The following is a 72,089-nucleotide window of genomic DNA, read 5'->3' on the forward strand; positions in this document are numbered from 1 at the left end:
CAAAAAGCCATTTCACAATAAGATGACATTCTGAAAATCAGGATGATATAAAAGGGTTGCGCATGGGAGGAATTTATGGCGCAAAAGGTTATATTACACAGGGATCCAATGATCAGCAGGGATGCACCTTAAGAACTTAGATGTTCAAACTTTTTTTTTATTGTCCAAAATCCCCTAGATTTCAAAACTATGCCTTTGGAATGAAAGCTAGCCAATGCCACTCTACAGCTCAAACCTGTTACCAGTTGTCACACCACAATGACAACTTTAGTCCAAGATTGTGATGACCATCTGATGAAGTTCTTCTCTGTCTTACTCCTAATAAAGAGTAAAGTGGAAAACAACTGATCCAGGCTGACCCACAACACCCCATCCAAGGTTGTCCCTTCTGAACATTGGCAATCCACTTACCTGTCCAACTGTCTTGACAGTTGTTATTTTACTTGCCTCAACTAATTCATCTGGTAGCTGATTGCACAGATACCCACCCTTTTCATAAGAAGTTGCTCCTCAAGTTCCTCTTAAATATTTCCTCTCACCTTAGACTAATGCTTCCTAATTCTCTACACACCAACTCTGGGGGGAAAAGACTGAATACGTGTATCCTATCTATAGCCTTCATGATTTTACGTACCTCTATAACTCACCTATTAGACTCCTACACTGTAAGGAATGAAGTCATACCTGTCCAACCTCTCCCTATGACTCAGTCTCTCATTTCCTGGCAGCATCCCGTTGTACTCTTTACAGTTCAATATAATCTTTCCTATAGCAGGGCAACCAAACTTGAACAACACTCTAAGTATGGCCTCACCAGTGCCCTATACATCTGCTCTATGACCTCCTAATTTCTTATACTAAGTGCCTTAAGTTACATGAGCCAGTATGCCAAAACCCTTCTTCACCAGCCTGTCCACCTGTGACTCCACTTTCTGGAAACCACATCCTTCGACTCCTAAGTCCCCCTATTCTATGACACTTTTGATAAAACCAAAATCTTTTGAATTAAAAAGCATATGAATATCTACACCAGAAAAGGAGCTCAAGATGCTGATTAGTGGGCCATATTCTGGTATTAATTTCTACGTCCTTTCCATAATTATTAGAAAGCAATTTAGGACCTTCTCCCTCGACTATTTCTTGCTGACCTTTTAAATCACATCAGTACCCAGTGATGCACTGCCCAGCATTTAAAACTTTAAAAAGAAGATACAAATACAATAATCTTCTGGGTTTAATTTAATACTATAGCAGAACTTTAACTGTATACATTCTGAAATCATGTTTATAAATGGCTGAAAGCTCTTTTTGAATAATTGAAAACAGCATTCATAAATATCCTTATAACAGTCAATCAAAAACATCAAAGGTGCAAAAGCTGCCTTTGGAAAATAAAATCAAAAGGCCAAATGGAATTAATGGATTCATAGGATGATCATTAAGAATCAATCACTTAGTTTCCTGTACTAAGTCCTAATTTGTCCAATCTCTCCCTATGACTCAGTCCCTCAAGTGCTCCAAAGCCAGAAAAATCTAGATAATTTAGGTTGCACAGTATTGCACAAGTAGGGAAACCTGCACTGACATAATAAATTCATCTTAATATAGCCAAAGTTCCCCGTCAATATTTCTGAACTGCACCTACAGTGAGGAAGAAACAGGGCAGCACAGCAAACTCAAACAGCAGTATGTGAATTACAGTTTCTGGATTGGGTGATGGTGATTTAGAGATAGATATTGCACAGGACAACACTCCTTTCCCTCCAGATATTCTACCTGCAGTTAGGGTCTCTGTTTGAACGATTAAACGCTTGACTACAAACACTACTTTAGTGCTGATTGTGATGATGTGTCTCAGTCATGAGTACTCTTCACTTAACCACTGATACAATCTATGAAGACATCTTTCCTTCTGTGCAAACCAAACCACACAAGACCTTTCCTTTTCTCCCCAACGCCAAAAGTTTCTTAAACACTTATTTCTCTGCAGTTGTGTTCTACTTAACATAAACATCTAGAAGCCAAGTTTTCTTGTGGATTGGGCTAGACAAAGAAGCTAAGGTTAAAAGGTGACAAACAGCCAAGCACTAAAACTTACAAATGCAAATGATATTAATTGTGCAATGAAGGTAAAATACAAGTTTATTTGAAAAATAGTTCAATCAATGCATAGTCTTTCAGTAACTTAGTAAGAGTACATGCTCCATTAATTGCATCTAAAAATCTTCAAGGAGCGAGAATTCTTGCCACATAATTTGTCTTCAAGTTCAGCAGCATTTTTAAATCTGGATGCCAAGATTTTGCAGTATTCAGCACATCATCTCTCATCAGATAACATCCACAAAGTCATCGGTAGCCAGTGAATTCATCGCATCCATGAAAGACTCTTCAGTTATCTATAAATAGAACCTGTAATGGACACGAGTAGTCATATTATCACTACCATTTTAGCCCACGTGAAATAGTTCCTATAAAGAACATATATTACCAAAAGTGTTCCTCTTTCTCCCCATCCATCCCATTCCAGAACAGTTCCAGATCCCAAATAGCATACAGATCATTTGCACATTCCCTAATTAATCAACTGCTCAAGTTTGGAATATACAGTATCATGCAAAAGCCATAGGCACATGTAAAAAACATTCTGTAAAGTGATGATGCTTTCAAAAACAATGAAAGGAAAAGTTTCTAAATATCAAAAAATACTAGAAAGAGCAGAAACAGTAAAAAAAAATTAAATCAAATCAATAGTTGGTGTGACCACCCTTTGCCTTTAAACTGCAATTTTCTTTGGTACACTTGTGCAGTTTAATAAGAAGTCGGCTGGTAGGTTATTCCAAGCATCTTAGAGAAATTGCCACAGAACTTCTACAAACTTCACTGCTTCTACCTCTCCAGGTAATCCCAGGCAACCTCGATGACATTGAGGTCAGGTCACTCTGGAAATAATGCCATTTATTGCAGATCAGCTGAAGATAGTGCTTTATGACCTTAGTCATGTGCTTGTGTCATTGTTCTGCTGCAGAATGAAGTTGGAACTGTCAGACGCCTCCCTGATGGGATTGCATGATGGATGAGAATTTGCTTGTACTTCCCTAGCATTGAGGATTCCATTAATTCTGACCAGATCACTAACTCCATCTGCAGCAACACAGCCCCAAACCTGCAGGGGACCTCAGTCATGCTTCATTGTTGGCAACAGACACTCATCCATGTAGCGCTCTCCAACTCTTCTATGGACAAAATGATTCTTGTTCGAGCCAAAAATTTCAAATTTAGTCTCATTAGTCCAGAGCACTTGCTGCTATTGTTCAGCACCCCCCGTCCTTGTGTTTTTGTGCATAGGTGAATCTCTTGGCTTTGTTTCCCACTGCGAAGGAATGGCTTTTTGGCAACAACTCTTCCGTGAAGACCACTTCTGACAAAACCCCTCTGGACTGAAGAGGAGTTACTTGGGTTCCAGTCATTTCTGTGAATTCAGAGCTGATAGCAGTGCTAGTCTTCTTCCAATTTAGAAGGGACTTCAGTTTGATGTATCTCTCATCTGCTGCACTCCATTTCCATTTCCAACCACTGTGTTTCTGGTCCTCAACTTCCTCCTTTTCTTTGGAAGAGTTTGGATAGCACATCACGAAACTCCTGTCTGCTGTGAAATTTCTGCTTGGGAGAGACCTTGCTGATGCAGGATTACCACCTTCTGTCTTGTTGCTATGCTTACTCTTGCCATGGTGTAAGAATTGATGGTTTGAAGGTTAAACTGTCACATCTGCCACACCATCACCTTTTAGTTTGGTTGTCCTTTGCCCAGTTTGATTCCTTCTACACCCATTTCTGTTTCAGTTAATCAGATTAGTTCATTCAACTCATTATGTCATTGATCATTAGCATCCTGTTTGTTATCCAATCACAAACATGAAAACTAGGCTATATACCTATAAAGTAATCAAGCTTTTTATTTCAAAGTTGCTGGTGAACGTAGCAGGCCAGGCAGCATCTCTAGGAAGAGGTACAGTCGACGTTTCGGGCCGAGACCCTTCGCCAGGACTAACTGAAGGACGAGTTAGTAAGAGATTTGAAAGTGGGAGGGAGAGGGGGAGATCCAAAATGATAGGAGAAGACAGGAGGGGGAGGGATGGAGCCAAGAGCTGGACAGGTGATTGGCAAAAGGAATATGAGAGGATCATGGGACAGGAGGCCCAGGGAGAAGGAAAAGGGGGAGTGGGGGGGAAACATACCCAGAGGATGGGAAAGGGGTATAGTCAGAGGGACAGAGGGAGAAAGAGAGAGAGAGAGAAAGAAGGTGTGTATATAAATAAATAACGGATGGGGTACGAGGGGGAGGTGGGGCATTAGCGGAAGTTAGAGAAGTCAATGTTCATGCCATCAGGTTGGAGACTACCCAGACGGAATATAAGGTGTTGTTCCTCCAACCTGAGTGTGGCTTCATCTTTACAGTTGAGGAGGCTGTGGGTAGACATATCAGAATGGGAACGCAAATGGTCCCCTTTGTCTCTATCATTGATTGGCCGTATTAATGCTTTTAAAATGATTATTTCACCCAAATTTTTATATTTATTTCAAGCGATACCGATTTTTATTCCTAAATCTTTTTTTCATATTATTGACTCTAAAATTTCTTCTTATATATGGCAAAATTGAAATCCCAGATTAAGTAAAAAATACTTAGAGAAATCTAAGAAAGAAGGTGGTTTGGCATTGCCTGTCCTAAGATTTTATTACTGGGCAATTAATATCCGATACTTAATATTTTGGACACAAGATTGGAATATAACTCCAAGCCCACATTAGGTAAACCTTGAAGGCCATTCTGTACAAGGGTTTTCTTTAGCCTCCATTTTAGGAACTTCATTGCCTTTTGCACTATCTAAATTGAATAAACACATTTTCAACCCTATAGTTAAACATACATTGCGAATATGGTTTCAATTTCGTAAATTTTTTGGCCTGAATGAATTTATGTTATCAAGTCCTATTATGTCTAATTTTTTTTTCCAACCTTCGGTAATGGACCAAGCTTTTTTGATATGGAAAACGAAAGGCATAATATGTTTTCACGATTTATTTTTGGATAACTGCTTTATGTCTTTTGAGCAGTTATCTGAGAAATTTGATTTGCCTAGATCCCACTTTTTTAGATACTTACAAATAAGAAATTTTTTAAATATTACATTGCCTACCTTTCCGACTTCCAATCCTTCTGGCACTCTTGATAAAATTTTAGGCTTTAATCCTTTGCAGAAGAGATTAATAGCAATAATTTATGATATAATTATGAAATTACAGCCAGATATATCTGATAAAATTAAAAATGAATGGGAAAGGGAACTTCAACTTTCCCTACCTACAGAGAAATGGGATAAAATTTTTCAATTAGTTAGTACTTCTTCTATATGTGCTAAACATACTTTAATACAATTTAAAGTAGTACACAGAGCTCATATGTCCAAAGATAAACTAGTTCGTTTTTATTCCCATATAAACCCTACTTGTGATAGATGTCACTCTGAAGTGGTTTCTTTAACTCATATGTTTTGGTCCTGTCCACTTTTGGAAAAATATTGGAAAGACATTTTTGATATTATTTCAACAGTTCTATGCTTCGATTTAAAACCCCATCCTATTACGGCAATCTTTGGATTGCCAATGGTAGAACATAGATCTTTGTCTTCTTCAGCCTGTCGAATGATAGCTTTTGTTACTTTAATGGCGAGAAGATCTATTTTGTTGAACTGGAAGGAAACTAATCCTCCAACTATATTCCAGTGGTTTTCTCAAACCATATTAAGTTTAAATTTGGAAAAAATTAGAAGTGATATTTTTGACCCTTCGGTTAAATTTGAAGAAACTTGGAAACCTTTTATGCAACATTCTCATATGATGTAATCTGACCTTTCCGAATCTTTTTTCTAAACTTAAATTGTATGAGGAGAGGAGCGGAGTTAACGACATTGTTGAAAATGTCCGATATAAGCTGTTGGTCTAGCCCTGTTTTGTTTTTTTTTCTTGGGGTTTTTTTTTCTTCTTTTTCTTTTGGGTTTTATTTTGTTTATATATATTTTTTCTTTTTATTTCTTTTTTAATGTTTAATCTCATTATGAGTTTGGAAGTCTTTTATATCTGTGTTACTTAAAATTCATTTTATATATGTTGATGAACATTTTTCCAATCTCTGTGTACCAACTTTGTTATTGAGTTTGTAATTTTGAAAAATTAATAAAAAGATTTAAAAAAAAAGAAAGAATGGGAACAGGATGTGGAATTAAAATGTGTGGCCACTGGGAGATCCTGCTTTCTCTGGCGGACAGAGCGTAGGTGTTCAGCAAAACGATTTCCCAGTCTGCATCAGGTTTCGCTAATATACAGAAGGCCACATTGGGAGCATCAGATGCAGTATATCACCCCAGCCGACTCACAGGTGAAGTGTCACTTCACCTGGAAGGACTGTCTGGGGCCCTGAATGGTGGTAAGGGAGGAAGTGTAAGGGCAGGTGTAGCACCTGTTCCGCTTACAAGGATAAGTTCCAGGAGGGAGATCAGTGGGGAGGGATGGGGGGGGGAACGAATGGACAAGGGAGTCACGTAGGGAGCGATCCCTGCGGAAAGCAGAGGTGGGGGGAGGGAAAGATGTGCTTAGTGGTGGGATCCTGTTGGAGGTGGCGGAAGTTACGAAGAATAATATGTTGGACCCGGAGGCTGGTGGGGTGGTAGGTGAAGACCGGGGAACCCTATTCCTGGTGGGGTGATGGGAGGATGGAGTGAGAACAGATGTGCGTGAAATGGGGGAGATGCGTTAGAGAGCAGAGTTGATGGTGGAGGAAGGGAAGCCCCTTTCTTTAAAAAAGGAGGATATTTCCCTCGTCCTGGAATGAAAAGCCTCATCCTGAGAGCAGATGCGGTGGAGACAGAGGAATTGCGAGAAGGGGATGGCATTTTTGCAAGAGACGGTGAGAAGAGGAATAGTCCAGATAGCTGTGAGAGTCAGTAGGCTTATAGTAGACATCAGTGGATAAGCTGTCTCCAGAGATAGAGACAGAAAGATTTAGAAAGGGGAGGGAGGTGTTGGAAATGGACCAGATAAACTTGAGGGCAGGGTGAAAGTTGGAGGCAAAGTTAATGAAGTCAACAAGCTCAGCATGCATGCAGGAAGCAGCGCCAATGCAGTCATCGATGTAGCGAAGGAAAAGTGGGGGACGGATACCAGAATAGGTTTGGAACGTAGATTGTTCCACAAAGCCAACAAAAAGACAGGCATAGCTAGGACCCATACGGGTGCCCATAGCTACACCTTTAGTTTGGAGGAAGTGGGAGGAGCCAAAGGAGAAATTATTAAGAGTAAGGATTAATTCCGCTAGCCGGAGCAGAGTGGTGTTAGAGGGGAACTGATTAGATCTGGAATCCAAAAAGAAGCAGAGAGCTTTGAGACCTTCCTGATGGGGGATGGAAGCATATAGGGACTGGACATCCATGGTGAAAATAAAGCAGTGTGGGCCAGGGGACTTAAAATCATCGAAAAGTTTAAGAGCATGAGAAGTGTCACGAACATAGGTAGGAAGGGATTGAACAAGGGGGGATAAAACCATGTCGAGGTATGCAGAAACGAGTTCGGTGGGGCAGGAGCAAGCTGAGACAATAGGTCTGCCAGGACAGGCAGGTTTGTGGATCTTGGGTAGGAGGTAGAAACGGGAAGTGTGAGGTGTGGGAACTATAAGGTTGGTAGCAGTGGATGGGAGATCCCCTGAGCGGATAAAGTCGGTGATGGTGTGGGGGACAATGGCCTGGTGCTCCTTAGTGGGGTCACGATCAACGGGTAAATAAGAGGAGGTATCCGTGAGTTGTCACTGTGCCTCGGCAAGGTAGAGGTCAGTACGCCAGACTACAACAGCACCCCCCTTATCAGAGGGTTTAATAGTAAGGTTAGGATTAGTGCGGAGGGAGTGGAGAGCAGAGCGTTCCGAAGGAGTGAAGTTGGAATTGGAACAAGGTACGGTGAAGTCAAGACGGTTGATGTCCCGTCAGCAGTTAGCAATAAAGAGATCCAGAGCAGGCAGAAGACCCAGTGCGGGGTGACCATGAAGAGGAGGAGGGTTGAAGACGGGAGAAGGGGTCATTGGAAGAGTCCTTGCCGAAGAAGTACGCTCGGAGACGGAGGAAGAAGAGTTCCGCATCATGGCGAATGCAGAACTCGCTGAGGCATGGATGAAGGGGGACAAAGGTGAGGCCCTTACTGAGGACAGAGCGTTCTGCCTCAGACAGTTGAAGGTCAGAGGGGATGGTAAAGACCCAGCATGGATGAGAGCTGGGATCAGGGAGGGTTGGGGTGAGAGGAAGATGGAGCCTCTGAGGGCCCAGGAGCTGATGGTGGGATCTGAGAGAGACAGGGTTGCAGAGTGGTGGTGTGAGAAGGGGAGACGGGAGTCACAATAGCAGCACATAAAGACCCGGCCTGGAGTTCAAGGCTGGAGTCGCAGTTGGTGGTTGCGCAATCGCTTTGAAAGTGTCCATGGTCATTCCCCCCCTCCCCCTTTTCCTTCTGCCTGGGCCTCCTGTCCCATGATCCTCTCGTATCCCTTTTGCCAATCAACTGTCCAGCTCTTGGCTCCATCCCTCCCCCTCCTGTCTTCTCCTATCATTTTGGATCTCCCCCTCCCCCTCCCACTTTCAAATCTCTTACAAACTCGTCCTTCAGTTAGTTCTGGTGAAGGGTCTCGGCCTGAAACATCGACTGTATCTCTTCCTGGAGATGCTGCCTGGCCTGCTGCGTCCACCAGCAACTTTGATGTGTGTTGCTTGAATTTCCAGCATCTGCAGAATTCCTCGTGTTTACAAGCTTTTTATTAGATTACTTATTACATGTTACTTTCTTTAACAAATTTTTAAAAATTCTCTAACATTTAAATTTTTGGAAAATTAATGTTTGGAAATCTAAAATTTGCTCTTTTCTATTGACACCCTAATGCAGGAGACAAAAATAAACATCTAAACAAAATTTATATAAAACATCTTAGGTGCCCAAGACTTTTGCACAGCACTGTACTTCCCTCTCCATATCAAACCCCACAATTCCCTGTCCCCAGCTCAAAATATTGCAAGCTGCAGGATACATGAAGAATATATTCTCCACTACACATCTTCTATAGGTGTGTAGTGGAGAGTGCATTGACTGGTTGCATCAGATCCTGGTATGTAAACACCAATGCCCATGGATGGAAAATCCTACAAAAAGTAGTGGATTCGGCCCAATACGTCACCGGTAAAGCCCTCCCAACCGTTGAGTGCATCTACATGAAACACCATCATAGGAGGGCAGCATCTCTCATCAGTAATTCCCACCATCCAGGTCATGCTCTTTTCTTGCAGCTACTGCCATCAGTGTAATATTGATGTGACTCAGACACCGCTGTAGATTGAACAACCACGTTTATTCACCAGGCTTCCATTTTTTACTTCTCCACGTCCTGACGTCACACGCACTCTGACGCTATGAATACTCACACAATACATTACATCCCCCTTCTCAAGATTTTTTTACAACACTGTGAATTACCAAAACAATGCCTCTAGGTATGCCCTTCTTACAGTGCAACAACCATGACATAAACTAAAGAAAATCTTACCTTCTTGTACTGTATTCTGCATTGTATCTTACAATACTACCAGCAGTGTATTTTCTTTTACTAACATAGACTAATAAACCTTTTATTTCACACCTTGGAACTTATGACATGTGTGACTTTTCCTCAAACCGTATGTCTAGTCTCTGTATCTAGCTGGAAGTTTGACTTGTCTCCCAGACCGTGTGTGATACAACTGTGACTCTGCTTGTCCTTCATCCGTGTCAGTCTCTCGAGTGGCCTCTGTGTCTTTGCTGTCTGCATCACTCTTGGTGTCGTTTGTTTCCAGGTCTGTATCTGTGGAAATGTCCTGTGCATCTGTACATGGAAACTCCCTCTCGCCTGTCTTCAGCAGATGCTTCCCGTTCCTCCTGTAGACTCTTCCATCCGACGTGCAAACTATGAAGGATCTTGGTTGCTGATGTCTGTTCACAACCACAGCCGGTTGCCAAGTGTCTCCTCTCTGTATTCTGACATTTTCACCTGTATGCAGATCTGGCAACTGTCTTGTATGTCTGTCATAGTAACTCTTTTGCTTTATTTGCTTGTACTTTTGCTTGTCATGTACTTGAGGATTACCTTCAGGAGTCAGTAGAGTTGTGGATGTTGGCAGTTTGGACTTCAGAGGACGTCCCATCAACAGCTGTACAGGAGAGAACCCCACACCCTCAATCGGTGTGTTGCGGTATTCAAGCAGAGCAATGTAAGGGTCACCGTTGCTGCAATGTGCCTTCTTGAGCATGTTCGTGACAGCTTGTACAGCTCTCTCTGCTTGTCCATTAGACTGAGCGTGCCCTGGACTGGACGTAACATGTTGAAATTCCCAGCTTTCTGAGCACCCTCTGAACTCACCACTGGCATATTGTGGACCATTGTCACTAAGGACAATATCTGGAATACCATGTCTTGTGAATGTTGACTTCATTGCGGTAATGACACCTCGACTGGACGTGTCAATTAACTTGGTGAGCTTCGGATATTTTGAATAGTAGTCCACACAAAGCAGATATTCTGTACCATTGTAGTGAAAGAGATCTGTGCCAATCTTCTCCCATGGTCTTCCTGGTAGTGAGTGGGGAAGCAGAGGCTCTCTTGGATTGCTGTTTTTGTTTTCATTACAGACAGCACACTGAGACACAATGTCTTCTATCTGAGTTGACATGCCTGGCCAATAGAGAATGTCCCTTGCTCTTTCTTTACATTTCACTATCACCAGGTGTGACTCATGAATTCTGTTGAGCATTTCCTGTCTCATTTGGTTTGGTACGATGAGTTCTGCTGTTTTAAACATTAGTCCTGATGCATAGCTGATTTCCTCTTTAAATATCTAGTATTTCTGCATTTCCTTTGGAATATCTTTTCTTTCTGCTGGCCATCCATTCATTGTAATGTCTCTTAGCATTTGCATTTCAGGATCATCTGCAGTCACTTTCCTGAACATGTTCAACTTCTCCTCAGAGATGGGTAGCTGAGGTGTAACCCAGTTGACCTCCAGCTCTCTTCCTAGTAACTCTTCCTTTTGCTCTTTGAGGTAAGCATGGCTCAAAGTATCAGCGACGTGCAGTTCTTTTCCTGAATAGGTGACTGTGAGAGTGTACCTCTGTAGCCGGAGAAGCATCCTTTGCAGCCTCATAGGAGCGTGGTGGAGTGGCTTTTTGAAGATGCTCTCAAGTGGTTTGTGATCACTCTCAACCTGGATTTCTTTGCCATATACATACTGGTGGAACTTCTCACACCCATAAACTATGGCGAGTAATTCCTTCTGGATTTGAGCATATCAGCATTGGCAGTCCGTAAGTGCTCGTGATCCATGCGCCACAGGCCTCCCATCCTGCAGTATAACAGCTCCTATTCCTTCCAGACTGGCATCCACAGACATCGTCACTGGTTTATTGACATCGTAGAACTTGAGTGCTGGTGCATTGGTAACCAACTGCTTCAATGTGTCAAAACTTCTCTTTTGTTCATCTTCCCAATGCCATTCAGTGTTGCCCTCTAGTAGCTTTCAGAGTGGAGCGCTGACCTCTGATAATTTGGGAATGAATTTGGCAAGGTACTGTATCATGCCCATGAACCTCAATAGTTCTTGCTAGTCTTTGGGTGGTGGTAGCTGTACCACAGCTCTGACCTTTTCATCATCTGGTTTTAGCCCATCAGCACTGAGCACATGACCTATGTATTTGATCTCTGTAGTTCTGATCTTACATTTACTTTTGTTCAGTTTTAGGTTATACTCGCGTGCCCTTTCCAGGAGCTTCCTCAGTCTCTGATCATGTTCCTCAATTGTATCACCCCATATCAGCAAATCATCAATGATGTTCACCACCCTGTCCAGGCCTTCAATCATTTGTGCCACGGATCTCTGGAATACCTCTGATTCAGAAGAAATCCCAAAGGGCAGACGCAGGAAACGATGCCAGAAGCCTTGATTTGCTTCTAATGCTGAAAAGTATTTTGCATTAAGCATGCGGGAGACAACCTCTTCAACCTTGAGCAGCAGATAGTGCTCTCTTTTGATGGCTTGGTTGAGATCTTGTGGATCCATGCAAATCCTCATCTTTTTTTCTGTGACCACTGTCACCATACTATTCACCCAGTCGGTCGGTTCTATTTGTCTTGTTATGACTCACATCTGTTCCATTCTGTGTAGCTCCTCCACTACTTGATCCCTGAGAGCTACTGGAATCTTTCTTGGGGCATGCACGACTGGTGCAATAGTTGGATCAATCTTGATATGGTGTTTCCCTAGTAAACATCCTAATCCAGAAAACAAGTCATCAAAGTCTTTGAGAATGTCATTTTCTTTTTCAACACCATAGATTCGCTTCACCAGGCCTAGCTTTGTGCATGTTGCTTTGCCCAGTATTGCTGAAACATGTTGCTGTACTATTTCAAACTCAATCTTGTATTTTGACCTTTGTACACACAGGTGAGTGCTTTTTTGCCCAGTGGCGCCGTCTTGTGGCCGAAATATGCAATAAGCTTGCAGGTGGATTTTTCCAGTCTTCCTCTGATGTCCAGTGAGTTGAATGTTTCTGCCGACATTACATTGCACTTTGCCCCAATGTCAAGCTTAAATGTTACTTTCCTCCTGTTTATTATCAGATCTTGGGTCCAATCATCTTCATCCTCCATCTCTGCATTGTCAATAATCATGATGCATACCTCCTGTTCCACTTCAACTGTGCCAATGAACATGTCACTGTTGCCCTCACTCTGTTCCACAGCATGCATTTTCCTTGCGGTCTCCTTTGATCTGCACATCTTTGCAAAGTGATTTCTTTTCTGGCATAACTTGCATGTCTGACCAAAGGCTGGACATTTTCTGTATCCGTGTTTATAACCACATCTGTTGCAGTTAACTTCCTTTTGATCATCCTGTGGAGCTGGCTTTGTCCTACTCTTGTCAGTTTTCACAGGTTTTATTTTGTGCACTTCAATCTCTTCATTGAGCACCTTAACCTGACTTTACGTGATCTCGCTGGCACGGCAAATGTCAATCGCCTTTTCTAATGTAAGATCCGCCTCTCTCATTAGCCTGCTTCTCACTTGATCATCTCGTATGCTGCATACAATCCTGTCACGTATTAAAGAATCATGCAGTTTTCCGAACTCACAGTCTTTTGCCTTGCTCTTCAAATCTGTTACATAGGCGTCTATGGTCTCCGTTGGTCCTTGAGCCCTCGTAAAAAACATGTGTCAGATGAATGGTAAGATTTTTCTCAGTTCACAGTAATCTTGAAACTTTTTCTTCATCACTTCAATTTTATCTTGGTCTTCATCTTGGAAGACAAACGTGTTGCAAACTTTTATTGCCTCTTCTCCGGCCACGTGCAGAAACGTAGCACATTGCACTTTCTCCGTCTTTTCAGCTAGGCCGCTAGCAGTGCAAAACAGCTCAAACTTCTGGATCCATATTTTCCAGTTTTCAGCAAGATTACCTTGTAGGCTTAAACTTGACGGTGGCTGTAACTGTGACATCTTTTACGTGTCTTCTCTTCCTTTTTATTTTTCGCGTTTTCTTCTGACACCATGTAATATTGATGTGACTCGGACACCGCTGTAGATTGAACAGTCTTGTCATCTTCAGAAGTTTTCGGATGACTCTGCCATAGTTGGATGCATCAGCAAGGGAGATGAGGCTGAGTACAGGGCTACGGTAGGAAACTTTGTCACATGGTGTGAGCAGAATTATCTGCAGCTTAATGTGAAAAAGACTAAGGAGCTGGTGGTAGACCTGAGGAGAGCTAAGGCACCGGTGACCCCTGTTTCCATCCAGGGGGTCAGTGTGGACATGGTGAAGGATTACAAATACCTGGGGATATGAATTAACAATAAACTGGACTGGTCAAAGAACACTGAGGCTGTCTACAAGAAGGGTCAGAGCCGTCTCTATTTCCTGAGGAGACTGAGGTCCTTTAACATCTGCCAGATGATGCTGAGGATGTTCTACGAGTCTGTGGTGGCCAGTGCTATCATGTTTGCTGTTGTGTGCTGGGGCAGCAGGCTGAGGATAGCAGACAGCAACAGAATCAACAAACTTATTCGTAAGGCCAGTGATGTTGTGGGGATGGACTGGACTCTCTCACGGTGGTGTCTGAAAAGAGGATGCTGTCTAAGTTGCATGCCATCTTGGTCAATGTCTCCCATCCACTACATAATGTACTGGGTGGGCACAGGAGTACACTCAGTCAGAGACTCATTCCACCGAGATGCAACACAGAGCATCATAGGAAGTCATTCCTGCCTGTGGCCATCAAACTTTACAACTCCTCCCTTGGAGGGTCAGACTCCCTGAGCCAATAGGCTGGTCCTGGACTTATTTCATAATTTACATATTACTATTTAACTATTTATGATTCTATTACTATTTATTATTTATGGTGCAACTGTAACGAAAACCAATTTCCCCCAGGATCAATAAAGTATGACTATGACCACGTTTATTCACCAATTTCCCCCAGGATCAATAAAGTATGACTATGACCACGTTTATTCACCAGACTTCCTTTTTTAAATCTTTTCCATGTCCTGACGTCATACGCACTCTGATGCTGCGAATACTCACACAATACCTTACAATCAGGTGCAAGGTACAAAGAGCCTCAGAACTTGCAACACCAGGGTTAGGAGTTACACTTCTTAACCATCAGGCTCTTGAACAAAAGAGGATAACTTCACTCACCCCATCATTGAAATGTTCCCACAACCAACGGATTCACTTTCAAGATTCTTCGTCTCACGTTCTGATTACTTATTGCTATTGCTATTAATGTTTATAATTTCATTTATATTTGAATTCGGGAGGTTAAGATGGCGGTGCGCTGTGTGTGCGCTGCTCTCCGGTGAAACATGATATCGTATCCGTTAAATAGGGGCCGTGGACAATGCTGATTTGATGGAGAATGGACGTAAAAGCACAGAGGAACATCTGGAGAAATTTCTGAAACGCCGATTTGCTGCTGTCATTACTGTGTGGTCATGAATCTTTCGGAGGGTAGGCCTCAAAATCCCTGGCCTTGCCTGCTTTTGGCGACCGAGAAGGAGGTCGAATCCTTCGGACAGAGATGGCGCTCAGTACCTGGTGTCGGAGGCTCGAAGTTTTCGGATGACTCAGAGTCGGATTGTGGTCGGCATGGCAGGGAGAGTTTTTCTTCCTTCTCGCGTCTGCGTGAGATGTGGGACATTTGAGAAACTTTGAACTTTACTGTGCTCACGGACTTCTTCATCAAGTTATGGTATTGTGCACTGTTGTAACTATATGTTATAATTATGTGGTTTTGTCAGTTTTTTCAGTCTTGGTTTGTCCTGTGTTTTGTGATATCACACCAGAGGAAATAATGTATCATTTCTTAATGCATGCATTACTAAATGACAATAACAGAGGACTACGTGTCTTCATAATCATAACCATAATTTTCATAGTTTGACATCTTCTGCACTCTGGTTGATTTTTCATTGATCCTGTTATAGTTACTATTCTATAGATTTGTTGAGCATGCCCACAAGAAAATGAATCTCAGGGTTGTCTATGGTGACATACATGTACTTTGATAATAACATTTACTTTGAATTTGAGCCAAATTAAACTCATACCATGTAGGACAGCCTACAAACATCTTCATCAGGTAGAGTGAGTAAACAGAAAATGGTTATTTAATGGCAAACAGACCAGCACCTTAGAGCAGTTTCTTTTTTGCTCATCTTTGAAGCAATTACTACAAAATAGAGGAGCAATAAAGGTCAATAAATGAATAATGAACTCTATGGCATAACAGATGTAGTTAGCTTTAATAATCTTTTTCTTGATAAAGTACTTAAAATCAACCTACATTAGTCCTTAAAATGTTAGAAAGGGATGTCAGTAAGAGATGCTGAAACTACAAAAGAAGGGAGAACGTGGAATGAATAGTTGTTTGCCACAATGTATTCCATTCAATGCTCTACAATGCAGCGAAGTTAAATGATTTATAAAGTGATTCTTAAAAATTAATTTTGAATAAAACACACAGTGGCTGGCATTCCACAATATTCACTACAAGTGTTGAAGAAAACTCAGGTGGGTTGATCCAGTGTCAACAGAATATCATCCCTCTTACTATATAAAAATAAATTTGTGTTGTGATAAGCTAACCCCACAGATCTCATTTTTGTTAAACTCTCAAACCATTATCTTATTGCAATTATTACTTCAACTGCATATAACCCAGGACTTGAATCTATAACATAGCAAGTCATTTAAATTTACTTTAGTTCACCTAGTCTTCTTGGAAACAACCATGGTTATTACAAATAAAATGGTTTGTGACTAATTGTTATCAATGTAGTTTTATCATATGAATGTGCATACAGCCTCAACAACAAACTGCATCTGTACAAGATGAGAATAGCAGGAAATTATTGCAATATTTATAACTTAAACAATTTGGAACAGATTGACTTTGTTTCCTTACCTTTCCAGGCTTTAGTTTCACCCATACTTCATTCTCTGGCTTTCTGAGTTCTGTAGTAAGGGCTCTGTGTGCAATGTACCATTGGTGGACTACATCATGAGGCACTGTGCTAATAACAGCTCTATCATAATTGTTATATCTGTAGAAAGTTAGTTTAGAATAACATTCCAATTATTAGGGAACAAATTACTTGCAGACTACAAAGTTTTTTCTGGTGCAGATTTAAGAACAATAAATGCAAGAGATTGAAAACTGCAAAGAAAACTTTACCATGAGGAATAGAACAAGAGGGCGTACAATCACTTTATAAGAATTATCAATTGAAACAGACAATAAAACATTTAAAGGGTATTACATCCGAGTGAAATGACACAATCTAGGACGTTCATTCATTTGGGATTACTACACAAGATAAGCATCAATCTTACTTTGCAAATGATAGCTAATTTCCATGCTGTAATTTCTCCAGAACTTAAAAGTTTAGCTCAATCCAGTACAGCACTAAGATACACAACCAAAAATATTTCATGTTCCATGAATCTTCCATTTAACCAATCAAGGGCACTGAAAACTATTCAAATAGGATACAAGCATGAATCACAAAGTTAGCATTCAGTTATCACTGATGAGATAGTCATGAGCTGCTTTCATACACTGCTGCGGTTTGTATGAAGGTATTCAGTACCACCAAAGTTGAGATCCATTTAGGTTTTGATCCAGTAAACATGAAGGAATCATGACTGATGCAGAGCATGGTGTAACTTTGTATGGGGTCCTCATCCACTTCCATAGAAGACCATGGGTTTGGGCAAGATTTGGGTGTCATAAAGTCATGATAGGTTGGAGTATGCTCACGAGATGGTGTAAACCCCAGTCATAACTGGTCTAAACTGCTACAATTGCAAATAGGGCTTCGTGGTGGAGTTGGTCATGGCAGTGGAAGGAGGAAGTGCAGGAAATGGGAACTCAAAGCTATTCTTGTTGATCCCAATTTGAAAATAAACAGGTGTCAAAATTAGTTAAAATGGTATACCTTTCAGCAAATCTGTGGCTGAAATTCATCATTTATACAACTAAAAAAAGATTTAAAAATTTGAGCAAAGCAGCTGGAAAATGTAAATTCGTGGGGAAGGAAGAGAAAAGAAACTTTAATTTGCTTTCAGTCTGAATTGAAAGCTGCTTTCAGCTCATCTTGGCTCAATCTACAGCAGTAACAAGAAGGTTAATGTGATCATATGATAAAGGAATGGTCCAAATTTACCAATCTAAAAACTCTTGAGCAGCTAACTTGCAGTTCTCCTGATGGATAGACAGTATTGATGCCTTACGGAACATCTTTGGGCAGTCTGTTTATTCTACCAGAGAAATAACAAGATCAACACATTTGGTGCTTGCTCTCACCTTATCAAATACAATTCGTTATTCCATGGATAAACATTCAGAACTGGTCCAATTCCAATCATGTGGTTGTGACATTGTCCTACATTCTCTATGTATTCATGCTTGATTGGCATTTTAGTGAGTAAATCAAAGTTATCAGGACTTTGTTTCCGTACATTTTCTGCAGCATTAAAACCGTCTTCCAACAAAGTTCTTCCACCAGTTCCATCATGCCTCAGACAATGAAACAACTGAACTCTTGTATTTAAAAAAAATAACAGAATTAGATGAAGCACATTCATTTACACTCAGTAGCAGATGACTAACTAAAGTCCCTTCAGCTTCCAGAAGAGTGTAAATTAGAACTAAGTATACTAAGCAGAAGAACAGTCTTTAATCTAATATCCTATGCATTACAGACTAAAATTAAATGCACAGTTTAAAATTTCAGAATTCAATATCATTCAATAACTACATTATATTTTAACTGAAGGTACATCTTGAGATTAAGCAAAACATTGGCAAAAATCAGAGAAGTATTTGGGTTATCCTGTCCTAATTTCACTCATCCACATCTTTCATACTCCTTAAAGGATATACATGTAACACCCTGGTTAAGAATTTTACTGCTATGCTGTAGGTATTTCATTTTACCAGTTCTGCAAGAGCAGTCTGTTCTACTTTTAGCATGTTCGGATATGAGCTAAAGATAAGGAGCCATGTTGCTCAACTTAGGAATGTTGCGTCACCCAATCAGGATGCTGGAATTGGGAGAAAGTTCTAGAGCACGCTGGGCAGAGAGGTTTTTGTGACGAACACTGATATGGATTAAGGTCTTTTTGGCAGGAGCCAGGAGAAAACATAAGGGAAGATGGCAGAGGATACCAACCCTGTTGTACAAGGTGTTTGATGCAGATGAATGGCTTCAGGGAGGAAGGACCAATACTCCCATGGGGGAAGCCTGTTTATTCGCGATGGATTTCAAGCAACATTCGGAAGGTGGTATGTGCTTTCACACAGACCATGGTTCCAGCGTAACAGTTAAAGACAACTTCAAGATGAGCTCCAACTTGTGTGCACATTTGGATTGGGTTAATTGTAATGGGCCTTTAAAATTTATTTCCTTTTCTTTTTCCTGCTGATTGTTTAATAAAGATGACATTTGTAAATATACTTTGCTATAATTGTATGCAGTGTACGATGTTATTTCTTGCTGACGGGCATTTGCATGGGGGCAGTAGTTACACAGTATTCACACAGATCGGGGTTTGGGTGGGCGAGACTTTCCAAATTCCCAGTTTTGGTGGGACCCAAGTCATGTTGACTCGATGTACGGAATCTGAGAAAGATGGCTTTCCCACCACCGAGTCCGGTGGCTGTTAGCAAGGGGCTAACGAGCCGCATCTCTAGAGACCCGGGGTAGAAAGGTCTCACTGTTTCTCACTGTTCTCCAATGCTTTGTTCAAACTATTCACTCCGACAAGTTTTAAACATTTATTCAACAATAAAGCATATCAAGTTTTTTAGCAGATTCAGTAAGCAGTGATCAGCATATCAAATGCTAGTAATATTTCCCCTCCTACCCCTTTGGAGGCCATTCAAGATCAGTAAAATTATAGAGGGGAATCATATCTGAAATGTATCTGTTGTGTATGTGGCCTGGTTACACAACAATGCTATTAATAAAAAGGCTGAAGACAGGATCTAAGTTTCATGGTTCTTTACTGGCAGAAATCCGAACTCGACACACACATACAGATCAATATGTGCCTAATAGCGCATGCAATGACGTGTTACTAAAACATAAAGTAGTCCCTTATTATACTGTAGGCTATACGGTACAGTATCCATTTATCTTGAAGGAAGAAACATACTGTGAGGATCTACTGGAATTTAATATGGAATCAAGAAACAAAATTTCACATTTTACATAGAAATAGAAAATGTTTAACAGCCAATTAGAAACTTTTTTTGTAGTCACTTCCTCTAAGCCTTGATAGTTGGATTGATAATTGAAAGACAGCATATCAGCTGCCTCCAATCTTAGAAGTGGGTGACAAAAGCATTTATAGTTTTTTTAATCAAGTAAAACACATACCCACAAGGTTCCTGGAAATAAGTTGTGTCTATATGCCGATCAAGGGCCACTTTTGTGTAAGCTGTGTCACCACGCGAGAAGTCAGAAGTAAAATCCCACATGCGGCCATAAATGGACTCCCTAGAGCGACAAAGTTACCAAAGTTACAGCTATGCTCAACATATTGGAAGGATGTTTAATATTAAAGTTCTAATGAAAACCTTTAAAATCTAAATATTTCACATTTTCAGCATTTGCACAAAAGAGCAGAACTGCTGGAATTAATCATGATACATTTATGTTTAAGACCAATGACCTACCAGATCACAGAAAACAAGACTTCCTCCTACTGCCTGCAGATGCACCTCCTCCCTGCCTCCAGTTTAGCATTTTGGTTAAGTCCACAGCCCAGAGAACAGATAATCAGAAAGATGGTCTATGATGAAGTCATAGAGAAAACATACTCAATCTTAATTGCATAATCATGACTATTAATACTATAGAAGTAATTGATTAAAACAAATGGTATTCAGAAATTACTTGGACAGCCAAGACCTGCTGCATTCAATTCAAGCTGTGTGAGAATATGACACGGTTTCAAAGTTTCCAAGACAACCATGTTACAGGAGATACTAACAAATGCTCAAATTCAAGATCCGGGGCGAGAAACATCTGGATTCATTGCGGGGCATCTGAGAAGCTTGAGAATTTCTTGTTCCAGGTAGTGCTTGATATGCAAGGAACACAGGAGGTTATTAAATCTATAACTAATATATTAGATGGTCACAGAGCATATGTACCATGATGATACAGACGCTAAGATTAGAAAGCAGACGGTGTAGGAATCCTTCAGTATAATAAAACATCAACAATCTTGGCACTGATTCATTAGAGGGCAACTGGATCTTGAAACACAAGTGAGGAAACATACATTGCACTAGAGGCTAAGTGGCTGAACTATGAAGTATAGAATTTCAAATGTGCTCTTCGGCAATCCAAATCAGAAAGATCAAGATTTACGGTGTAAAAAAAATAAGAAGGTCGCAAATAATTTCAAGGAGTTGCATGTTAAAGAGCAGCACAGTGAAAAGAAATTGATCTTTAGATTATTCCCCATGTCCGATGTCAAAGCAGATATGGAGTGAAGATGAACAGATTACCAGGTAGTCAGGGAGAAGATTCAAGGATGCGCTTCAAGGCTTCCTTTCAGATATTCAACAGAACTACCGACTCCCAGGAATCATGGCACAAAGTAGGTTCAGGGTAAAATCAGAAAACTGGAGGCCACGTACTTAGAGTATTGCTTGACAGAGTAGTCCCCACCCACCCGCACTCCCTCTCACAAGTTGCTCCATCCAACCAGCCACTACCCGGCTGCATCTTTTGAAGAGTCAGCAGTTTCAAAAATGGCCTCTTAGCATCCACAGAACCAATAAAATCAGCATGTCACTCATTCTTAATCTTGCAGGATCAAATTAGAATTTCTAATGTCAAAGCTTTGGAGCATAGGAGTAAAATAAAAAGGTAAAATAGTCCATTTCAAGCCGGATAAAATGCAGATCTTTCAATTCCTTGGGCAGTAGAACCAGGCTTTGGAATCGCCTCAGAATTCCCATCGGAAAGTTTAAATTATTTGGCAGAGAAGATTACCAGTGGATGCACAGGGGAGCTTCTTAAAAAAAAACAAATATCACTTAGAACTAGGATGATTAGAGAAACACAGGAGCCACACAAGGCGGTTTGAAATGCATAGAACATAGTAAAGGCTTGGAGATGCAAGCACAAAATCCCAGAGTGAATTATGATAGGTGCCATGACAGGAAAAACAGCAGTGGTGGCAATACTGGTTACAAAGTATACTTGCATTGCAAGGGGCGATGTAATTTAAGGACAAATACAAGTATTTGATCAGAATAAACAAAATGAGCTATTCAGAGAAACATGAAAAATAGCCTGTACTATTGTTGTGAAAGTAAAATCACGTGGAAATTACAGAAGAGTGCTGATACTCAAAAACAAACAAAACCACTGAGAGGCTAAGCCAGGAGATCACATTGCATGACATGCTTCCAAATAATGAATTTCCACATTGATAAAAGTACTTTCAATCCTTTATTACAAAGGCAGCAAAGATGAATGATCTTATAGTGATAAAAACAAAACTAAATTAGTGATATAGCTGAAATCAGCGTAACTAAGCGTTCTAATTAGTGATATCAAAATTACTGTTCTTCAGGTATTTAAACAAAGTTAGCAATCTAGTTAGTGTCCATAACACCCCAAATAATGATCAACAAAAACAAATTTCATTCCCCATGGCTTAATCCACTAGACTAAACAACCAAGGCAAAGTGAGAGTACGTAACTATACTCATTTATTTCAACCACACCCCAACCCATGTGACAGATTACCATAATAAAAGCTCCACAAAATAAATATGTGGAGAGGGGAAGCTAACTACATAGGCAACAGCTTGCTCTCCATATTGTACTGTCCTGGCTTGTGTATATAGACAGCTAGGACGCAACATCCGCGGTCGACCTGACCAACGAAGCCCTGACCTCATCTCACCCCAAACATGCACTCTTCTCCCCTCTCCAGTCAAGATAAAACGCATACTGCTTGGCTCACTACACAGTTGTGGTGACCATTACAGGAAGGATGCGGAAGTTTTGGAGAAGGTGCAGAGGATATTTTATTAGCATGCTCTCTGGAGGGCATGTCTTAGGAAGATAGGTTGTGCAAACTATGGCTTTTCTTTCTTGAGTGAAGAGGATGAGAGGTGACTGGAAAGATGTGTACAAGAAGATGACAGGCTTAAATAAGGAGATAAAGAGTTTATAGCCAGATACTTTTTCCCAGAGTGGAAATAGCTAATACAGGGGAGCATTATTTTAAAATGATTGGGGAAAAGTGTTGCTGGGGGGTGTGACGGATGTCAGAGGTAAGTTCTTTACACAGTGAATGATCGATGGGTATATGGAAACATCCTGTCAGGTTTCGTGGAAAAGATGCATTAAAGGCTTTTAAGAAACTCAGACAGGCACATGGATGATGAAAAAAATGGGAGTCTATGTGGGATGGAAGGGTTAGATTTATCTTAACTTAGAGTTGGTTATAAAGCCAGCACAACAAAGTGCCTGTACTGTGCTGTAATGTGCTATGTTCTATATTATAGAACTCTTGAATGGAGCATGTACCATAGAAATGAAGTCGTCATCTTCTTGTTTTACAGCAGTTGGCACCCAGCTTAATGGTGCGTTACCGCCACCTTCTGCTCCGGAGTGTGCAATAGACTTGCATTCCAAATTCCTTCACCCAATCATACACGCACACATACCCTAACCTACATTTTATCCTCCCATCTTTGGCCATCCTAGTACCCTATTCCTGCTGATTCATCATATCCTATAAAAAACCCCTGTACCCCTTAAGAAGCTAAAAATACCCGGACTTGTGCTCTCTCACCCATGCCCAGCAACATTTTTAATGTGAATTCCTGCACCCCCAACTCCCTTAGATTGATTATCATCATCTCTCTCTGTATCCCATACTTCCTGCAACTCAGAACTACATGTTCTACTGACTCCTCTTCCTGACATTCCTCACACAATCCTGTCTGGTGTTTCCCTATCATTTTCAATGTTTTGTTTAACGTACAGTGCCCCAGCCTCAACCTAGTCCACATAGTCTCCTCTCTTCTGTATCCACCACCTACCCTGGTACCTGCAACACTTTTTTGTATTCGATATAATTTCCCCTCCCTGTCCCATCTTTCTTGCCACATTTGGTTGATTTTTTCCCAGATTACACACTTAACCTCTGCTTTAATGATACTAATGTGCATTTCTATATTTTCTTTCTTTAATGCCCTCTGCCAACTCATCCACCCCCTCATTCCTCTTCACCCCTACGTGTGCTGGAACCCATAAAAATTTTACCTGACCTCCCTGATTTGCAATTCTTGTGACTGACTGAAGGACTTTATAAAGTACATCTTCCCAACTGTTTGAGTGAAAAGACCTTAAACTTGCTAGAACTGAGGATGAATCTGAGCATATCAACACTTCAACTTGTCTAGCTTTCTCCACCCATCACAACGCAACCAACACTGCCAGCATCTGCACTGTATACACCCCTAATTTATTAGATGTTCTTCTGCTGATTCCAATTTCTTTTGCTGGTATAGCCATCCCAAACCCTGTCACTCCTGTTTCAGGTTGCTTAGCACCATCCGTATAAATCTGAGTATAATCACTATATTTTTCCGTCACATGACAGTTAAGTGCACTTACCAAATCAGTTTTATATTTTCCTTTCCTTTTCACCTCTAACAAATGCCAGTCTATGTCAGGCCATACAAGCTTCCACGGAGCTACAATCGGATAGACTACTGAAGGACTTATCCTTCGATCAAACACTCCACATTCTTTAGCAATATCATTCCCTACCTGACTAAAGTTATCCCTCTAAAACCTCCCATTTTCCCAGCACTCCTGCAACACTCCTTTTGCAGGGTGAGGATCATTGTGCCCCTGCAAATTAGCCCAGTAGTTTGCCATCAATTGCATCCTTCTTAGTTCCAAAGGCACTAATCCCATTCCTACCTGTAGGGCTGATACTCGTGATGTTTTAAAAACCCCACCGCACACTCTCAAAGCCTGAGACTGAATCACATCCAGTTTCCTTATAAGAGACCTAGCTGCTGATCCACATGCTATATTTCCATAGTCCAACACAGATCTTACTAAAACTACATACATTCTCTTCAACGCTGAACAACTTGCTCCCCATTCCCTACCAGTCAAGCATCACATTTATTACTTTTTTACATTTCTCCTCAACTTTCCTGATATGGTCTGCCCATGTTAATCGTGAATCAAATATAATTCCCGAAAATTTAAATGATCCAACCCTTTCTAATTCAATCCCATACATCCTTAACTTCTTCCCCACCTCAGTTCTTTTCCTGGTGAAAAATACAGTTTGAGTATTTTCTACTGAAAATCTGCATCCCCAATCATAACCCCACTCCACCACTTCATCAATTGCTCCTTGTAGTTTCCTGACTATATGCTCCATGTTCCTGCCTCTTTTCCACAGGGCCCCATCATCCGCAAACAGTGACCTACCTATATCCACTGGTACCTTTGTGAAGATATCCTTGATCATAATGATGAAGAGTAAGGGGCTAATCACACTACCTTCAGGTGTGCCATTTCCAACTATGTACTGTTTTGATAATTCTTATCCAATCCGAACTTGAATTTCTCTACCAAACAAAAAATCTTTAATCCAATTAAAAACTCTCCCATCAACCCCCATCTTGTGCAGTTTAATGAACAGTCCTTCCTTCCACATCATATCATAGGCTTTTTCAATGTCAAAAATCACTGCAACTACTGACTCTTTATTTACCTGGGCCTTTCTTATGTGACAAGAATACACATAGATTATGATGTAGCTGTCCTGTGCTGGCACCAGTGGAATCAGCAGTTGGTCTGCCACCTGTCTTCAGGAGTGAGAGAGATAAGGAAAACAACGGAGCAGCATTTGGAGATGTGTAATGAAGGGACGGGAGAGAGAGCTGTCAAGAGCGGCTCCCCCTTTGAACCCTGAACTGTTTGAAGTGATGGACAGGCGATACCCCAGCAGGGGGATAAAAAGGGACAGGTTCGCTAAGGCAGCACACACACGACACCCGAGGTAACAAGACCCTGGAAGCAGTGCGTCTCTCACAAGTCGGTGGGAAGTACCGGGCCATAAACGCACAGGGTGGAAAGGCACGATCGGCGGGAACCTGGTGTGTGTCCACCCTTGCCTGGGTGCTGGGTTCACCGCAGGGAAACGATCGTATCTGGAAACGGAGGGGTCACGGTCGGTGACCTCAGATGACATCACAAAGGACTCACCCGAAAGCTGACTGCGAAGGTCTGTGTGGAAGCTGTGTTGAATATTCATTCGTTTTGCTCTCTCTCTCCTTCCCCCCACTGTCCATCGCCACGGCAGCGATTACTGCGAACTGAACTGAACTAAATTGAACTGAACTTTGCGTCACTTTGAAAAATGGTCATTTACCCCTAGACAACGATAGAGTTTGATTGATCCTGTTATCTTAACTCTGTGTACATGTATGTTTATCATTGCTGAACTGTTGCATTTATTATCCTTTTGATTAGAGTACTGTGTTGCTTGTTTCTTTAATAAAACTTTCTTAGTTCTAGTAATCCAGACTCCAACTGAGTGATCCATTTCTGCTGGTTTGGCAACCCAGTTATGGGGTACGTAACATAAGTGGGGGCTCGTCCAGGATTTTGAACGCTAAATTTGGGACGGAGTAAATTGATTGGGTCAAAATTCCCGAAAGAAAGAAAAGACAAACAGCAGAAATGGAGGCTGAGGAAATTATAAAGGCTCCGACCTTGGAGGCATTAGAGGATGCCAGGAAATTGGAATTGGTAGCTGTGGCCAAACGGTTGAATCTTGCTAAGGGGAAGTCGACAATGAGGAGAGAGGAGATACACAGAGCTATCGTAGAGCACTAGGTATCTAGAGGTGTGTTTCCCCAAGGCAAGCTGGGGGTGGTGTCTATTGAAAAACCTGCTGGAGACGCGGTACAGGTGCAGCTTGAAAAACTGAGACTCGAGCACGAGTTCCGGGTAAGGCAGTTGGAGCGAGAAGAGAAAGAGAGGGACAGACAGTTGGAGCGAGAAGAGAAGGAGAGAGAGTTAGAAAGGCAGGAGAAAGAGAGAGAGAGACAGCTGGAGTGAGAGGAGAAACAGAGGGAAAGGGAATTCGAGCTGGAGAAGTTAAGGATAAGGGCAGAGCAGGGGCCCATGCCGAACCAAGGTGGAGGGTTCCGGGCGACCCAGGAGGTTAGGCTGGTTTCCCCATTTGACGATACCGACGTGGATTGGTACTTTCTCCATTTTGAAAAAGTTGCTACAAGTCAGGACTGGCCGAGGGATAAGTGGGCTGTTTTGCTTCAGAGTGTACTGAAAGGGAAAGCCCAACAAGCTTACTCAGCTTTGTCTGCGGAAGATGCCCAGAGGTATGAGGTGGTGAAAGAGGCCATCCTCAGGATTTATGAGTTGGTCCCGGAGGCATACCAGCAGAGGTTTCAGAATGCAAGGAAGCAGTGGGACCGCACGTATTTAGAGTTTGCCCGTGAGATGCAGACATATTGTGAGCGTTGGTGCGCCTCGAAGGGGGTAGAGGGGGATTATGACAGACTGCTACAGCTGATCCTGATTGAGCAGTTTAAATGTTGTGTCCCTGAGGATATCAGACCCTACCTAGATGAGAAAGAGGCAGCCACGTTAGCCGCAACTGCTAAGTTAGCGGATGAGTATGCGTTGACGCATAAAATGAAGTTTGCCCCGAGTAAAGGCTACCAGAAGGGTGGTCAGGACGGCGGGGAGAGTCCGCCGGAAAAGTCAGAAAGTAAGCCGGGGACTAACGAGAAGGATAAGGTAGACCGGGAGCAGTCTGGTAGGAAGTCTCCTGGGGTCGTCTGTTATAATTGCGGGAAAGTCGGACACTTTGCGTCCAGGTGCTTTGCCGCAAAGAAGGAGACGGGAAAAGGAAAAACGGCGATTTTGACTGGCTGTCTTGAGCTGGTAAACGAACCGCTAGGACAGAACAGGTTGCCAAAGTTCAGGAAGGGCACGAGAAGTTTATCTCAGCCGGATTGGTGTCAGTGAAGGAGGGGTTAAAACCAGTTCCAGTGCAGATCTGGAGAGACACGGGAGCATGTCAGTCACTAATACTGAAGAGTGTATTAGAGTTTAGCTCAGGGACCCAGACTGGGGAAGTCAAGGTCAAAGTATTGGGGAAGGGACAGAGGCAGTCCCTTTGCACCAGATACACTTACAAAGCAACCTGGTCTCTGGACTAGACACGATCGGGGTGAGGCCTGAATTACCGATGAAAGGCGTGGAAGTCTTGCTCGGTAATGACCTCGCCAGGGGAATCGTGTTCGAAGCAGTGAGATTGACAGGTCAGCCTGCCAGCATTGAGGCCCCGCCCATGGACTCACAGGTTCATCATGGGGCTGCGGTGGTAAATTTAGCTGAAACGTTTCTGCCAACCTTGTACGAGAAGAGGGTAGAAAGTGAAAAGAAAGAGTGTAGTGAGACAAGAGGTAGTAAGGGAGCTGGGACAGACGTAGCATTAGCCAGGAAAGAATTTGTGCAGACGCAGGAGCGAGACGAAGGGCTGATGGTTTTGGCAGGGACAGCTGTCTCTGACACAGACTTAACAAGGGAACGAGTAGGCTATTGTGTGGAGGGAGAAGTGCTAAGGAAGCAGGGGAGACCAAGTACCGTACGCGCAGATGAGGAATGGGGGGTGGTGCAAAAGAGTTACGGGGATGAGATTTTTAACCTGGCCCACAAGGTACCCCCCGGTGGACATTTTGCGGTGCTGGAGGAAACAGTTGGTGGAATCATGAAAGAGGTTTACCGGCTGCACCGGAGGAAGGATGTTATTGATTATGGCCGACGCGAACTAAGACGGTCACAGGCTTTTGATATGCTAACAAATCTCGTCGGTGTTAGCGCGGAAATCAATGAAGCTAGGGGCCCCCTGATAAGAGAAAAAAAACATTTTGAAAAGATGAGTATGGTATCGACCAGATGGGAGAAGGCTATTGTTTTGGCCAGCTCTGCTGATAAGGTCTCTCCCTTAATCCCTGAACAAAGCGACTCTTTAGGAGAAGTAATTAAACGACGCGCACCCGTGTGTTTGATTGTCCCGAGGCAATGCAAAGAACTGGGACGTTGGGTGGTGCCTGTTACACTAGGTCAGCCTAGCGAGCAACAACCATATATAATGAGTAATTCAGTGACTAAAGGGCTGACGAACACAGCGGTGTGTATTGGCAATTTAATACGGCTGTCTGAAGCCAGCTTGATAGTGAACCTTGAAAAAAATGAGTTCGGCCACACAAAGGTCACTTATCTGGGAATTGTGGTGACACAGGGGCAGATGGCAGTGATGCAAGCTACAGTGCAGGCTATCGCTGACCTCCCAACCCCGACAGACAAGAGGGCCCTCAGAAGGCTCTTGGAGATGGTGGGGTACTGTAGGAAGTTTTGCAATAACTCTGTGGTCACTACCCCTCCCCCTCCTACTAAGCCCTTGCGAGAGAAAACTAAGTCAGAATGGGACGACCCTTGTTATTGTGGTCCGGGACAAAACCAGATGAGAGGTTACATTGATCGCAATTCATCAGTGTTTTTGGCCACTATGAAGTTTGCTAAGTTGGAGCCTGGTCTAAGGGATTATTAATAACCCATATAAAAGGAACAGAAAATGTGATGGCTGACTGTCTGTCAGGTGTTGACAACTTCAAACTCGCTGTATTAGCCAAATAGCTGATAAAGATGTATATTTGTGTGTATCAAATAATGTATTCATGTTTGTAATCTTTACCCCCAGTAAAAATCTTTAAAGGGGGGAAGTGTGACAAGAATACACATAGATTACGATGTAGCTGTCCTGTGCTGGCACCAGTGGAATCAGCAGTTGGTCTGCCACCTGTCTTCAGGAGTGAGAGAGATAAGGAAAACAACGGAGCAGCATTTGGAGATGTTAATGAAGGGACGGGAGAGAGTAACAGAAGGAGAGAGCTGTCAAGAGCGGCTCCCCCTTTGAACCCTGAACTGTTTGAAGTGATGGACAGGCGATACCCCAGCAGGGGGATAAAAAGGGACAGGTTCGCTAAGGCGGCACACACACGACACCCGAGGTAACAAGACCCTGGAAGCGGTGCGTTTCTCACAAGTCAGTGGGAAGTACCGGGCCATAGACGCACAGGGTGGAAAAGCACGATCGGCGGGAACCTGGTGTGTGTCCACCCTTGCCTGGGTGCCAGGTTCACCGCAGGGAAACGATCGTATCTGGAAACGGAGGGGTCACGGTCGGTGACCTCAGATGACATCACAAAGGACTCACCCGAAAGCTGACTGCGAAGGTCTGTGTGGAAGCTGTGTTGAATATTCATTCGTTTTGCTCTCTCTCTCCTTCCCCCACACTGTCCATCGCCACGGCAGCGATTACTGCGAACTGAACTGAACTTTGCGTCACTTTGAAACTGGTCATTTACCCCTAGACAACGATAGAGCTTGATTGATCCTGTTATCTTAATTCTGTGTACATGTATGTTTATCATTGCTGAACTGTTGCATTTATTATCCTTTTGATTAGAGTACTGTGTTGCTTGTTTCTTTAATAAAACTTTCTTAGTTCTACTAATCCAGACTCCAACTGAGTGATCCATTACTGCTGGTTTGGCAACCCAGTTACGGGGTACGTAACACTTATTTCAGTCTCTAACCTTATCACTGAGTCCATGGAATTCCTTCCCTTCCTAAAACCACTCTGGTAACTTGCTAGCATTCCTCTCTTCTCAAGCTCATACAATAACCTTTCTGTTATCATCCTTTCACTTATCTTACATATATTTGATGTTAATGCTATTGGTCTGCAGCTAGTGGGTTTTGACGGATCCTTGCCAGGTTTCCTTATTGGAATTACTACTGCTTCTTTCCATGGACTTGGTAATCTGCCGTCCTCCCACACTCTGTTATAAAAATGCAGCAACTTCAAGAGCACTCCTTCTCCTAGATTTTTTAGCATAACATTGCATATCCGATCTTTTCCTGGGGAGGTTGGTCTCAACCTCTTTATTGCTTTCACCATTTCTGCCAATGTAAATGGATCATCAATTATATCATCTGTTTCTTCCCTCCTGTTTAACACACCTAGATGTTGATTCATTGTTCTTTCCTTTCTCCTTCTCCCTTCTTCAGACAAATTTTCAGAACTGTGTATCTGTACAAATGACTTGGCCATGATCTCAGCCTTATCCCTACTGGAGACTGCTGTTTCCTCCTCAGATATCATTACTGGATATTCCCATTCCCTTCTATCTCCCCCACCCATCCTCTTAATCATTCCCCATACCTCTCCCACAGGTGTTCTTCCTATTTTGTTGCAAAAACTCCTCCAACTTGCCCTTTTAGCTTGACGTATACAGTAGTTCTTTTCACCACTGCCTGTGCCGCCTTATATTGAATCAATTGCTGCATATTATGGGTTCTTTTAACTAGCCTGAATGCTCTATTTCTGTTCTTTACACCCTGACAACATTCCTCTGTCCACCGTGGTACCAGTTTTCTATTCATGCTATTCTTACTCCTGGGTATAGATCCTTCTGCTGCCATAATAATTGCTGAAGTCACCTGCCTGTTTAATTCATCTATATTTCCAGAAATGTCAATCTTTGTCAATGCCTCTTCATTCAACTTCTGGAACTTATCCCAATCTGCTTTTCCAAACACCCACTTTGGGATTCCACCACCTGGTCTTACTTCAATTTTTTCACCAACTGAACATAAAACTGGGTAGTGATCACTGCCTACTGCTGAAGCAGTCCAAGCTCCCCAGTTGCTAACGCCAGCCAAGGTATTAGACACTAATGTGATATCTAATACTGACTCAGTTCCTGTTGTTAAGTTTATCCTTGTTCCTCTACCATCATTCATACACACCAAATCCCTTTCTTCCATCAAATCTTCAATTACCTTTCCATTTGGATCTGTAATCTGATCCCCCCATATTGTGCTCTGAGCATTGAAATCTGTACACCACACTACTTTGACTGTTTTGTCCTTGTATCCTTAATAGGCTGTCCAAATCCAACCTTTTACATGGATTGTAGTAGTTAATTATAACCACTCCCTCCCCTCTCTCCCATACTTCCACCACTATGTATTCCTGATCATCTCCTTTTTCCAATGTCCTATATGGCATACCTTGTTTGATTAACATTTCACAACCCCCTCCTCCCCCTAGAATTCTATCTTTCCTTATCATTGTATGCCCATACACCACAAAGTCTAAAGTTGGTTTCTACCAACTTTCCTGAATACATACTACATCTGGTTTTACAACCATTTCTTTAATAAAGTGCTTGAATTCCTGGCTATTGGCCAGTAAGCTCCTTGCATTCCATTGCAAAAGAATCACCATAATTAGTATTAACCAACTCATGACACTTCCTGGCTAGACTGGTTAGTGAGCTTCTCCCTCACTTCTTCCCATGTCAGTCCTAAATGGTTCACTGCTGCTTTGACCACCAGCTGAATTTTATCACCTTTTGACTTTACCTCAGCCGTACTATTAATCACTCCTGCAATGAATGTTATAGAGCCTTTTTGTCTACATAAATTCTGTCATTTCTTCTTTGTTGCAACTCTTGCATCCCTATTGCTCCCTGTTCGTTAGGAACATTATTCTGTCCTCTTGACATTTTTACAGCTTCTGCATAAGTGATCTTTCTTTTCACTCTTATTTCTTGAATTTTATTCTCCCATCTCACAACCTCACACCCACCATATGCCACATTATGAGCTCCTCCACAATTGCAGCATTTTGGTTGCACTCCTGTTCCACACTTTCCATATTCATGATCACCCCCACATCTAGCACATCTCCTCTGCCTTTTACAGTTTTTAGCTATGTGTCCAAACCTTTGACAATTATAGCACCTCAATGGCTTTGGCACATACACCCTTACTGGGTAACTAATGAAACTCAGGAACACTTTCCTTGGCACTCTTTCTTCAAATTCAATCAATACTGTTTCACTTGCCTTTTTCATTCCCTCCTTTGTTGTTTTCAGCCTTTGAACATTTATTACTTTTCCTCCTTTGATATTCCTCTTTAACTCCTCCATATTTGTGCTTATTGGTACCAACGTGATCAATGCTTTACATCCACCGCCATTTCGTGCCCCTACCCTCCTTGAGTATTCCACCGTGCATTTTCCTATCTCTTTTAGCTTGAGTGCTTTCTCAAGTGGTTCCTCATTCGCACATTTTACCAATAGGTTACCATCGTTAAGGACTTTTGCAAATACTATCTCCCCTATCTATGGCCTATCTTATTTGCCAGAGTTGTTGTTAGAACAAATGGGTTAATTCTCTTCATGTTTCCTTGAACCTTCTCATTAAACCTAATTATGACAACACCTTGTCTCTGAACTTGTTTATCTTCCTCACTTTCAGAGCTCTCTCCACTGTCATTTCTTATTCTTTTATTCCCTTTGTCTCGGTTTTCAATCATCCATCCCCTCACTATCTCCTCATTCCCTTTATTTCTCCCTTCACAATAATCCATTTCTCCCCAGCTGCCTACCTCTGATCCCAAATCCCTATCCGATCCCAAATCCATATTGATCTCACAATCTAACTTATTGTGACCCTGCACCTTATTTTCTACCATCATAGCACTTTGTCCGTTAATATACTTTACATTCTGGTATTGCTTTTCCCTTTGTACTACCTCGAAATAATTATGTTTTCAAATGATCACGTTCAAGTTCTAATTTATTGTCATTCAACTGTACACACGTATACAGCTAAACAAAACAACATTCCTCTGGGACCAAGGTGTAAAACACAGTACAAATTACAACAAGATATAAATTAGTATGTGAAAACAAACTAAAAATATTGAAGCAGTGTTCCTGAGTTCATAGACATATAGAAATCAGATGGAGGGGGAGAAGCTGTTCCTAAAGTGTTAAATGTGTGTCTTTATGCTCCTGCACCTTCTTCGTGATGATAGAAATGAGAAAATGGCACACCCTGGGTGATGGGGGTGCTTAATAATGGAACCTTCCTTTTGAAGGCATTGCATTTTGAAGATGTCCTCTATGTTGGGCAGGTTACTGTCCATGATGAAGCTGACTCCATTTAGAACACTGAAGTATTTTCTGATCCTGTCCAGTGGCCCATCCATAATGAGGTGGTGATACAACCAGTTAGAATGTGTCCATAAGATGTAGGAGGAGAATTAAGCCATTTGGTTTATAGTAATAAAGTCAATTCGATTTCTAGTGTTATCACCTGAAATTTTCCAGGTGCATAAGGGTCTTGGATGGTTTTTAAAGTAGGTATTCATAATGACCTGATTATTCATCTTGTACCATTCTGCCCATTTCTCACCTCTTTCATGTCTTTCCTCCAGTCCAAATTTTCCTATGGTATTTCCATCAGCACCTTGTCCTACTTTAGCATTTAGATCTCCCATGACAATAACAATATCTTGAGATTTGCATCCATTCTTTGCTTGTTCAAGCTCTTCCTAGAATTTATCTATATCTTCATTTGTTCCATCTGTATTTGGTGCATATACCTGTATAATTGCTAAATCAAATGGTTGTCTAACAAGGAGCACTCTTTCTGATATTGCCCAATGTCGTAAAACACTTTTTGCCATGTGTTCATCCATAAGAATTCCTACTCCATTAGTATGGGATGTTCCACAAGAATAAACTAGTGTTTTATTTCCAATCTTTAATGTTCCAGCACTTATCCAACGAACTTCGCTAATTCCCATGATGTTAATCTTTAGTCTTTCTATTTTATTTATCACGTTGTCCAATCTTCCTGCTTGATATAGGGTTCTTACATTCCAAGTGGCAATAATTTTCTTTTGTGTTACTTGAATTTTATGAGCAGTAGCTTGATGATGGTTGGGGATCCCCTGCTGACCAGAATCAACCCTACCGAGTGAAGCATCTTCAGAATTGTTTTGAAGATCCTCTTGACGCTGTTGTTGTGTGATACATTTTGTGAGTTTTACCATGGCAACTAGCAACGATGGTTTGCTATTGCCTACCATTGGGCAAACTAAAGAAATTGCCATTTCTCTTCCCAAATGTTCATCCGCCTATACTATAGCCATTGACATTTTTCTGTTCCCAAATGTTCATCCGCCTTCTCCGTCATAAGTTCAGTTACTGAACCTGCCGGATCTGCCATTGGCCTTCGCTCGTATCCTGAGAAGGAACCCTTGCAGGTGCTACCACCATCACTCTGTGAAAGAAAATCCTTCTCATCTTAAATGCATGCCCTCTAGTTTATTGTCAACTGTGAGTATATAACTGCATTCTGGAGCTAATTTCAGCAGCATCTGTTGGCACACCAGGCATTCCCTCTTAGGTAGGTGTCTGGCATGCAGTAAATGCCTATCTAAGACCAAGTCAGCTCTGCTGGAATCTCACCTGAACCAATTCTGTATGGGGAAAAAATGCCTTTTTAATGAAAGTAGTCAGAGGAGAACGGCCAGAGTTGTTCAAGCTGACAGGAAAGCGCCAGTAAATCAGATATTGTTGCAACAGTGGTGGACACAATATGTCAAACCATGAAGTGGATGGGCCATAGCAGCAGAAGGCCATGAACATATACTCAGTGGCCACTTTATTAGGTACAGGAGACCACTGAGTGTATTTTATGTCAAAAAAAAACTTGTTACAGCAATTGTGCCTATGCATTTAATCTGTCAAACCCTGTCTCACATACACATAGGCAGATCTATTTGTACTCCCTTTTCTACTCCTTAAGAATTGGGATTCCAGCCTTCCGTGTTTTCTTATGAGATTAAAGACTCCTCTTTCTAATTTCATGATTTCTCTGTCCTATCTTTGGCAACAAGTTTCCTAACTTAGGAAACCCTTTTGCCTCTGCGTTACCCTTCCACTTCTCTGGCCATCTCTGCTGACTTTTCAACCTCCTAGTGGCTGTCCTCTTTGGCGTCTTGACCTTCCCCTCCTCGGCTGCTTCCTTGGCCCAGATGACATCTCCACCATGGACGTCCTTCACTCACTTCCTGGCCTCTCACCCACCAATTACGTTCTCCCATATAGCCACGACTTTCTCTCGCCCATCTTCACATTTCCACTGTCACCTGGCCCATCCCCTGGCCTCCCTTCATTGTTCATCTCCTGTTTATCTACGACCATGCCTTTCACTTCACTTCTGCTTTTCACACTTTCATCCCCAGGATCCCAGTTCTCATCCACTGGGTTCAACTTTCAACCTGCTGCCTCCAGAAAGAAACCAACAGGCAGTTCTATACTCACTCTTCCAACTGCTAGTTTCTGAGGCTTGACTCCCTCACTTTTTCTCCATCCGCAGGTTCCATATTCCCAGCCTCTAAATTCTAGCTTCCACCCCAGATCCAGATTCCCTGCCCCTAGCTCTGAGTAACTCGCCCTCAGATCCAGACTATCCTCAAAAAGATGCAGGTTCCCCACTTCCTGATCTGAATCCCAATCCCCTGGATCCAGGCTTCCAGCCTCCAGATCTACTTCTGATAAGACGTGAAAGAATAGGACCTATCAACTGCAATAGTGGGAAAGTGTATATGGAACCGGAGGAAATAGCAGAGGTACTTAATGAATACTTTACTTCAGTATTCACTATGGAAAAGAATCTTGGTGATTGTAGTGATGACTTGCTGCGGACTGAAAAGCTTGAGCATGTAGATATTAAGAAAGAGGATGTGCTGGAGCTTTTGGTAAGCATCAAGTTGGATAAGTTGCTGGGACCAGATGAGATGTACCCCAGGCTACTGTGGGAGGCGAGGAAGGAGATTGATGAGCCTCTGGCGATGATCTTTGCATCATAAATGGGGACAGGGGAGGTTCCAGAGGATTGGAGGGTTGCGGATGTTGTTCCTTTATTCAAGAAAGGGAGTAGAGATAGCCCAGGAAATTATAGACCAGTGAGTCTGACCTCAGTGATTGATAAGTTGATGGAGAAGATCCTGAGTGGCAGGATTCGTGAAGATTTGGAGTGGTCTGATATGATTGGGAATAGTAAGCATGACTTTGTCAAGGGCAGGTTGTGCCTTACGAGCCTGATTGAATTTTTTGAGGATGTGACTAAACACATTGATTAAGGAAGAGCAGTAGATGTAGTGTATATGGATTTCAGCAAGGCATTTGATAAGGTACCCCATGCAAGACTTATTGAGAAAGTAAGGAGGCATGGGATCTAAGGGGAAATTGCTTTGTGGATCCAGAATTGGCTTGCCCACAGAAGGCAAAGAGTGGTTGTAGATGGGTCATATCCTGCATGGAGGTCGGTGACCAGTGGTGTGCCTCAGGGATCTCTTCTGGGATCCTTACTCTTCGTCATTTTTATAAATGATCTGGATGAGATGGGTTAATAAGTGGAGGCAACACACATAAAAGTTGCTGGTGAACGCAGCAGGCCAGGCAGCATCTCTAGGAAGAGGTGCAGTTGACGTTTCAGGCTGAGACCCTTCATCCTGACGAAGGGTCTCAGCCTGAAACGTCAACTGCACCTCTTCTTAGAGATGCTGCCTGGCCTGCTGCGTTCACCAGCAACTTTTATGTGTGTTGCTTGAATTTCCAGCATCTGCAGAATTCCTGTTGTTTGCGTTAATAAGTGGAGGGATGGGTTAATAAATTTGCTGATGACATAAAGGTTGGAGGTGTTGTGGGTAGTGTGGAGGGCTATCAGAGGTTACAGCGGGACATTGATAGGATGCAAAACTGGGCTGAGAGGGCTCTTAAATTTCACTAGTGTATCTGCCTTCACCACTGACTCAGGCAGTGCACTCCACACACCAGTCACTCTCTGAGTGAAAAAACCTTCTACTAATATCCCCCTTGAACTTCCCACCCTTACCTTAAAGCCATGTCCTCTTGTAGTGAACAGTGGTGCCCTGGGGAAGAGGCACTGGCTGTCCACTCTATCTATTCCTCTTAATATCTTGTATACCTCTACCATGTCTCCTTTCATCCTCCTCTCCAAAGAGTAAAGTCCTAGCTCCCTTAATTTCTGATCATAATGCATACTCTCTAAACCAGGCAGCATCCTGGTAAATCTCCTCTGTACCCTTTCCAATGCTTCCACATCCTTCCTATAGTGAGGTGACCAGAACTGGAAACAGTACTCCATGTGTGGCCTAACCAGAGTTTTATAGAGCTGCATCTTCGTCAGGGTGAAGGGTCTCGGCCCAAAATGTCGATGGTACCTCTTCCTATAGATGCTGCCTGGCCTGTTGCGTTCACCAGCAATTTTTATATGTGTTGCTTGAAATTCCAGCATCTACAGATTTCCTCGTGTTTGCGCTACCGTGTGGAACCTTGTCAAATGCTTCACTAAAATCCATATAGATCACATCTACTGCACTACCCTCATCTATACACCTCCTCAAAGAACTCTATCAGGCTTGTTAGACACGATCTGCCCTTCACAAAGCCATGCTGGCTGTCCCTGATCAGAACATGATTCTCTAAATGCCCATAGATCCTACTTCTAAGAATCCCTTCCAACAGCTTTCCCACCACAGACGTAAGGCTCACTGGTCTATAATTACCCGGACTATCCCTACTACCTTTTTTGAACAATGGGACAACATTCGCCTCCCTCCAATCCTCCGGTACCGTTCCCGTGGACAATTGAGGATATGAAGATCCTAAGCAGAGGCTCAGCAATCTCTTCCCTCACCTCGTGGAGCAGCCTGGGGAATATTCCTTCAGGCCCTGGAGACTTATCTGTCCTAATGTATTTTAACAACTCCAACACCTCCTCTCCCTTAATATTAACATGCTCCAGAACATCAACCTCACTCATATTGTCCTCACCATCATCAAGTTCCATCTCATTGGTGAATACCGAAGAGAAGTATTCATTGAGGACCTCGCTGACTTCCACAGCCTCCAGGCACATCTTCCCACCTTTATCTCTAATCGGTCCTACCTTCACTCCTGTCATCCTTTTGTTCTTCACATAATTGAAGAATGCCTTGGGGTTTTCCTTTACCCTGCTCGCCAAGGCCTTCTCATGCCCCCTTCTTGCTCTGCTCAGCCCCTTCTTAAGCTGCTTTCTTGTTACCCCATATTGCTCAATAGACCCCTCTGATCCTTGCTTCCTAAACCTCATGTATGCTGCCTTATTCCACCTGACTAGATTTTCCACCTCACTGGTCACCCATGGTTCCTTCACCCTTCCATTCTTTATCTTCCTCATCGGGACAAATTTATCCCTAACATCCTGCAAGAGATACTTAAACATTGTCCATTGTACATTTCCCTGCAAAAACATCATCCCAATTCACACCAGCAAGTTCTAGCCTTTTCGCCTCATAATTTGCCCTTCCCCAATTAAAAATGTTCCTGTCCTCTCTGGTTCTATCCTTTTCCATGATAATGTTAAAGACCAGGGAGCAGTAGTCACTGTCCCCCAGATGCTCACCCACTGAGAGATCTGTGACCAGACCCGGTTCATTACCTTGTACTAGATCTAGTATGGCATTCCCCCTAGTTGGCCTGTCAACATATTCTGACAGGAATCCGTCCTGGACACACTTAACAAACTCTGCCCTGTCTAAGCCATTGGAACTAATCAGGTGCCAATCAATATTAGAGAAGTTAAAGTCACCCATAATAACAACCCCGTTATTTTCGCACCTTTCCAAAATCTGCCTGTCATAAGGAGGTGGCCGGGAACAGACCCAAGTGCAAGACACAGACACAGAAGTACTAGGGACAGGACTAGGATACAGGGCGATGGCAAGGACATGGACAGGAAAACCAGGAACCTGGAACAGGACTGGACAAAAGAGCTAGGAGCCCGGGCTTGGACTCTGAGCCAGAAACTGGACAAGGACCCAGTCCCTGGGTCTTGCCTCTGGCTCGGACCCCAGAACTAGGCAAGGATGAGGCTTGGCAGGCAGGCAGGAGGAGGCTGGAGTCTTTAGGCTTGAGGCTAGAGGCGAGACTTGGCAGGAAGCAGGAGGCTGGAGTCTTCAGGCTTGAGGCTTGAGGCTGGAGGCTAGAGACGGCTTGGCAAGAGGCTAGAGGCTAGAGGCTGGAGTCTTCAGGCTTGAGGCTAGGCAGGAGGCTGGAGGCAGGAGACGAGGCGAGGCGGGGCTGGAGGCCGGAGGCCGGAGACTTGAGGCGAGGGTGGGCTGGAGGATGGAGGCAGGGTTCTCCGGGGCAGGGCGCAGTTCACCTGGGCAGGGCGTGGTACTCCAGGGCAGGGCGCGGATCACCACCCGATGGAGGCATGGGACAGGAAGGGACAGAACCAACCGCAGGTAACGGCGAGATGGCCTGGCTTACCTGACAGAGGCAAGGGACAGGAAGGGACAGAACCAACCGCAGGTAACGGCGAGACGGCCTGGCTTACCTGGGCGGAGGCAAGGGACAGGAAGGGAGCTAGGTACAGGGTGGCTCCAGGACAAGACTGCAGGCAAGACAAGGCAAGGCTTCAGGCAATGCAAGGCGAGACGAGAACTCCAGGCGAGGCGAGTGTTACCGGCAAGACAAGGTAAGGCTTCTGGCAAAGCAAGGCGAGATGAGAACTTCAGGCGAGGCGAGAGTTACCGGCAAGACAAGGCTGGGCTTCAGGCCAGGAAACAGAAGGCAGGGGAAGGGATACAAGAAACAAGGACAAGAACAATCCAGCAGCCACACCCTGGTCTCTGGAGGTATTTATGCAGCCAGCCCCAACGAGCATCAGCTGCCTCAATTAGCTCAACAAGAACAGAAACAGGGTAGATAGGAAAACCTGAAGCAAGGGTGGATGGACTGGACCGTGAACCAGAATACGGACTTCACAGACCGGACCATGACAGTAACCGGCCCCCCCATGGGAGCCTCCTGGCAACCAAACAGCGTATCCAGACTATGGACGACCCGGGCGGGTGGGAGGGTATGTAGCAGAAAGGAACCCTGGGTGGAAAGAGGAAAACGACAGTGTCTGATGTGGTTGGCTGGACTGTTCTGTCATAAGGAGATCGCTGGGGACGGACCTAAGTGCAAGACACAGACACTGAAGTACTAGGGACAGGACTAGGATACAGGGTGATGGCAAGGACATGGACAGGAAAACCAGGAACCTGGAACAGGACTGGACAGAAGAGCCAGGAGCCCAGGCTTGGACTCTGAGCCAGAGACTGGACAAGGACCTGGGTATTACCTCTGGCTTGGACCCCAGAACTAGGCAAGGATGAAGCTTGGCAGGCAGGCAGGATGAGGCTAGAGTCTTCAGGCTTGAGGCTAGAGGCGAGACTTGGCAGGAGGCAGGAGGCTGGAGTCTTCAGGCTTGAGGCTAGAAGCAATGCTTGGCAGGAGGCAGGAGGCTGTAATCTTCAGGCTTGAGGCTGGAGTCTTCAGGCTTGAGGCTAGAAGCAATGCTTGGCAGGAGGCAGGAGGCAGGAGGCTGGAATCTTCAGGCTTGAGGCTGGAGGCTAGAGGCGAGGCTTGGCAGGAGGCAGGATGGACTCCGAGCCAGAGACTGGACAAGGACCCAGTACCTGGGTCTTGCATCTGGCTCGGACCCCAGAACTAGGCAAGGATGAGGCTTGGCAGGTAGGCAGGATGAGGCTGGAATCTTCAGGCTTGAGGCTAGAGGCGAGGCTTGGCAGGAGGCAGGAGACTAGAGTCTTCAGGCTTGAGGCTAGAGGCTAGAGACTTGGCTTGGCTTGGCAAGAGGCTAGAGGCTAGAGGTTAGAGACTTGGCTTGGCTTGGCAAGAGGCTAGAGGCTAGAGGCTAGAGACTTGGCTTGGCTTGGCAAGAGGCTAGGCAGGAGGCTGGAGTCTTCAGGCTTGAGGCTAGGCAGGAGGCTGGAGTCTTGAGGAGAGGTGAGGCTGGAGGCAGGAGCATTGAGGCGAGGCTGGGCTGGAGGCTGGATCCTCCGGGGCATGGCACAGTTCACCTGGGCAGGGCACAGATCTCCTGGGCAGGGCGCAGTTCACCACCCAACGGCGGCATGGGAGAGGAAGGGACAGAACCAACCAGAGGTAACGGTGAGACAGCCTGGCTTACCCGATGGAAGCAAGAGACAGAAAGGGACAGAACCAACCGCAGGTAACAGCGAGATGGCCTGGCTTACCTGGGCGGAGGCAAGGGACAGGAAGGGAGCTAGGTACAGGGTGGCTTCAGGACAAGACTGCAGGCAAGACAAGGCGAGAGTTACCAGCAAGACAAGGCAAGGCTTCAGGCAATGCAAGGCGAGACGAGAACTTCAGGTGAGGCGAGAGTTACTGGCAAGACAAGGCAGGGCTTCAGGTGAGGAAACAGAAGGCAGAGGAAGGGATACAAGGAGTAAGGACAAGAACAATCCAGCAGCCACACCCTGGTCTCTGAAGGTATTTATGCAGCCAGCCCCAACGAGCATCAGCTGCCTCAATTAGCTCAACAAGAACAGAAACAGGGTAGATAGGAAAACCTGGAGCAAGGGTCGATGGACCGGACCGTGAACCAGAATACGGACTTCACAGACCAGACCATTACACTGCCTCCCAATCTGCTCCTCAGTATCTCTGCTGCTACCAGGGGGCCTATAGAATACTTCCAGTAGAGTATCTGCTCCCTTCCTGTTCCTGACTTCTACCCATACTGACTCAAAAGAGGATCCTGCTACACTACCCACCCTTTCTGTAGCTATTAATAGTATCCCTGACCAGTAATGCCACCCCTCCTCCCCTTTTTCTCCCCTTTCTATCCCTTTTAAAGCACTGAAATCCAGGAATATTGAGAATCCATTCCTGCCCTGGTGCCAGCCAAGTCTCTGTAATGGCCACTACATCATAATTCCATGTACGTATCCAAGCTCTCAGTTCATCACCTTTGTTCCTGATGCTTCTTGCACTGAAGTACGCGCACCTTAGCCCTTCTACCTTACTACCTTTACACCCTTTATTCTGCTTCTCTTTCCTCAAAGCCCCTTTATATGTTAGATCTGGCTTTACTCCATGCACTATACTTGCAGTTCTCGCATGACCTTTATCCTCCTCCACCTCACTATCTGCTCTGACACTCTGGTTCCCCTCCCCATGCAAATCTAGTTTAAACCCCCCGGAGCAGCACTAGCAAACCTTCCCGCAAGGATGTTAGTCCCCCTCCAGTTCAGGTGCAACCCGTCCTGTCAGAACAGGTCCCATCTTCTCCGGAACAAGGCCCAATTGTCCAGAAAGATGAAGCCCTCCCTCCTGCACCAACTTCATAGCCACGTATTTAGCTGGATTATCTTCCTATTTCTAGCCTCACTAGCACGCGGCATGGGTGGCAATCCTGAGATTGTAACCCTGGAGGTCCTGTCCTTCAACTTTGCAACTAACTCCCTAAACTCTGTTTGCAGGACCTCCTCCTTCTTCCTATCCACGCCATTGGTCCCTACATGCACCACGACATCTGTCTGCTCATCTGCCCTCCTGAGAATACTGAGAACTCGATCCGAGATATCGCGGACACAGGCACCAGGGAGGCAACAGACCATCCGGAATTCTTGATCTCTCCCAGAGAACCTCCTATCTATTCCCCGTAACTATAGAATCCCCCATCACTACTGCTCTCCTCTTTTCCCTCCTTCCCTTCTGAGCTGAGGGTCCAGTCTCAGTGCCAGAGACACAACCACTGCAACTTGCCCCTGGTAAGTCACCCCACCAACAGTATCCAAAACGGTATACTTATTGTTGATGGGAACAGCCACAGGGGTGCTCTACTCTCTCTGTCTATTCCCCTTCTCTCTCCTGATAGTCACCCAGCTACCTGCCTCCTGACTTTTAGGGGTGACTGTCTCCCTGAAACTCCTGTTTATTTCTGCCTCTGCCTCATGAATGATCCGAAGTTCATCCAGCTCCAGCTCCAGTTCCCTAACTTGATTTGTCAGGAGCTGCAGCTGGATGCACCTGTTTACAGGTGTAGTCATCAGGGACATTTGTGCTCGCCCTGACTTCCCACCTAATGCAAACGGAGCACTCGATTGCTCTAACTGCTGCCTCCATTACCTACTCCTAAGTTAATTAGAGTAATTAAAGGAACTTACCTGGCCTTACCTCACTGGGAGCAAGCTCGTCCTCAGCCTCTGCTCGCCAAAGCCTCTCGAGCCAAAGCCTTCCTACTCTGTCTCCCACTCCTCTGTCACCCGCTCCATTAATCTGCTCACTTTTTAAACTCTCCCGCTGTCTCACAGGCTGACTTTCACATGCTTGCGCAGTTGTGCCCCGTTCAAAGTGATAAGAAACTGACTCAAGACTGCACAATCTAACTCATCACCCTGCACATGACTACAAGAAAATCAGAGTGTTGTGGAAACAGCTCAGCATATCATAGAAATCAGCCTCCCCTAGTACAATCAGATGGACTCATGACTTCACAATCTACATGTATATAATATACATCCTAAAATTCTTTTTCTTCACAAACATCCACAGAAACAGAGGAATGCCCCAAAGAATAAATGACAGTTAAATGTTAGAACTGCAAAGCCCCTTCCAGCTCCCCCTCCCCCACGCACAAGCACCAGCAAAGCAATGACCCCCCACCAGCAAAAAAGTGTCTGCACCCTCCACCAAGCACTCAAGCATGTAGAAAAACATAAATAAAGACACAGACTTGCAGTCCCCCAAAGACTACTCGTTCACCAGGTACAGTATTCGATATACCACAGGCTCTCTCTCTAGTAAGGGAAAAAGAGGTATCACCATTTTGCAGTGAAAGGGGAGACATAAGAAAGCAACTCGTTGATTTACGGTGTTAAAAGTCTGTTGTGTCACTTTTTCTGAGCTCTGTGCCCGAAGAGCTCGGGTCTCTGGGCACACAGCCAACAGTTAGCTTGATGCTTGATCTTTCGTCTCCCACGATGCATCAGGCGGCGGCACTAGCCTTGAATCCATCCGCTTCCAGAGTCACGAAAAGCTGGCTCCCTGATAACGCGATTGTCTTCCGGGCCACATCCTTGGCATATTGAAAAGCAGTTGGTCATGAGGCCCTGAGAGCGGGTCCCATTTCCGCAAATAACTGAAGTCAGCGTGTAACTCAAGGTCAGGGTCTTCAAAAGTACCTTCAAAAGGAAAAAAAGAGACATCAAAGATAGAAATAAAGCTATTTCTGAAGATGCAAGAAAAGGAGTTGCCGTAAGGTGCCATCGTCCTCTTAAGCTCCAAACTGCAAAAGATATTCCAGAGACAAAGTGATAAGAAACTGACTCATGACTGCACAATCTAACTCATTATGATCTTGCACATGACTACAAGAAAATCAGAGTGTTGTGGAAACAGCTCAGCACGTCATGGAAACCAGCCTTCCCTAGTACAATCAGATGAACTCATGACTTCACAATCTAACTCATTGCCATCTTGCACATAACCGCAAGAAATTGCAGAGTGTCCTGGATGCAGCTTAGCACATCACAGAAATCAACCTCCCTTTCATAGACTCTGTCTAATATTGTCACTGCCTCAGTAGAGCAGATTCATTTTATTCACTATCAAGGTATGTTTGCAGCAAGTGACTCTGAGATTCATCTTCCCCAGATAGTGAGAAGGAAATAAAGTCACACAACAGCAACAAGAGCAACAACTCCCCCTGACACAGAAAGAACTAGTGTGAATTGCAAGAACATCAAACCCCAACATCACCCGCACAAAAAAAATGTATAAATTGCACCAAATTAAACTGCAACAAGAAAGAACAGGTAAAAAGCACAGAATCTAAAAGACATAAATCTGAAAGGAAAAGAGTCCAGTCCAATTCATAAATCACAGAACTTCGGTAACAGCCTCGAGAGTGGAGACTATTTGAACGCAGTGGCAGAGCAGCGAGAGAGATAGGCTATCACACACACACACACACTCACATCTTATCCGGTAGTAGCTGCTGACAGGTGGCCACACACAGATACCTTTTCTGGCAGAGACCCATCACAGCATGGCGAGAGGCAAGCAGTCAGTGCTGAACACTCACTTTCCTTCTGTATTCGCTTCAATGTTTTAAACTTCCTCAATGCTTTAATTGGCAATTATTGAATGCTTTAATCACTGAAATTGAGCTGATCATGGGTTCGGGCCCCGTCTCTAAGCTTTGCATTGAGGCCTGTTCTTGTCTCCTGGAATTTTCTTGAAGACAGCCGAGCACTAGATCACTCGATTGATCTCCAAACTGTAATTCGTAGGCTCTAACAGTTCCAGAAACACATTTGAGATAAGACATACAAGAAGTGGAATAAATAGTTTTGTGAACTATCTGGAAGATAGTGCCTAAGGAACCATTGTTCACTAGCACTATCTTGTTCTTACGCCAGCATAATCAAAGACCCTTCCCACATTCTTTCTTAACAGTTGAGACAATTAAGAAACTTTTCAAAGTAAGTTTATTACCAAAGTACATATATGTCACCATATACAACCCTAAGCTTCATTTTGTTGAGGGCATACTCAATAAATCCAATAAACATAACTGAGTCAATGACAGACTGCACTAACATGATGGTCAACCAGTGTGGAAAAGGCAATAAACTACAAAAACAAAAAGCAAGGGAAAAAACTAATAATTATAATAAATAAATAGACAATACATTCCAAGGGCATGAGATGAAGTGACCTTGAAAGTGAGGCCATAGGTTGTGAGAACAGTTCAATGATGAGGCAAGTGAAGTTGAATGGTTATCCCCGCTGGTTCAAAAGCCTGATGATTGAGGAGTAATAACTGTTCCTGAACCCAGTGGTGTGAGTCATGAAGCTCCTGTACCTTCTTCCTGATGGCAGTGGTGAGAAGAGAGCATGGCCTGGGTGGTCTTAGGTAGGCACATGGATGAGTGAAAAATTGAGGGTTATGTCGGAGGGAAGGGTTAGATAGAACTTAGAGTAGGTTATAGGGTTGGCATAACATCATGGTCTGAATGGCCTGTACAGCGCTATAATGTTCTATTTTCTATTGAACCATCTTCTAGTATGATAAGATGGACTCTTAGCCTCACAGTCTACCTTGTTACGATATTGCATCATACTCTTTTCCTGCACTGCACTATCTCTGTAGCTGTTACACTTTATTCTGCATACTATTATTGTTTTACCTTGTTCCTCAATACATTGTGTAATAATGAATTAATCTGTATGAACATCATGCAAGACAAGCTTTTCACTATATCTCAGTACATGGGTCAATAATAAACCAATATCAGTTCCAATACCAAATACTGAAGGTAAAGAAAGGAGACTGAGGCTTGGTTACATGTGCTCATTGGGGAGAGGAGAGACATCCATTTTAATTTCAACATGTTTATTTTGTGGCCAATGCTTCCTGTGAGCACCCCCCAGTCTCTCCCCTGATACAATGCCAAAACTGGAGAACCTTGTATTACTTGGAGACACAAGAGACAGGAGATTGGTGTCATAGTGTCATACAGGAGACAAGCAGGCCCTTCTGCCCAATTGGTCCATGCCAAATAAAATGTCCATCTGAGGTATTCCTATTTGTCTGCATTTGGCCCATGTCCGTGTAAACCTTTCCTTTCCATTTTCCTGTCCAAATGTCTTTTAAATGTGGTGGTACCCATCTCTAGCACTTCCTCCGGCAGCTCACTCCATATAAGCACCTTCCTCCCATGTGAAAAGCTGAACTCATGGCTTTATAATCCTCTGTAAGGTCACCTCCCTCAGCTTCCTATCCTCCAAGTGAAAAATCTGTCCTAGCCTATCCATTCTTTCCTGATAACTCCAATCATCCAGTCCCTGTAACATCCTGGTCCCTTGAGTTTAATGACCTCTTCCTATAACAGGACGACCAGAACTGTGCACAGTACTCCAAATGTGGTTTCACCAGTATTTTTACAGGTATTTATTTATTTATTTATATTTATTTAGTGATGCAGGCTCTCCCATTCCAACTAGCACGCACTGCCTAATCACACCCATTTGACCAATTATCTTACCAATCCTTAGGTCTTTTAGTATCTGGAAGGAAACTGGAGCACTTGGAGGAAACTTATGCAGTCACAATGAGAAATACAACCTCCTGAGAGATAGTTGCGGAATTGAACTTGCGTTGTTGGCACTGTGATACTGTTATGCTAACTGCTATGCTACAATGTTGTAACATGGCATCCTGACTCCTGCATTCAGTATCCTGTCTGATGAAGGCCAGCATGCCAAATGCCTTCTTCACCACCTGATCCACCCATGTTGCCACTTCAGGGAACGATGTACCTGAATCCCTTGGTCTCTCTGTTCTACAACATTCTCCACTGTCCTACCATTTAGTGTGGAAGTCCTGCCCTAGCTTGTCTTACCAAAATGCATCAATAAATTAAACTTTACATGCCACTCCTTGGCATGGAAAGTCTATTTGATCCAGATCCCATTGTTATCTTAGATAACCTTCTTCACTGTCCACTATAACACCAATTTTAGTATCATCTGCAAACTTACTTACCATGCCATCTACATTTTCCTCCAAACTGATGAATGAAAGTGCACAGCACTGACCCCTACGGTACACTGTTCGTCACAAGCCTCTCATCTGGAAAACAACTGTCTGCCTCCTCTTGTCTTCAACCTTCAAACCAATTTTACGCACTAATTGACTAGAACATAGAACGGAACAGCACAATACAGGCCTTCTGACTCATGATGTTGTGCTAACCTTTTCACCTTGTTACGAGAATACACATAAAATTAAGATGTTTGCTGGCCTGGGCTAGCATCAGTGGCATCAGCAGTTGGTCTGCCACCTGCCCTCAGGGGAAGGAGAGATAAGGAACAATGGAGCAGCGTCTGGAGATGTGTAATGAAGGGATGTGGGAGGAAGAGCTGTCTGGAGCGGCTCCCCCCTTTGAACCCTGAACTGTTTGAAGTGATGGACAGGCGATACCCCAGCAGGGGGATAAAAAGGGACAGGTTCGCTAAGACAGACACACACGCCACCCGAGGTAACGAGACCCTGGAAGCGGTGCGCCTCTCACGAGTGGTGAGAAGTACCGGACAACGCACAGGGTGGAAAGGTACGATCAGCGGGAACCCGGTGTGTGTCCGCCCTTGCCTGGGTGCCGGGTTCACTGCAGAGGATCGACCGCATCTGGAGGAGGGGTCACAGTCGGTGACCTCAGGTGACATCACCAAGGACCCGCCCAAAAGTTGCTCGTGAGCATTCTCGCTGGTCTGTGAGTGAAGCTGTGCTGAATGATGAGTTGTTCTCTCTGTCTCTCTTCCCCCACGTTGTCCACCGCCATGGCAACGATTACTGCGAACTGAACTTTGAGTCATTTTGAAATTGGTCATTTACCCCTAGACAACGATAGAGCTTGATTGATGCTGTTATCTTAATTCTGTGCACATGTGTGGTTATCATTGTTGAATTGTTGCATTTATTATCCTTTCGATTACTGTGTTGCTTGTTTCTTTAATAAAACTTTCTTAGTTCTAGTACTCCAGACTCCAACTGAGTGATCCATTTCTGCTGGTTTGGCAACCCAGTTACGGGGTACGTAACAACCTACTCAAAGATATCAATCTAATCCTTTCCAAATTTTAAATGTCCCTCATGTATCTGCTTTTACTACCACCCCTGGCAGGGAATTCCATGTATCTATCACATGCTGTATAAAACATCTAACCTCGGATAGCACTTTAGAAGTACTTCCCATTGTATTAGCCATTGCTAACTTAGGAAAAAGGCATTGGCTGGCCACGCTCTATGCCTGTTACCATCTTCTACATCTCTATCGAGTCTCCTTTCATTCTGCTTTGCTCAAAGTTAAACGCCCTTGCCCACTCAATTTTTCCTCATAAAATATGCTCTTTAATCCAGGCATCATCAAGGTAAACCTTCTCCGCACACTCTCTAGAACTTCCACATCCCCTTCTAATGAGGCCACTAGATCCGAACAGAATACTCTTAAGTGGTGACTATCAGAGTTTTATAGAGTTGCAACATTACCTCATGACTCTTGAACTCAATCCATTGACTAAATGGACTCTGGAGCAAAAAACACGAAGCTGCTGGAGGAACTCAGTGGTCCCTGGGGAGTGTTGTGGAACTGAGAACCAAGAGGTGCAGGTCAATAGTTCCTTGAATGGCAACACAGGTAGATAGTTGGCATGCTGGCCTTCATTGATCAAAATACTGAGTACAGGAGTTGAGATGTCATATTACAACTGTAGAAGATGTTGGTAGGACTACATTTGGAGCACTGCGTACAGTTCTGGGCATCGCACTATAGGGAGGATGCACTTGAAAAAGTGCATTCTCTTGGACTGCTAGTTGTTGGCGCAATTTACACATTTCACTGCATGTTTCAATGTAAATGTGACGAAAGCTAATCTTTTCTATAGATAATTGGAGTCTTTTTTCCCATGGTGGAAATATCAAATATCAGAGGGCATGGCTTAAGGTGAGTTGTCTTAACGGAGATGTCCAAAGGAAGTATTTTGTTACACAAGAAGTGGTAGGTTCCGGAACATGCTGTTGCCAGTGGAGGTGGTGGAAACCAACTTGATGGGAACATTTCACAGGTACTAGACAGACAGAAGTACATGTAGGGAACAGAATACGGGCAGGTCTATTCCCTGCCTGTTATTTAGGTTGGCTTCATGGTCAGCACAGATGTGATGGGCCAAAGGACCTGTTCTTCTGCATCATCTATCTCTGCAGCCATCTCTTCTACTACCCTGTAGCACAGGATATGGCACCAAAGACTGTAGAAGTTTCTACAGCTGTGCCATGGAAAGCATTAACAACTAGTATGGAGGAGCCAGGATTGGATAAAGCTGCGGAAGGTTGTAAACTCCATAAGGCACTAGCCTCCTCATCATCAGTGGCATCTTCAAAAGGTGGCATTGGTCATTAAGGACCCCCATCACTCAGGTCATACCCTCATCTCATTGCTACAATCAGGGAAGAGGTACAGGACTCTAAAGATCCACCTTTAATATTTTAGGAACAGTTTTTCCTCCTCCTCCATCAGATATAAGAATTTTACACAAATCCTACCTATTTTGATCTCTTTTAGCTCTACTCATTTTTTTCATTTCACGACATATGTCAGTGATAGTAAGCTTGATTTTTATTCTGATTTTGAGTGTATTTCATTCATGGGACTTGTCTGGTTCCAATTTCCTACACTGTCACTGTGTGGCATGTAAAATAGCTACATTGAATTTCATATGTAATAGCATTTTAAATCACATTTGTGCCATGTATCTAAGAACTGCCTAAGAAGCCAGTTTTATTTTTACATGTAGATTCAATACTGATACTTTTTCACGTGAGATTATACAAGTGAGGAAATGCTTTTTGCCTGAAAGCTTAAGACAGATACCAAAGATAAACTGTTTTTGAAGAAGCTAAGAGCTATTTCTTGAAAAACAATATTCCATTGGAAAATATTATGGCTTGTGCAACTGGTGGTGCTGCTTTGATGTTTGGAAGATACAGAGGATTCATTGCTATTTAGAAAAAGCTGTGCCTCATGTTTTTTGTAGACACTGTCATCCACCATCAGCGTTTGGTTGCAAAATTATTGTGAGGAGATTTGGATGACACCCTTATTGGTTGAGATAATGGCTGTCAACATAATCAGATTAAATGCACTTCAAGATCATCTTTTTCAACAACTTTGTGAGAAAAATAAAGAAAACTTTGAATGCTACTAATAGAAACATAGAAACATAGAAAATAGGTGCAGGGGTAGGCCATTCGGCCCTTCGAGCCTGCACCACCATTTATTATAATCATGGCTGATCATCCAACTCAGAACCCTGCCCCAGCCTTCCCTCCATACCCCCTGACCCCTGTAGCCACAAGGGCCATATCTAACTCCCTCTTAAATATAGCTTACAGATGTTATCAAAATGGTTAACAAATTGTCTTTGTGATAATATTGTAGTGTTTCTAAGTGAGAAGGCACTCGGAGGACAAATTGTTGCTGCAGAGTCTCACATATTTTACCTGTCAGATACATTTGAAAAACTTAATTTATTAAACAAACAGTTACAAGGAAAAACTGCAATCTCATATCATGCAAAGACGCTATTATTATTGCTTTCTTTCAAAAACTCAAACTTTTCAACAGCAATATCATGTGTCATGAATTTATGCAATTTCCTTCACTGGCCACTCTTAGAATAGAATTGCAAGATAATGATCTCATTGTATATCTTGATCATTTGAAACAACTGCACACTGATGTGGAATTTTGGTTCAGAGACCTGCTGGAGATGCATATTCCAGATTGGGATGAATATGAATGATGTTGACGCCACATTGCAGGAATATCTTACTGAGCTGCAGAGTGATATAACAGCTCAAAAAAATTCAAACACAGCAAGCAAAATTTCTGGATAAATAGTGAGAGCATCCTGACTGGCTGCATCATTGCCTGGTATGAGAACTGTACCTCCCTCAATCACAAGATTCTGCAGAGAGTGGTGTAGACAGCCCAGCGCATCTGTAGTTCTGAACTCCCCATGATCCAGGACACTTACAAAGACGGATGTGAAAAAAGGGCCTGAAGGATCATTGGGGACCCGAGTCAACCTATTCCAGCTGCTACCATCTGGGAAACAGTACAGCAGCATAAAAGCCAGGACCAACAGGCTCAGGGACAGCTTCTTCCACCAGGCCATCAAACTGATTAACTCACACTGATATGAGTGTATTTCTATGTTACATTGTCTGTTCTATTTATTATAAATTGTTATAAATTACTATGATTGCACATTGCACATTTCGACAGAGACGTAATGTAAAGATTTTTACGCCTCATGTATGTGAAGGATCCTAAGAAATAAAGTCAATTCAGTTCAATTCAGATTCACAAAAAGTTTCCTAAGCTCTGGGAGAAAGCAAATTTGTTTTTGATTGAACATCCCAGTTCTTATCTGGTTGAATGTGGTTTTACTCAAGCTCTTTGTTACGTTTGTAACTTCAAAACATTAAAGAAATTCAAAGGAAGACACATGAATTTGAGGGGAGATGATTCACATCGTCTGCTTCCTTTGAGCTTCTATAGGGTGCGTGGGTGGACTTGGGGGTCACTGTCGAAGAAGATGATAGATGAAGTGGCAATTCCTTGGCACACTCCACAAATAATACAGGTCCAGCCACTCTCTGTTGTTCATACTGGTGTCTTCCTTCTTGAGTTTGGTGAGGATATAGATCCAGTGCCAGGTCTGCTTGGCGTCTGTGGCCACCTGGTCCAGGTTCTTCTTCCTGTCTTTAAAGATGATGGTGAAGTAGAGGTCAGTGGACATCTCCATAGTGTACTGTCGTATGCACTCTGACTAGTGACCTGGCCTCAACTCTCAGATGTCGTTGATTGGGACTGTGGAGGACTGGAGGAGGGTGGGTAGGAATAAAATCACAGCAGAGATCAGAACAAGAGGTTTAGATTCAGATTCATAAACTCAAGAGATTCCACTGATGCTGGAAGCCCAGAATGATAGACACAAAATGTTATTATTTTTATTTAGAAATACAGGCCCCTCCAACCCACCGAGCCGCACCGTCCAGCATACACCTATTCAACACTAGCCTAATTTCAGGACTATTACAATGACCAATTAACCTACCCATCAGTATGTCCTTGGATGTGGGAACACCCAGAGGAAATCCATGGAGTTACAGGAAGAACATACAAACACCTTCCAGACGGCTCCTGGTTTGAACTCTGAACTCGGATGCCCTGAGCTGCTATAACATCGAGCTGATCGTTACGCTACTGTGGCACCACAAAATGCTGGAGAGACTCAGTAGGGCAGGCAACATCTGAACATCTATGAAGAGAAATAAAGTAGCAATGCTTTGGGCCAAGTCCTTTTATCAGGATGAGCCCTGATGAAGGTTCTCGGCATGAAGTGTCAGCTCTTTATTCTCGCTATGCAGAGCTGCCTCATCCATAGATTCAGATTCATGTCCAATAAACATACAGTATAATCAAAGACACCTCTCACCGTAAACATGCACGTGTCACCCACTATCATCAAGATAAAAAAAAGCACGTACCTCCAAGCTCAAGGACAGCTTCCATTCCATTGACATAGTTCTGGTGATCTCATGATAGGAAGGAGGTGGAAATTTTGGAGAAGGAGCAGAAGATATTTACCAAAATGCCGCCTGCACTGTAGGGATTGTCTTAAAAAGACAGGCTTTCCAAGCTGTGTTTTTTCTCTTGGAGCAAGAAGGATGAGAGGTGATTCGATAGATGTGTCAAGATGATAAGAGGCATAGATAGAGTGTTTCTTGCCAGAGACATTTTTCCCAGGGTGGAAATGGCTAATATGAGGGGGCATAATTTTAAGCAGATTGGAGGGAAGTATGGAGGGAATGTTAGAGGTAAGTTCTTTACACAGAGAGTGGTGGGTGAGTGCATGGAGCCATTTAAGAAGCTCCTAGACCAGTACATGAATGATGGAAACATCGTGGTCTATGTGGGAAGGAAGGGGTATATTGATCTTAGAGTTGGTTAAGAAGTCAGTCTGTACTGTGCTGTAATGTTCTATATTATAGGACTCTTGAATGGAGCTTGTATCATAGAGATGAAGTCTTGATCACACAATCTAATTTGTCATGACACTTCACCTTATTGCGCTTTCTCTGTATCCATATTCTATATTCTGTTATTGCTTTTCTGTTTGTACTGCCTCAATATAACTATGTTTTCAAATGATCAAGTTCAAGTATTAGTTTATTGTCACTCATTTGTATACATGTATTCAGCTAAATGAAATAATATTCCTCCAGGACCAAGGTGCTAAACAGTACCAATTTATAGGCATCCGTTAGTCTCATGAGACCATGGATTTGCGCCTTGGAAGGTTTCCAGGGTGCAAAACAATACTAATTACAGTAAGAAATAAATAAGTAGTGCAAAACAGAGCAAAGACATTCAAGTAATATTCATAGGTTTTGAAATTTGATGTTGGGGTTGGGGGGTGGGGGAAGCAGCTCTTAAAATGTTTACTGTGTGTCTTCAGGCTCCTGTACTTCCTCCCTAATTGTAGTAATGAGAAGAGGTCATGTCCTGGGTGATCGTGGCCCTTAATAATCAATGCCACCCTTTGAGGCATAATATTTTGAAGATGTCCTTGACGTTTGAGAGGCTATTGTTAATGATGGAGCTGGCTGAATTTTAAAGTTTCTGCATTTTTTTCCAATCCTCTTCAGTGTCCATAGCAAGATAGTGATGCGACCAGTTAGAATGCTCTCCATAATACCATAAGAAATAGAAGGAGAATTAGGCCATTTGCCCATTAAGTCTGCTCCACATTTAAAATGTTAAAGAATTGGGAAGCTGGAGAAATCAATTAGAAGACATGCAGGTAAGATGTGAAGAGATTCTTATGGATCACAAATTGTCGCAGGATCAGTGGGTTGAATGGACTGCTTCAATGCTGTAACTTTCATGACACGTCACTGAACGCACTGAGAAAATATTCAACCCTTTATCATGACCATCACCATTTAGAAACAAATAACTTGATTTTCTCAAGCCTTCACACCACTGCAGATAGTTTAAGTATCTTATCCCTTGAGTGTACATTCTGTATTCTGTCATTGTTTTTTCCTTATACTACTCCAATGTACTTACGTTTTTAAATAATCCATATGGCTGGCAATTTCAAAGTCATACATATTGTCATATATGAAGTGCAAGTGTATACAGGAACACTGACAAACTTACATGTTAAACTTCTGCTTTAAGATCACACTACTAAAGTCGGGCAACAGTTTACTGGTCGTTCAAAAGGCAAGAAATACTTTATTAATAACAGCTTTTCTCTGGTAAATTGTGGTAAACTATCACCACAAACAATGAAGACACGTGCAAAGGTGAAGCTGACTCAAGGGACGAGCCGTATGGGTGCAATGCAAAGTCAGAACGTGGTATGCTCGAGGAGAAGTGAGGTCAAGTTGGTGATGGAGTTAGAGTGAGTGAAATGGAGAGGAGTTGAAGCGAGGAGCTTCAGATCCACCTACATCGGGAGTGAGATGCGATTGATCTAAGGGCCGAGCCAATTTGGAACCGTTAGGAACAGCCTTGGGCTGACTGGCGAGGTCTAGTCCCAAAGCATATCACTGCAGCTGGGCCCAGGTCCTAGTGAATGGCAAATTCAATGTTTGGACGATTTAAACGCCAGGCCACATAGACCGAAAAGGCAGGGTGTTGGGACAGGACGCAAGGATTGGGCCGATTCTGCCCACTCTTCTGCAGTGTTCACTCCTCTCTCTGCAGTACCGAGGCTGCAAAACTGCTCCAGCAGCTACACACTTGATATCTACAAGCTTCGTGCCGATTTGCCCCGCTGTGTGATGAAATGATACTAAGGCTATGAGCCTACTGTATCTTGCTTTTATTGTTTGTGTGATTTGTGTTTTTTCCCCTCTTTCTCTGCACGTTGGGTGTTGGTTTTTGTTTTAAATGGGTCCTTTCAGGTTTCTTGCTTTGTGACTTCCTAGCAGATAAATCCCAAGATTGTATAATTTATACATTCTTTGGTAATAAATCTACTTTGAATCCTTTGAAACATAGCATCAGATAAGCAGCGTTCACAGAAAAATGAAATTATAATTAATGTATTCAAGAAAGAACATAATTAGAAAACAATCTCCATTTTAATGCAAAACGAAGTTTTTCACTGTATCTTGTCATGTGTGACAATAATAAACCAATATTAATAAGTGGGAGGAAACTAAAGCTCCCAGGATAAACATATATGATGACAATAAACATGTAAACTCCACACAGATAGCATCAAAAGTCAGGGGCATCAGGGTAGCGTAGTGGTTATCGCGAAGATACTACAGCTGAGGGCATCGGTGATTGGATTTCAGATCTGATGCCATCCAAAAGGAGTTTGTATGTTCTTCCCGTGTGCATGTGGATCACTTCCGGATGCTCCAGTTTCCACCCACAGTCCTATGATATATCAGTTAGGTTAGTTAGCCAATGTAAATTGACCTGTGATTAGGCTAGTGTTAAATACATGGGTTGCTTGGCGGCATGGCTCATTGCCCAGAAGGGCCTGTTCCGTGTTGAAGCTCTAAATAAAATATGGATAGAACGCAGGTCAGTGGTGCCTTGAGGCAACATCCCTACTGGCTTCAGCATGGTGCCATACCAGGAATCAAGGACAATATTGGTGCCCTGGACAAGCATATTTGTGAATTTTCATTATGCAGCTTCTCTCACCTACCATCTCTTCAAGACTTACAACACTCACAGATTTGGTTTCTGGCCGACTTCAGGATCTTTTGGGAATAATACCACGCTGTCTAACAATCATCCTGGAGTTTGTAAAAGCGGGACTTCATCCATGAGCTATCTTTGATCTTCTGCATGGCTTTGATATCTTCATCCTCAATGAAACCTTGTGAGGAAAACTGATAGGATGCAACCGTTAGAAAGATGGAGGAATGCAGTCAAGAGTGGGGGAGGGGTTGTTGTGAAATGGAAGAGGAAGGAGTCAGGACACTGGAGCAGGGCTCCAATCACAGACCCAGTACTGTGCACACAGTGATATTAATTGAATAACAAATCCCAAGGTGCAAACAAAGTCAGCATCAAAGTTCAGGCAGAGATCAAAACTTCGAGAGAAATCCAAAAAACCAGAATCAGGAAACAGGCAGAGTCGATATTCAGAGGGGCAGAGTACAGATACGAATGCTGGAAAGGCTCAGGAAAATTCACTGGTACAATCTGGCAACAAACAGGTGAAAATATAAGACCTCTTCTTCTTCCTCTTTTTTGTTTTATGGCGGTTGGCAACCAGTTTTTCAGTGCTTTACCGCCACCTGCTGGACTACTGGTGTTCCAACCAAATATGTCCTGGAGTTCTCTACTTTAGACAATCTAGTTCAGCCTGCAGTTCACTATTAGCATCTCTCTGTAGTTGCAATTCCTCGTGAATGCTTCATGCACTCATTAGATAATGCCGCAAACTGCTATTCTTCCCTAATTATGTCACGTTTTCATGTAGTTGCATTACTTCAATTACATTGATTTCATCTGCATCACTTGTAAGACTAAAATTGTCTTGCTAAAGAACAGTAATTATCACACGTTATACTTTTAAAATTGCTGTTTTTCCAAGTCTATCTGCTTTTTCAGGTTTTTCTTTTCTTGGAACGTAGCCTGCAGTTGTTTACTGAGACCTCGGAGTCCTTCTTCATTTGCTTCCATGTTTTCATTTTATAATCTGAATGTAGATAATTCACTTTGCAACAAATTCCTTTTCTTTTTGTATCCTTGTAATAATTTCCTCCATTTTCCAATCTCTTTCTAACTCAGTTGCTTTTGTCAGGTACTTCTATTTGTTGTTGGAGTTCTGCACATTTACCCTGGGCTTCAACCCTAAAATCTGAGGATTTTCCTTAAGTTCTGAAACATATTTCTTAAATTCTTGACCATTTGCGATAAATATACTGCCATTAAGATTCCATCTCCCCTGCCTGTGAACTGTTGGATCCTCCATTCAGCGTTTCTTTGACTTCTTCCCACCTGATCCCTTTAATACAAAGATACTTTTCTGCAGACTGGACTAAAATTTTAATTCTCAGTTCTTTTGCTTGTTAGCACTGAACAATTAATTGCATCCAACATAAAAAGTACGAAATCCTTTCTACTCATTACTAGTGTATCCTTATTTTTCATATTACAGCCCTCACAATTCATCAGTTTATTACTCCATGTATCTGTTTGCTTGACAGCCTTTTTTTCAGCAAATTCTTTCACTGCCTCTGCATAACTGATTCCTTGAGTTACTTTTACATATTGTATCTCAGCCGCCTTCTTGCTACAAATGCACCCTCAATAAGCTGCGCTGTGTTCCTCACCACAATTGCAACATTTCAGCCTAGCTCCCACTTCACATTTCCCATATTCATGTTCTCCAGCACATTTCCCACATCTTTGTTTTCCTCTGCAGACCGCCACAATGTGTCCGAATTTCTGACGTTTATAGCATCTTAAAGGCGGTGGTATATATATGCTAACCACATAACACATATACCCTAAGTAAACATTAGTTGGCAATCTCTCTTCATCAAAGTTAATCATTACCGATAAACTATCACACTTTTTCCCCGTTTCTTGTAACTTTCAAACGTTTGGCCTCAATAATTTTTGCTCCTTTTATGTTCTGTTTAATCTCATCCATAGTAACTTTTGCTGGTATCCCCAAAATAACTCTAGTCCACTTTCTATTGTTGGGTATTGAGCATTGTACTTCTTTGCCGTCTATTTTACTTAATCTTATCACTTTGCCTTGCTGAGCACTATCCCAACAAATCACTAATAGCGATCCATTTCGTAAAATCTTTGCTCTTTTAATCTCACCTATACTTTTGTTGAGCATCTTTGTCAAACAAATCGGGTTCCAGTCACCAAAAGATGCCCTGTCTTTGCTTAGTTTTATAATTGCTTTAATCTCATCTTCTTCCCATTGTTTTGCTGTCCTGTTTTGAACATCTACTGACTTCTCAGAGTTTGATATCCCATACCTCTGCTTTCTTTGCTTCCTCTTTCCATTCCATTCCTCTTTCCCACCGACCTCCATCTCTAGTTCTCTTCCACTCTCGCCAAAAACTTCCTTTAAAAGCTTGGCTCTTTCTTTGATTCCTTGATTCCTTGATTCCTTGATTCCCCCTCCCATTTTCCAGTCAGTCATCTCAACCCACTGCTTCCAACACCAGCCAAAAAACATAAGACTGAAATACACTGAGCAATAAACAGAGAGGCAGATGATAGGTGGAGCACAATGAGACACGGGTGGCAGCAATACAGGGTAATAATGAGAAACAGATGAGAGATGGAGTACTCAGTAATACAGGGGCTGGAGTAGAGCAGGAGTGGGGACAGGAGCACATGGCAATACAAAACCACAGACTGACAGCTAGGGGGAAAACACACAAAGAGACAGAGTTCAACTGGAGGTACTGACAGATGGGGGGGCAAGCAAGTGGAGAGTGAGTGACTGGTGAGGTAGGGGTAAGCAGTTGGGAAATGGAAGGCAGGGGAGAGCAGCAGAGGTCAGGGCAAGGGTGTTAATGGGCAGAGGAGGGCAAGGGATTGGAATGAGAGAGATAGAACACTAGGGTATCATACTGGTCCTTCAATCCTCAATGTTGTAGTAATTATTTAATCTGTTCTAAGATCAATCTAACTCATCCCTCCTGCATAGCACTCCATTCTTCTATCTGCCATATTCCTATATAGGAGTTTCTCTGACGTACTTAATGTACCTTGCCTCTACCACCACCCCAAGGGTATTCCACGCACCCATCACCCTCAGTGTAAAAATCTTTCTTATTTCTTATATCCCCCCTATACTTTCCACCACACACCTTATAACTACCTTTCAGAAAGGGTAAGACAACGGTACATGAACTAATCCTCATAATAGGATCAGAAGTGGAGAGAGTGAGCAACTTCAAGTTCCTGGGTATCAATATCTCTGAGAATCTAACCTGATCCCAACATATTGATGCAACTATAAAGAAAGCAAGACACTGGCTATACTTCATTAGGGGTTTGAGGAGATTTGGTTTGTCACCTAAAACACTTGAAAACTTCTGTGGATGTACTGTGGAGAGCATTCTGATTGGCTGCATCACTGTCTGGTATCGGGATGGGGAGGGGGTGCTAGTTCACAGGATTGAAGTAACCTGCACAGAGTTGTAAAATTAGTCAGCTCCATCATGGGTACTGGCCTCCATAGCATCCAAGGCATCTTCAGGGAGTGGTACCTCAGAAAGTCGGTGTCCATTATGAAGGACCCAATCACCCAGGACATGCCCGGTTCTCATTGCTAACATCAGGAAGGAGGTACAGAAGCCTGAAGGCACACACTCAGCGTTTCAGGAAAGGCTTCTTCCCCTCTGCCATCCAACTTCTAAGTGGACATTGAACCCATGAATACTACCACACTTCTTTATTATTGCTGTTTTTACACTATTTTTAATGTAACTATTTAATATACATTATATACTTACTGTAATTAATTTATTTTTTCTCTATATTTATTATGTATTGCATTGTACTGTGGCTGTAAATTTAACAAATTTTACAACATATGCCAGTGAACTGATTCTGCTTCTCATTATGACCCCTAGTATTCAGCAATCCCGCTCTGGGAAAAAGTCTCTGACTCTCAGCACGGTAAGGAAAGGAAGGGTTGGATCAGGGATGGAGATGGAGAAGAAAACACATATGACTGGATCAGCGCTTCTGTGATACAGCTCAGGTTAAGCGACAGGCCAAAAAGTTCTATTTTAACTTCATCAGTCCACAGGACTTGTTTCCAAAATGCATCAGGCTTGTTTAGATGTTCCTTTGAACCTCTTGAATGGAACTTTTTGGCTGCAATGAGCAAAGGTATGTTTGAAGAAAAAAAGGTGCAGAATTTCATGAAAAGAACCCCTCTTCAACTTTTATGCACAGGGGTGGATCGAACATGCTTTGGGCTTGTGTTGCAGCCAGTGGCACGGGGTGTCATGGTCCGGTCTGTGGAGTCTTCCGATTCACGGTCCGGTCCGTGGACTTCGGACTCTGGGTCTTCCAGTTGTCCCTTGTTTCTGTTGAGCTTAATCATAGGCACCTGATGCTTGTCGTGAGGCTGGGAATATAAGTGACCCTGGGTTCGAGTGTGGGGGGTGGTGTGTCTTGTCAGTATCTTGTCCTTGCCTCCGTTGGGTAAGCCAGACTGTCTTTGCTGTACCCTGAGGCTGGGCTGTTCCAGTCCCTTCCCCTTCCTTCTGGAGCCTTGCCTGCAACCTATGTCTGGAGCCTTGCTTGCAACCTTTTCAAGTTCAGCCGCCAAAGCAAGACTGGAGCCTTGCTGTGTCAAGATAAGAAACTGTCTATTGTTGAGCTGGAACTGCCTCTGTGTCCAAGCCTTCGCTAGGCAGGTCTGGCCATTTGCTGCTACCTAGTGTTGGGAACTGTCTTGTTGTGCTCAGCATTCTGTGTATGGATTCTGGCCTTATGTCCTGTTCCCAAGGAGGGGTCCTGGCTCTGCGTTCTATGTTCCTGTCTCTCAAGTCCAAGGCTCTATGTTCCTGTGCTGTAGACCAAGGCTCTGTGTTCCTGTCCTCCCCGAGACCAAGTCAAGGCTTCTGGCTTTGTGTTCTGAGGTTCCTGTCTCCCAAGACCATGTCATGTCTTCACCTAGTTCTGGAGTCCGAGCCCGAGTCAAGACCCAGGTTCTGGGTCCTTATCCAGTCTCTGGCTTGGAGTCCAAGCCCAGTCTCCTAGTTCCCAGTTCCTAGTCCTAGTCCCGCCTGCCTAGCCAATGTCCTAGCCCAAGTCTATTCTTGTCCTAGCTCCTAGTCTGCATTTAGTCTCGTCCCTAATTCTAGTCTCTAGTCCTGTCCTGTTCCTAGTACTTCAGTGTCTGTGTCTTGCATTTGGGTCCACCATCAATGCCCATTCTATGACACAAGGAACATTCTCTGGTAGAAGGAAGAATTAATTCAATTAAATACCAGCAAATTCTGGAAGGAAACATCACAGCGTCTGTTTTTTTTTAAAAAAAGCCAAAGATGAAAAGAGGATGGCTTCTACAACAGGATAATGAACCTAAGCACACCTCAAAATCCACAATGGACTATCTCAAGAGGCGCAAGCTGAAGGTTTTGCGATGGCCTTCCCAGTCCCCTGATCTGAACATCGTCGAGAATCTGTGGATAGACCTCAAGAGCAGTGCATGCAAGGCGGCCCAAGAATATCACAGAACTAGAAGCCTTTTGCAGGGAAGAATGGGCAGAAATCCCCCAAACAAGAATTGAAAGACTCTTAGCTGGCTACAAAAAACGTTTACAAACTGTGATACTTGTCAAAGGGGGCATTACTACCATGTAGGGTGTCCAAACTTTTGCTTTGGGCCCTTTTCCCTTTTTTGTTATTTTGAAACTGTAAAAGAAGGAAAAAAAGTTTTCTTAAAATTTTAAAGAAATGTGTCATCTTTAACTTCAAGCCTTTTGGAAATCAGTTCATCTTTTACTCGCTTAGCTATTCACAGTAACAAATTTTGACCAGGGGTGCCCAGACTTTTGCATGCCACTGTATACATGCAAAATTAAGTCATTATGCCAGTCAACTTTGCTTCACCATTTTATCATGACTGATCAAATTTTTCTCTCAGCCACAATACCCTGCCTTCTCCCTGTGACCTAGTATTGAACAGCTTATTAAATGAAGGGGGGGGTTTGATTGCTCTGGGCCCGTATTCTCTAGATTACATAAGAATGAAAGGAGATCTAACTGAAACCTATCGAATGTTGAAAGGCCTTGATAGAGTGGATTTGGAGAGGAGACAGAGTGAATTTTAAAAGCTTTCTCAATCCTCTAACTTCTGGCTAAATGTTGGTCTATTATATGCCATCTTTTTGGCTTTGATTTTTCTTGTTAGCTACGGTTGTGTCATCTTACTATGGAAATGCATTTTCTTCTTTGGGATGTATATATCCTGTACCTGCTGGTCTGCTGTCATTCCTGGTTGTGTTCTTTTTCAATCAATTTTGGCCAACTCTTCTCTCATGCCTCTGTAATACTGATACATCTGACATTTTCTCTGGGAGGTAAAGAGACAAGGAGGGTGAGAAAGAGAGATGGCAAAAAAGAAAGAAAGCATCACTCAGGAACAGGCAAGTCAGTGTCAGTATTGAAGTGAGAGTCCTTTCTCCTTACTAACACTGCCTAATCTCACAGAAGTGAAAGGACACTCGAAAGAACACAGAGAGACGACTTTATTAGGTACGCCTGTACACTTGCTCGTTCATACAAATATCAGCCAATCATATGATGGCAATGCAATTCAGAAAAGCATGCAAACCTGATAAAGAGGTTTAGTTGTGTGATGTTGAGTTGTATATAAAAGACTTCGGACTGCGAGTAGGAGATCGCTACAGTAATGGGTAAAGTTTGATATTTTCCCATGCCCAAAGGATTGGGTGAATGAGTGGCCCACGGTGCATATTGGATAGGTGACTGTCACTACTTATGATCCATACGTGGATTTTTGGAGTATTCTGTGGCAACCACTTTCATTAACCATTACATGGATTCGGGTGTGTTATATGGTGTGCTAAGGAATATTCTGTGACTGTCACCTTGTAATATCTCGACGTGGATTTTGGAATACAACTCGACGGTTGAGATCTTCTGTGACTGTTACTTCATTTTCCCAGCGTGGAACCTGTGGAATTCTTCGTGATCGCCTCCTCGTTGCATTTGAATGTTTACAAGTTTCCCCTCTCACCTATTCTGTGGATAGCTGAAACTTTTCAGCTTGCCTTCTCAAAACTTTAGGAACTCATCCTAAGCTTGATGGTTTGGAAGTTCACAACACGCAGGAGGAACTCAGCAGGTCGGGCAGCATCCGTGGAAACGATCAGTCAACGTTTCGGGCCGGAACCCAAGGTTGCTTTGACCCCAGCATCTGCAGAGTATTTTGTGTTTATGGTTTGGGAGTTAACTTCTGTTTAGAAGAGTAGCTTGTTTATTTTTTTATATATTTTGAGTAGATACTAATAAATATGGTTTAACATTACACCCTGACTCAGTTAGTGGTCTATTGCCGTTGGTACGTAACGTGAGTAATATTATACATATATTGTTAGATTAAGTATTGTTGGTTTAAATAACTCACTGCAGGTGATATGTGAAGTTGAGTGGATTGTGACGTCATGACACCAGCACGTGACACGCGCGCGCCTGGTCGGTTGGAAGGCGGTTGGGGAGTTTTCCCTCGCGCTTCGGTCAAATCTCAACGGTGACGGGTCGAGGCTGCAGCGGAATGGAAAAGGGGATGTAAGGGACGAGAAAATGTTAATAATGATAGAGAACAACGTCCGGCTCGAAGGCACCTGATAAGGGAGTTAAAAAATCTTTAAATTTAACCGAGGGAGTGAGGTAAATGGCACTGACAACAAATCTAAAGAAAATGGAGCGTCGTTGGCTGTTTGTAAAGATCCAGAGCAGAGGAGGAAAGTAGAAAGGAGAGTGTGAGGGGAAAATGTTCAGAGGTAATAACGGGAGCATCAATTAAAGAAAACTTAGAACGAAAGAAAAACATTGAAGGAGAGTTGGAGACTGCGATAAAAAGATTGAAACTGAGGAATGGAGAAAAGGTTGATAGCACATCTGTTATGTTAATACTTCAGGATTAAATTTTACCAGAAAAAATAACAATTAGATTCATGAGCTTTAGTTTCAGAGCCCATGTTCCAGCACCATTTAGGTGTTATAAATGTCAGAAATACAGGCGTGTAGCGGGGTGTAAAGGAAGGCAGAGATATGGCAGATGTGGAGGAGAACATTTGTATTAGCGGTGCGGACAAGATGAACCGGTAAAATGTCATTGTGGTGGGTCAAACGTGGCCGATGGGGATGTGAAATTGGGGAAAAAGCGATGGAAACCCAACAAATGAGGGAAGAGTGTAATGTGTGGTATGTGGATGGTGAACAGTGAGAGATGGAAATGATTCAGATCCAAATACAGAACAAGATCAGTGAAATAATTCAACACTAGTGATTAGTACAGATAAATTAGGTTTCTTCATGGCAAATGTCGTTCTGTGCAGGAAGAATTAAAACGGACAGATAAAAGGCGACAGTGAGGTGAATGTGAGAACAGTCATGCGAGAAAGTGCAGGTAGAACTGAGTCGGAATGATCCAGTCCAGGGTAACAAATACTAATTCTGTTAATTCTTCAGTGGGATGGACAGGAATGTGAGGATACCGGATGTGCAAGAAACATGGCTTCACCCAGCACCAGATTCTGTAATTAGTGGTTATGATAGAGTGAATGGAGGAGGTGGTAGTTGTGCAACTTTTGTTACACAATTTACAATATAGACAACTAAAAGAAGGACCAGAGTACATGGAAAACAAAATATGAGGAATGGAAGATACAAAAATTAGTTGAGTATAAAAATCCATGCAATAGTAAGGGAAACAAATCAAAAGGTGAAACAGGAATATTGGAGTAAGTTTTGCGACTGTAGGAATAGAAACACCTATTGAATGGGATCACCAGGGAAATTGGATACCCAATGTTAGGCAATGGGGAGAGAGCTGCAGTATTGGATGTAGAGAAGGTAGAAATGCCAGTGCATCCCTTTGTTAAAATACACAGTTATGACAAATGAGTATTGAGGGAAAAAGGTGAGGAGAAACATCGTTAGTGAACTTGGAAGCATTAGAAACAGATGGAAATTTTCAGAGTATATTAAATGACAAAATTGAATAGTGTTTGTTCCTAGAAGGGGAAAGACAATATCCACTGGGAAGTATCAGATACATTACGTTGTTATCTAATTTGAGTGAGAAAGGGGAGGAATTCATTTTAAAGTTATTTAATCATGTATGGGGGGTGGGGTAGGCAAACTTCCGAAAGCATGGAAAGAAGCAATCGTTGTTCCAATGTGTAAGTGGGAAAAATTCCTAACAATCCAGCAAGTTATCACTCAATTACATTAACCTTACATTTATGTAAAACTGTGAAAAAATGATTAATTAGAGATTGACATGATGGCACGTTGTAACAAGGTCAGGTATTTTTAAACATTAGAGTGGGTTTAGGAGAGGAAGAGGAACCATGGATCCTGTTTTATGTCAAGAGCATGAGGTGAGGAGAGTTCAATTGAACAGAGAATGTAGTAGCAGTCCTTTTGATGTAGAGAAAGCACATGATATGTGGAAGGAAAGCTTGATCATCAAAGAATATAAATTGGGAATTAGAGGTCGAATGGCAAATTGGAGAAAAGATCGGTAGATCTATCATGATGTGAGTAGCAAAATATGTCAAGTAAATAAGTTATGCAAAATGGAGCCCCTCAGAAATAATGTTAGTCCATTATTATTTACTGTAATGATACTTCATATATTTGCTAATATAAATAGCAGTATCATTACTTACGGATGATGGAGCTATGTGGAAAAGGGGTAGAAATGAGGAGGTCATAATACAGAAACTTTAAGAGGCAGTAGTTAAGGCGGAAGATTGGATATTAAAATGGGGATTCAGATTTTCAGCAGAGAAATCCAGGATAATGTTTTTCACAAGGTAGAGGATAGAACAACACTTCAAATTAAAACTTTCTGGTATGGAATTAGAAGGAATGGATACCTTTAAATTTTAGGAATTTGGTTTGATAAAAGACTGACATAAACAACACGTATATTAAATAAGTCAATACTGGACGCTGGAAGTGTGGTGTTTGAGTGTGTGTATACATCAGCAGCATCACAGCATGGTCTAGAAAAGTTGTGCATCAAGGTTAATCAGTGGGGTAATGCAGGTGGAGTTGGGAGGGACACCGCTCGAACTGAGAAGAACACAGATTGTGCTTACACATTGGGTGAACTGTAAAGGCGTGGAGAAAATCATCCAACTAAACAACTTTCAGATCCATGGTGGGTAAAAGAAAGGAAGGAAATCAGAAGTTTTGCATGGAGTATTGAAGGAAATAAGAAAAGATAGGAATTAGTCATAAGGCAGTGAGTTCTACAGTGTCTGATTTTAACATTAAAAACTGGGTGAGGATAAATGTTGATTTCTCAGTGTGTATACGTGAAATGACAACTTAGCAGTGGGTGGAGGAAGTGAGATTGATGAGAGTTGTAATATTACCTGATTCAAGCAGAAGAATCAGTCCAAATGATTTACGTTCAGAGGCACGACCGGACATTATGTATGAGATAATATAAACCTTATTTAAACTTAAAATAATGGGAATCTACATGTTTTATGTGGATTTCATTTTGGAGGGAATGGACAAGTGGATAAGTTAGCAAAGGAGGTAATTTGATGAGCAGAATTGGCATTCAAATAAATTACAGTAAAGGAGAAATGAAAAACATTAAAAGTGGAGAAAACAATGGGATGAAGAGAAAACTGGAAGACATCTTTATAATACCCAAAAAGAAGTACATTATTTTTAATGAAGAAACACATTAATGGGAAGTGTGGTTATTGTAATTAACAGGAAATAGTTGAGCATGTAATGGTGAGTTGTCCCACGATTTAATTGACAGACTATGGCTGCTTTGCAGTGGTCACCAACCTCTGGGCCGCGGACCGATACATTGCCGCAAAGAGTGCAGTGGTGTGTCTGTAGTTGGAACGCACTCAGCACATCTTTAAGAAAAAAGCTGAGATAAACAAGCTAATTAATTAAGTGCGGCCTGGCACGTAAATATCAGCCCAGATCAGAGGCGACACTGATCTGGGCCAACATTTATGTGCTGGGCGGCACCTCAATAATTAGCTTGTTTGTTTTGGCTTCTTTCTTAAAAGATGCGCTGGGTGCATTTTGGCTACAGCTGCACCGCTGCATTCTTAACGGCAATGTATTAGTCGGCAGCCTGGAGGTTGGGAACCACTGTTTTAAAGTTATTACGGAAGAAAATATAATTTAAAATTAACAATATTCTGTAGAAAGGATCACAGGTTTACTGTTTTAAATATTTTCAAAGATTTGAAGCAGTTGTATTATTAAAGATTATAAATTATACATTTTGAAATCTGTCTTCTTACAGGCAGCCATGAAGCAAGAAACCCGAATAACCCAATTAAAAATAGACCAAAAAGCACTGTGCAGAGAAAGAGAGGACGAAAATACACATCATGCAAACAGAAGCAAGCCAACAGTACCCCAAACTAGACTGAGTCCCATATCTACTCCCAGAGCAGCTGTAGTAGGCCCAAACCTCAGTCCCCAGTACATCATGCAACCAGGGTGGAAACACAGCAGCTGGATCATTTCACAGCCTTGTTTCTGTGGAAGAAAGGGTAAATAGTCGCAGAACAAACAAAATCAGCCCAACCTTCGCCTCCCGACCTGACACTTGGGCTTCCAGTCTATCTGAGCAGAAGTTTAAATTGTCCAAGTACAGGGTAGTGCCATGTTCTAGGTCTTACATCCTGGTGCCGTAATACACTTGGGCAGCCCAGCCTGAAGCTATTCTTGATCTCACCAAATCAGCTTGGTGCTTGGAGTGAGCCAGCCTCGCACCTGGGTTAGGTGGATGGACAATGAAACTCTTCTGCATCATCTCTTCTCCAAGTTGCTCACTCCATCTCCAACAGTGATATCAACTCAGTCTACAACCCCAGCTCGGACATTTTGCATCTTGCAATACCACAGCATGGCTCATTCCCCAAACCAGCCTTGCTTCCGCCTGTCTCCTCACTGGCTGAGGCAGTAGGTCACCACAGTTTTCTTCAGAAAAGATGTTAGGAGTAATGTTTTTAATTTGCAGATCTTGCCTTACGGTCTACTAGTATGCTGTCATATGTCTTCGGTAGCATACATTTATTGGCCACTTTATTAGCAATTAGCAATGTGCCTATACCTATAATCTCTCAAACTCTCTCATGTACCATACAGATCTATTTATACTACCATTTTCACCTTCATCTGCTTCATAAGATTTGGGATTCTGGCCTGTGTTCTCAGTGAGATCAAAGGACTCCTTTTTCAATTTAAGCAACACACATAAAAGTTGCTGGTGGACGCAGCAGGCCAGGCAGCATCTCTAGGAAGAGGTGCAGTCGACATTTCAGGCCGAGACCCTTCGTCAGGACCCTTCCTAGAGATGCTGCCTGGCCTGCTGCGTTCACCAGCAACTTTTATGTGTGTTGCTTGAATTTCCAGCATTTGCATAATTCCTGTTGTTTTCCTTTTTCCATTTTCCTGTTTTCACTGCCCTGTATTCAGGCAGCGTCAATCTGGTCATTTGATGTGGGGAGCCATGATCGCCCAAGCGTGTAACATGCAAGGCACATGATGAAGATAATCAGGTACCATTTTCCTGATTCGGGAAACGGTTATACAGTACTGCCTCTGCATCACGCTTGTCCACTTCTCTGCCTGCCTCTGCTTCCTTTTCGAGTTCCTGGTGTCTGTCCCCTTTTGTGATTTCTTCTTTGCTATCCTTTGTTGCTTCCACAAGCCCTCCCCCTCCCCCCGCCCCGTGACCTCTCCACCATGAACTTGACGAAGGGTCTCGGCCCGAAACGTCAACGGTACCTCTTCCTAAAGATGCTGCCTGGCCTGCTGCGTTCACCAGCAACTTTGATGTGTGTTGCTGCTATTCAGCAGTGCCTTTCTCTCACCCATCTGTACTTTTCTGGTGTCACCTGACCCACCTCCTGTCTTCCTCTTTATCATTCAGTTTCTGCTCACCTCCAGCCACTGCTTTGTCCTTGCATCTGCTTTTCACACTCTATTCCCTGGGATTCCAGTTTTCATCCACTGGGTTCAGGTTTGGTCCAGCCCCTGGAAGGAAATGTCTGACAGCCAGCTCAAGACTGGGCCATCCAATTGCCAGTTCAAGGTTTTACTCCCTGTTCCTTTTCTTTATCACCTGGTTGCATATTCCCAGCCTCTAAAATCTGGCTCTGAGACTCCAGATCCAGATTCCTTGCCCTTAGCATTGAGTATCTTACCTTAGATCCAGTCCATCTTCATCAGGTGCAGGTTCCCTACTTCCTGATCTGATTCCCTTCTCCTGGATCTAGTATGTAGGTTCACTGCCTTCCTTCTCATGCCATATAGTTCAAAGCATGGTTTCCCATCTCCCAGTTTTGCTCACTCAGTTTTGGGCTGTGATCTGCATTCTTCTAGCTGGGCCATACCAGTTTTGGGCTTGGCCGCCTCAGTCTGCAAACCCTTTCTGGTGAGCTTCAGGTAGGCCCACCAGCTGAAGATGATGGCAGCCCTACCAGTCAACAGTCTGAGGGCCACCAGTGCAGTGAGTAGGTGGGGTTCCATTGGTCCAGTGTGAGGGTGTCCGCCTGTTCTGAGAGAATATGGTCACAGCTATAAATGATACTCCAGAGACAAGGTAATATGATATTGCTGTCTGGCAGAGAAGGGCACAGATCTGAGGAATGGGCTGTTTCAGGGTCAGCTTCTATCTTGCAGATAACAGACCATTGAACAGTTCCGCTGTATAATTATATGGTCTCCTGACTTCAGAACTTCCCTCCTTATGATCTTGCACATGACTACAAGGAAGTGTAGACTGTTATGAGTACAGCTTACAACATCACAGAAAATCAGCCTCTCTTTCATGGAGTCTGTCTACAATTGTCACAGCCTCAGTTTAGCAGCCATCATAATCAAGGGCACCGCCCCATCCCCCCCCCACCCACCTTTACTTATTTCCTGGTCCCCTCCCTCGTTGGGCACAATACAGCAAAACCCAAAAGCATTACCACCATGCTCAAGTACAGTTTATCCCGTCTTTCCTTGGCAATAGGACAGATACACCAGGGAGAATTAACAAATTCTTCAAGGTATATTTATAATCAAAGTACAGATACTGTATGTCACCATAAGGAACCCTGTGATTAATTTTCTTGCGGGCCTACTCAATAAATCCAATAACCATTATAGGATCAATGAAAGACTGCACCAACAGGGTGGACAGCAAACTGCAAATACAAAAAGGAAAAGGAAAAATAATAATTATAAGTAAATAATGCTTAGAATATAAGATGTAGTGTCCTTGAAAATGTATTCATAGTGAAGTGATGTGATGTACTACACTGTACTGCTGCTGAAGAACAATAAATTGAACGAAGTAGGTCAGTGAAAATTAACCTTATTCTGAGTATATTTCATCACGGTTTTGTATGCTTCCATCTTCCTATGCAGTTGCTGTGTTGACATGTAAAGGGGTGTCATGTGATGTTGCATGAGACTGGGGGCCAAAGGGTCTCTTCCTGTGCAGTTCTGTTCTTTAACATTCCCCTGTGACGTATTACAGGTGGTTTGCTCCATGATAATTGGCCTCATGGGAGCTCACACTTGACACTGTTGAGGCTGCCTAACTAGAGTACAAGAGGGAGTGAAGTAGGGGTGAGACATGATTGCTGAGGGTTTTGGTCCAAAAACCAACTGTTTATACCCCTCCATGGACTGAATACAGAGAAACGCACAAAATGTTGCAGGAACTCAGGTCAGAAAGCATTTATGGAGTCTGGGTGTTTCGGATGTATACTCTCATAGATGCTGCATGATCCTCTGAATTCCTCCAGCATTTTGTATGTAGTTTTGCTCAAGATTTTCAGCTTCTGTAGAATTTCTTATGTTTATTATTTTAACTTGACTCGAGCCTGAGCGGGACAGACAGAATGTATTCCCCCAATCTTTCAACAAGCTGCTTTCTAACTGTTAGTTGGTTGGTGGATTGACAGCTGATTGGTTTGGTTTCAACTAAGTTCCATCCATTCATTTTTCTGACAATCATTTGGAAAAGGTAAGAGACAAACCCACTCCACACCCTCGAAAAGACTGGTTCTCAACGTGGGCAATATGGCCCCAGGAGCCATGACAGTTTGTATGGGCCATGATAACTTTTCTATTTCTATCTAAAATATATCAATAAATATAAATGAATATTTGTGATTTAACTGGAATCATGAA

General features: G+C 43.0%; 1 protein-coding gene across 1 annotated transcript; it reads right to left on the bottom strand.

Moving 5' to 3' along the window:
• Positions 1–1,458: 1,458 nt before the first annotated feature.
• On the bottom strand, positions 1,459–52,911 carry tmlhe (trimethyllysine hydroxylase, epsilon). The gene is given in 5 exon segments (XM_063059811.1): positions 1,459–2,409; positions 16,585–16,723; positions 17,986–18,222; positions 20,063–20,182; positions 52,748–52,911. Coding segments are annotated over 5 exon segments (843 nt in total). The 3' UTR covers positions 1,459–2,226.
• Between the last annotated feature and the right edge of the window lie 19,178 nt (positions 52,912–72,089).

Source organism: Mobula hypostoma, chromosome 10, assembly GCF_963921235.1.
Source record: "Mobula hypostoma chromosome 10, sMobHyp1.1, whole genome shotgun sequence".
Classification (NCBI taxonomy): Eukaryota; Metazoa; Chordata; class Chondrichthyes; order Myliobatiformes; family Myliobatidae; genus Mobula; species Mobula hypostoma.